The 60,948-nt window shown below is 41.4% G+C and overlaps 1 protein-coding gene across 1 annotated transcript; it reads left to right on the plus strand.

Annotated features, from left to right (window-relative positions):
- Positions 1-46,522: 46,522 nt before the first annotated feature.
- igfbp5b (insulin-like growth factor binding protein 5b) lies at positions 46,523-59,336 on the plus strand. Its single transcript, XM_030757802.1, has 4 exons — positions 46,523-46,856; positions 54,689-54,903; positions 55,341-55,460; positions 56,293-59,336. The coding sequence occupies exons 1-4, from the start codon at positions 46,523-46,525 to the stop codon at positions 56,425-56,427; spliced, it is 804 nt and encodes a 267-aa protein (XP_030613662.1). The 3' UTR covers positions 56,428-59,336.
- Positions 59,337-60,948: the final 1,612 nt, after the last annotated feature.

Genomic DNA, 60,948 nt, shown 5'->3' on the forward strand with positions numbered 1-60,948 from the left:
CATGACAGATTATTATTATTTTGTATGTGATTTTTTTTCCACATGAATCAGTGTGTCTTAGACATGCACTGAATAGCTGCTAAATTATACTATTCATGTTTCCTCATCATGAAGTAATGTTATAAAAACTGTAAGAGATGGTAGATTATTACCTGTATGAAGGAATTTCAAAACTGTATTAAGATCATCAGTCATGCAGGGTAACATATTATTAGATAAAGAAGCAAATTCTTGATTGCTGTGTATTGGAAACTAATATATTGCGAGAGTATGCATTACTCTTACAATATATTGCCTATGTATTTTAGCAAATCTGGGTAGTTGATAAAAGAGTAAAAAGTGGATGTAACAGGTGGAGAGAAACAGATGTTTCAGTGAGCATGGACAAACACTACTCTTAAATAAGGATGTACATGGATGTGCGATGCAAAAGCCATTTTGGTTTGGGGTAGATCAAAGTAACCTTAAGGGACTAAAGGCTCCACAGCTGTTCTTATCTGTCACGGCAGATAAGAATGCCTTCAGTGCTATATCATTGTTGTACATGTCTGCTCTGGTGATCGCTCACTTTAATTCCAAAGCTCGAGCCGTCATTCTGGGCACGAGACGTCTGCCTTACATTAATTAAAGGAGAATCGATCAAGGCTTCACAGGTTGCAGCCCCGCTGAAGCCCATTTCATGGTCGAGATGTTCTGTGGTTAGTCCAGAGGGGAGTGTTGCTTTGTCGCCCGTTTTGTATGTGATTCTCTTGGGCTACATTTGAAGGTACACCTGAGGTTTGACAGCTATGACTAAGCCTTCAAGTTTGGATAATCAGCCTGGACTCTGCTATAATCAGGGATCAGGTTTGGAAATTCTGCTGCAGGCTGCTCTGTAGCTGCTCACAGTGGTGTGCTTCAGTCAACATCCAAGACTCAAGAGCCAAGATTACATATTTTTTGATTATACGCCTTTACTTACTGTTTATTTGGGGATTTATTTGTTTGTACAGAACTGATTACTTGTCAGCTTGAAGTCCAAAAGTGAATTAGTTGCATTATTATTCAGATCCAAATACATACAGAATTGCAATTAATCATAAATACAGACTATATAAGAAAATTGTGTTATAATGTTTATAACATTTCAATTAGAAGATGTTTTAGGAAATTAAGGTTTATGGTTTAATTTCCCCCTAATTAAAGTAGAACATTTGCATATTTAAACATACATTAGTGCAAAATTGCATAGAGCCAAGTCCAAACATCTGCATTTGTTTGCACACGGGTGCTATTTCTAACAATTTATTTGATATACTCCAGTATATTTAGGGATTTATTTTTGGTCAATTCTGGATTAATCTCTGTTGTGGAAAACACATTGTGGCTATGAACCTCTTCCAAACATGGGCGGGAACTGCTGGGATTGTAATTGCATGTATGCTGTGCCTAACCAAGCACAGGAGAGGGCACATAAATCCAAACTCGAAGCTGGCAGATGAGAAACTTCACTTCCAAATATATGTTCATTAAGAAATGATCATCTTGCTTAATTCCTGGCAGGAACAGAGCTTGACATGACTTCCACATGGTCGCCGCTGAAATTGGAAAATAGCGTCTGAGCCGGGAAGCGGCCCTTGAGACACATATGTAAGAGGTTCAAGTTAAAACCACGTCGTGGTTGAATGGGGGCAGGGAAGACCAAGTTTTGAGGTTAAAGAGAAGTGTGCGTGTGTGTGCATGAGACACAGACTGGGCAAAGCCAGCGCTGAAAGAAGCGTGCGTCTGCATGTGTGTGCATGTTTGTGCCTGAACGCCTGCGCTTGTGTGTTTGAGACAGAGATAGAGGGATCAGATGGTATTCACTGACACACAAGAGGTCAGAGATGTGCAGAGAGAAAGTGCACATTCAGCATTTCCCAGAAAAGGGGGGGCGTGGGGGGGTTAGACAGTTGGAGAGTTAGAAGATGCAGGTGGGGCTGCTGAACGTGCTGAGAAGCAGCAAACTTAACAAGTCTAATCAGGTCTTATCTGGCTCTGCTACAATTTCATGGCTGTTTGAACCAAGTGGGCCATGTTCCTCAGATCTTTCAGGATTTTATCTAAGAAAAAGTTTCCATAAAGCATTTTGCAGCTATGGAGAGAACAGGGGTAGTGTGTATGTGTGTGTGTGTGTGTGTGTGTGTGTGTGTGTGTGTGTGTGTGTGTGAAAAGATATCATTTCTGCAAGGATGACTCAAGGCTTTATTTTAAAAAGCTGTGCACATCAGGTAAGGCAATGACCCTGTAAGATTTTAAGATAAAAAAAAGAGATATAACACAAAAGGAACGTGATGTTAAATGTTATGAAAAGCTGCTCTGAATATCCAAAGGCATACATGTATGAAATTATATGAACAGCCAGAGTGCAAGACTGTGGCCAGTATCAAGGACATTAAACATTTCCAGCCTGTAGTTAAAGACAGGACGTTAATCTCTATCTACCAGGCCACCAGATAATTGTGAAAAAAAAAAATTGTGTGGTTGTTTGGGTTAATGTTGAACAAGGTCAGCCATCTGCAACATTACAATATTGTGACCCTCTCTTTCTCTTTTTCATTTGCTCCTTCAGGGGTGGCCACAGTGGATCACCTCCCTCCACGTCACCCTAACATCCTCCTCTGTCACACCAACCCTCTGCATGTCCTCCTTCACTACATCCATGAATCTTCTCTGCGATCATCTTCTTTTCCTCCCACCTGACATCTTCAACATCTGCTATCTATTTTACACACAATCCCTTTTAAAAAGGGTTAACTCACCTTTTAGTTCAGTTCAAATGTTCATCACCTCTTTCACCTAAATGAAGCAGCTGCATCGCTGTTCAAAGGGATATTGTGCTGCGGTGAAACTGCTAATTCACTGTATCTTCAGTTAAGTCTTTTAACAGCTCAATGTGTGAAATGAGGAAATAAATATACTGTGAATCACAGCTTAGCTGCTTTCAGCAAGTTTCACTTGTCAACATACAGTGACCCAAAAACAAAACAGTGAAGATGTCAGAATTAAGCTCACAATGAAGATCAAGGTTACAATGTTACAATGTAGCAAAGGCCACCTCTTATAGCTTCTTCCTAAGAGTCCTGTTTCCCTTCATGATTGATATCCACGGTACTGTTTCACATAAATCAAAAACAGGCTCCTGAAAGCTATCCTCAGCCATCATCTTTAGCTCTGTAATGCCAGTAAAAATCCCCTTAAAAACCACATATGAAATAACAACCTAAGCTGTTTGGGCTTACTCCATCTCTTGCGAGCGAAACTGCTCAACATGTAACTCTATTATATGTTTTTCTAACTAATTTGAACCTCCAAATGACAATTTCTTGGAAAAATCCATGTAAAGTCTGATCCTTGGTAAAGTATGGTTACTAAAGGGTCATAGCAAAACCCAGGCAGTCCTCTATTGTGTGCTCAACAGAGAATCAAAGATATGAATGTGTTCTGAATGTTTGCTTTTTTAACTTGAACACATGACCTTGGATTATTCTTGAGGTCTGCCTAGTCATTTTTCAAGTTAAGCCTACACATAAACTAACCCGAACTACATGAACTGGTTGACTTCAACTGTTCAAGGGCCTTTTTGCTTTGTCTGAGAAACTGCATTCATATTTGGAGGTCAGCTCAATAAATATTACACACATTCACATACTCCCTGAACTTTTAACAAACCAAACAGGGAATTAATTGCCTTCTTGTGCAACACCAGCCTTGCAATAAAGTATTCCATGTCTCTGATGAGTGAATAAGTGAGTGCAGAAGTCTTGACCTCATGTGTTTGCACTAAAAAAAAAATTCATGACCTCGTTCCCTTGTGCAGTCTTCCGACAACCTTCTGACATCCTCAATAAAATGTTCACATGGAAATGCATGTATGCATACTCATATTTTCATTGCTGTCTGCTCCAAGTGGGACTCATAACCACACCCAAATCTTTAAAGCCGTAAATACAGTGTTCCTGGAATCCAAATGGAATAGAGGTGCAAGCAACAGGTGCTTCTCAGGAGCAGCACTGGGTTCAATCTTGGGAACATATTTGAGCAATCTAGCAATATTTCATGACATATTAAATAATGATGTGCTTAGAATGCAGCTAAGAGCTCTCAGAAGGGCCATAAAAATGGCGCACTGTGTTCTTGGCAGAATTCTGATTTCAAAACAAATACCCTACTTCCTGCACACGTTCTGCCAAAGAACAGTCGGCTATAATACGAGAAACAAAAAAGACAACAAAGCCTGATGTATCTCATATTTTGAGGAAACTGGAACTGGTTTTCAGGTTGGACATTTATTTGCTCACGTAAACAGCATTTCGGTGTAGTGGTGACTGATGGAATTGCAGGTCACATGATGCCCACTAGCCCAAAGGAACTTTGACTCAAAAACATTCCAACTTGACTGTTTTTCCATTTCTCCAAGTCATGTACATGTTTGGGGAGTTGTCAGGAAGTAAGCAAGCTCAGTTATAGAAAGAGATGAATGAAGAAGAACCACAGATGGGAAAGGCTGAGGAAGCCCAGGGAGAAAAAAAAAAGAACATTCTTGGTGTATGATTTAGTGAGGGGCTGTCATTGGAGTGCATAGGGCTTTGTGCTCTGTAGGATTGGGTAATATGTTAAAATTTTCCAACCAGACATTGACATTACATTTGCTAGTCATAGATGGTGAGTGTCTGTACAGTTCTCAGCTCAAAACAACAAAGAGAAATCTTGTTGTCTTGTGGTGCAAGTGGGTTGAATTTACAAGAAGATAAAATCAACAACAACAACAACAACAACAGATCACTGGCCAATGGCCAGTCTAGGTTTCCAATCACTTAATCATTAGCAGACAGAAATTAGCTGGTTCCATACCTCTTAATGACTGCACACACGTCCGGATGCTAGCGTGCACCTATACAAGGCATACAACATCTACATGCTTTTATATATAAAATATTTTGCCAAGTCAGACAGTGCAGTAAAGTGCTGTAAAATACTCTCATAAATACAACCCCGGGCTAACTGACAAACAGTGAAGAAGGTTTATTGAATAACAGAGATAACCTGAAAGACTGGGTAGAGGCAGCTCTGAAGGAGAAGAGAGAGGTTAACGAGAGCCAAAATCCAGCAGTAGATTGAGTGGATGGTTGTGACAAGGTAAGTCTTACTTGTTGGGCGGCGTATCCAGATCCAGAGAGGGGGGTTCTGAGAGAGAGCAGCTGGGTCGGTGAGTACACAGTGGAGAGTAGGTAGGCAGATGATTCCTCACAGTATTTACTGAGCAGCAAATTCCCATGAAGGCAGTCGGGCAGGCAGGTAGGTCTTTTCTGTAACTGATTCCACTCCTGATGTTGCTGTTTGCTTGTGAAGGAGGAGGAAGAGGAAGTGAAGCCAGGAGGCAGGAGAGTACAGGAGCGGGAGACCAGAGCTCTAGGCAGAACCCGCTGCTGAAACAGGAAACAAAGAATATCCTGACCACGACAGGTTCTGCTGGAGGTTTCTGCCTGTTAAAAAGGAGTTTTTCCTTCCCACTGTCACCAAGTGCTTGCTCATAGGGGGTCACCTGATTGTTGGGGTTTTCCATTATTGTAGGGTCTTTACCTTACAATATCAAGTAACTTGAGGAGTTCCTGAGCTAAAACTGTATGCCATTGTGTGCAGCATGCCAACTGTGTAGCGTGCCTCATATTATGTGCAGTGGTTGGTGTAGAATTTTTTTTTTTGCCTTTAAACTCAAAGCCATGACAAACTCACCTGTTGACCAGTCCCAAATATTTTATAATCTAAAAAGCTCTCAACCACTGTTGGGTATAATGCATTATATTTTTCAGTAATGCAGTAATGTAACACATTCAGTAATTACGTTACAGTTACGATTATGTTGTTATTTGGGTTATTTGCAATATGGAAAAAAAAAAAATAAAAAATCAAACATGCTTTTTTCTTCCTGCACCTGCACTACAATCAGCTGATTTCAGTTCCTGTGCAGAGAGGAGTGTTCTGCAATTTCTGAGGAGTGGAGATATGGAGATGACTTTCATTTTTATTGCATCAAAGGCAAAGAGCGTGATGGTGAAATGCAAACTGCATCCAGGACAGAAACCGCTGCATTATACCGCTAACGCAGCTTCGGCTCTCAGCGAGCATCTACACAGACAGCATGCAAACAGAAAGCTAACCAAGAAGCCAGAGCGATATTAAAGCTGAGAGACTGCTGACCCCAGCGCAGCAGCCAGACCCTGAACTCAAACAGGTAACAAAGGAGTGAGACTTGCCGCACTGTAGCCTTCATTTCTAGCTGCACATGTTTCTGTAACCGAAGCACTGTGGCGAGTGCTTTAAAGTCTCTTTGGGTTGGTTTTCATCTTTGCTTTGTGCTGTCAGTTTTGTGTTCACACATAAAAACTAAAAGACTGTATGTGTGTCTACATTAGGGTAGAGATCTGTGTTGGTGCGAGGAACTTCTGAGGATTACATTGTTAACTGGCAATTATGTGACATGGATTTCAGGTCATTGTATGGAGTAGTGCAAAAGTAATGTAACGAGTAGTGTAAGGAATTATTTTCTCCAGCAGGTAATTAATTAATGTACTGCATTACTTTTAAGAAAAGTCCTTTTTTTGAGTAACCACCCAAACACTGTGCCCATCTCAGATGGACATAGTGGCCGAATTTAAAACCAGCCTGGTACAGCTTACAACAACACACAGAATAACCCTAAAAATGAGCAAAAATTAGGCCACTATGTTCATGTCTGTGTGAATATAGTGGCCTAGGATAGAGTCAGGTTTCCATCCTGAATTAGAGTCCAGGATTTACCCTGTTCCCACACCCCTGCCCGCATCTTTGTTTGGTCTGCCTGCAATCAGGTATGGAGTTGGGCTCATTCCCCCATTTGATTATGTAGTTGACTAAACTCTGTTTTAGGCTGGATTACAAAAGAAACGTGAGGAACATGATTCTAAATAGCAAACTAGCTATACAGCTAGTTTGGATGGCACTGACACAGCTGGCTGCAGTAAGCTTAACTACAAAAACACTGATAACTTCTAGCAACCGCCGCCAAAGCTTAACCACTTAGTAAAATTATTTGGGCTGGATATAAATAACACTATGTGACAAATTTCCGCCTTTGTCTTTAGGTTCAAACTATGTTTGTCTAGTTCTGTACATGTATACAAACTAAAAAAATATATTTTTTTGATCCCAAAACTGCTTTTGTGGTTCAGACAATGATTTTACAAATTTGTCATTTTCCTCATATAATGCCAGGTATTAGTGGTTTACATTTAGGTTTTAACCTTTTTTCAATCTGTTTTCTCTTCAAAAATTGCCTAATGTGGAAATATATGGAAAAAAATGTTCAGTTAAAAGAAAAAATAATAATTTGATTCAACAAAAATTCAATTTGATCAATTCTTTCTTTAACTGTTCAGATCGAACAAAAAATTTTTCCAAGAGTTTTCAAGAATCTGCAAGAATTCTCTAGAAAGACTGAAAATGTTCCAGAACAAGTGCAGGAATATTTTATAACAATAGAGAATGTTCTGGAACACTTTCTAGGAAAACCAAGAATATTCCGGAATACTGCTTGACAGATATAAGAACAGACAAGCCGTCAGTTCAGCTCTGGCTGCCTGAGACGAAGCGTCATAGGCTGCAGTCATTCTCCAGATGCATTCTGCTACATATGTTGCCAGTTCATCAAGACAAGAGTAAAGAAGTTCTCTGTGACGGCACATAAGAAAATGTGTGACCCTAACAAAGCACATTTTGGCATACCAGTTCCTCCAAGATATAATGAACTTTGAACACACATATTAGGGATTCCTCAATGAAAACATGACAGGAGACTGGGGGCGATTATTGTATTCACGCAACTGTTTTGTGTCCAACAGTAGTAAAAAATGGTGAGATTTAGCTATTTTGGGGCAAAAAAAAAATCTTTCTACAATCCACAAAAGTAAAGTTTGATAGGAATAAAGGGACATTTGCTATTTTAATAAGAGTTAGCAAATAACACGTGCCTGTCATAGACAAACATCATCTTGCATTGTGTAATAGAAGTAGATACATATATGCAGTGTGGCTGATGTGAAGATGGAGTAACTGTAATGGAATTTTTCAGTGCTGTTACACTTTATTACTGCATTTCTTTTACTCATGTAAAACTCTGATGAGATATTAAATAATAATGCTTTCATTTTTCCCAGCCTTAGACTCATGACTTCAATTAACCAACACAAAATATCTGTTATGGGAGAGTGACAATAGTAATGCACTATGTTGGAGGTCTCTTTTTAATAAATGTTTGCGTAGTTTTTTTCCCCTCAAACCTCCAACAATCAACACTGTTTATGAAGGTGACATCATTATATAACAAGCCAAAGGAAGTAACTCATTAATGCCAGCAAAACCACATAATATTCTAAAAAGGACAGGACATGGTTTACAAGGCAGTGAAGGGAGAGCTGGAAAGCCTGTTAAAATCCAGCCCGTCCAGATAAGTAATTGGTGCTCATTTTGCCAAAGAAATAACATCATAAAAACAGCATCTATTTAAAACTGACTTGGCGCGCACACACTACCTCCCTAAAATGAGAAAGTCAAATGTGGGTTTCCAGAACTTTAATACATACTCCAGGTGGTCTCTAATGGACAGGTTGTACTGTTTAACAGACAGAGTCCAGATACACCAAAATAGCCATTTGTGTAAACAACAAATACTAATAATTGTTCAATTCTTGTAACTATGTTTCCACAGGTTTGGATTTCTTGTCAGTGTCATTTAATAAACTGAAAGTGTTGAAATATCTGAAAATCCTTGATCATGGTTACATTTTATGTCAATTAGATCTAGGAGGCAGATTTATATCCACTCTCATTCAGAAATAAACACAATTTTACATAACAGTTTTGAACCTATTGATAGCAATTTTGTTAGATTAGTTTAGTACAGAATCATTCTTAATGGAAAAGGCTAGATTAATAATGCAAAGCAGGCTGTTGTCATATATATATATATGACAACAGCTCATTCAGATTTAAAGTTCAACAAACTTTTATTAGTACAAAGCCTCAAAATTCAAATGATGTATACCATGGATCCCTTAAATCCAGGTCTTGAGGTCTGGTGTCCTGCAGGCTTTAGATGCGTCTCTGCTTCAACACACCTGAGTCAAATATAGAAGTCATTAGCAGGACTCTGGAGAACTTGACTGCATACTGAGGAGGTAATTCAGCCATTTGATTCAGGTGTGTTGGATCAGGGACAGATCTAAAACCTGCACTGGACACCGGACCTTGAGGCCTGGATTTGAGGATCCCTGATGTATACCTTTTTAAGCCACCAACAATGGCAGCAACAGTTGTTCCCTATTTTGCACAAAACTATATTTTTTCCTCTTGTCTCATATGAATGCACAACAGTTTTGCAGCATTCATGAATGCAGTCACAGAAACGTCTTGAGCCAATTTACACGTATTTGGCAAAAATACTCTTAGCTTGATTAAGGTCAGGAAACAAGGTCATTGTGTCTGTATTTTGGGCCCAAACTAAGAATTTGTGTGCTAATTATGACGAAATGGGATAAAATCAAGAAATAAATTCTATTCAAATAGATCAAAAGTCAATTTCATAATATTTTGCAAAAAACATCTTTTGACCATATGTAAGAATTTTCTTCTTAGTATTTTTACCATTTTACTTACTTTCTTCCTTAAAGTACCAAAATGAAAAAAGTCATTTGGCTCTTTACAGAACTGAGTTTGGCCGAAAAGTTTACTATAATTGGCATGAAGAGAACATTATATAATTTGTTTCTATTTGTATGTTTTGAAGACTATCCTCTTTATTTAGTGTTTTGGAATTTAGTTTGAGGAGTTTAAATTTGCACAGTGACGCCTAACAAACATCTCTACACAATTAATCTGATTTGCAGCTGGTCCCAAAGGCACTGCACTCAAGATGCTGCTCAAATGTTTCTACTGTATGTCAGAATGTTTGTTACCGCAACACCCCCCCCACCAGGGAAATATGTTAAGAGGGTGATGCATTTCATTGGCTTTTTTTATTGTTGCTGTTTTAAAAGAAATCTTTGGTTCTAGAGAGACGAGGAAAGAGAGATTTACTGTATCATTTCCATTTGATTTGCTCTCTTTTCTCATCTACTTAGGATTTTAGCTTTTTAAGGCCAAAAATGACTCCTCGTTATTTGGAGCGAACAATCTGTAAGGTGCTGTCTTCATGTTCTGTCACATTCAGCAGGCTTCTTCAAAAGATCCAGTGATGGATGGCAGCAGGCAGCAGAAATAGACAAAAGGCCTCATGTTAGAGTCTGCTTCTTGTAAAAGTTTTATGAGCATGTCCTCTCCCTCATTGAAGTTATGTCCAGTGACTCAACAATGCAAAATCCGCAATCAATCGTGTGACACCTATCTAAAGCAGGCTGACACATTTCAAAAAATGGGAAGCATCAGAGTGGACATTGATGCTGCACAGATTACACTTTAAAAGTGGTCTGGGAAATATTGTTTAGGATCTCAGTGCTAAAAGAAGAAGAAAAAAAGACAGTAAAGTGAGCACATCTGTATTGTGCATCATGACGGCAGCAGTGCATTACATGAACAGCTGAAGAAAGGGAAAACAAACTAGCAAATCTGAGATAAAAATACATTTCATTGATGGCCGCTATGGTAAAAAGAAGATTGTTATTTCCATCTGCGGTAATTAATATCTGGTGATATGGCTCTGTTCTGGAACAGGACAGATGGGAAATGAGAGGCTGGAAGAGCAGCAGCAAGATCTCCGCACACGACACAGCAAACATTAATGACTACAGCACGGCGCTGATTAAATCAGGAACGGCACATAAAAGAGTTGGTGGTGGGTTGCAAAGTGGCTTGCAGATGCTCAGCACATGTGGGCTGGCTACAGTGGCTTACTGTTAATAGTGCAAACAATAGGAGTTTTGAAAATTATCTAAAAGAGTCAGGTGAGTGCATAACCACATGTTGGCTGTGAAGTGCAATCTCTCTTTCATAAACCATTTGAATTTTTCCAATAGGACAAACCATCGTGTAATTATGGTAATGCAAAGAGTGCGTGCACAAATATGTCAGGAATGATGATGCGATGACATGCTCGGTGTTAAAGGGTTAACTTATGTGGCACTGAGATCAGCCTGATTATACTGGACTGCAGTTGAGTTTGACTTTCAGGCCTGCCTCGATAATGCTATGCTCCATTTTCTTTTTTCAAGGATACATTTCACTTCAGTCTCTAAAATAATGACCTCTGTAACAGTGCATAGAGTTGCCAATTCTATAACAACATTTTCGAACATTACTAGTGTTTGTTCAAAAGTCACAGACCATTCTTTTTATATAGGGTTGTTTAATAAAGCGGAATATATGGGATTTGGCTTTTGTTAGTGGATATTATAAACTAGCGGTGACAATCACTGATTCCCAGTTGGTGCCAGACTTTCTTGCGAGAGACCTTTTCTGCTTCTGTCGAGTTGAAAATGTTAAAATGCTTCCCAAATGAGTGGGAAGTTCTATGGCTAATAACACAGACGGGTGGATCAGAAGGCCTACATAGCCATGCCCTCACCACACAGCAATTCAGACTTTAAATGTAACACAACATCATCAATGCTTCACAGAGAAGAGAGAGCCCACTGTGTTTGAACACGGTCCCCACTTAATAGTGGTGGATGACATGCAGAACGTCGGACTTTGTTGCTGCCTTGCTCTCCCTAAGCATTCTTTCCTCGCACCCCTCCCTCAGTGAGAGCTTGTTAATTCCTACAGGCTAGTTCCACATTGCCACACCACCAGTCGAACACAAAAACATCAAGGCACCCTTAAGTGTGAGGGACATTTTAGAGGACTCCGTGGGGGCTGGGCGGTCAGCTTAGCACAACGCTCTCTATTTAGCACATTTGCAAATTATATGCAACTAGGCCTCATTGTGTTCATTAGTCTTTTGTGTAGTAGTTCTTAAAGAAAAGCAATGCCTTGACGTTGCCTTAATGAGCAAATCGTAGCCGTGGCATTTGCCATTTGCTTTGTCAGGCTCTGTTGCCATATTGTGGTGAGCATAAATGCCAAACAATGGCCCTTTTTGAGTCACATCCCCAGAACTGTAAACCTATGAATCACTGTGGCTTTTCTTGTCCTTCAAGGCGTCATCTGGGCACAAGGAATTCATGCCTTGGCAGCTCATTTTTGAACAAAAGCTGACACTTGAAGAGTAGCTCTGCATTAACATTTGTGCTCATCACAATGCAAGTGTTCTTATGCACACCCAAACTTTCGTCACTGCTAGATAATGGCAATCCTGTCTCCACCTGTTTATCTTTGCCTCATTACTTGATTTGCTTTCAGTCTGGTATGTACAATGCATCGTTGTGCACACAGTGAACCAGGCAATCAGGCAACACTACTTCTTTCCAGCAGATGTCAAGTCTAATTCACACTCAAAGACGTCAGCTCTAAATCTTATTTATGGCTTATTTTTCCAGTTAAACATGGTCATGTCTTTTTTGGCTTGTTTTCAAGGACTTGCAGTTTGTGCGAGCAGTCTGCTTTGAAATAAAGTAAAGAATTCATTATACTCTTACTAGCTTATTTCATATAACAAACTCAAATGAAGGTGAACATCAAGAGTTACAGGAAAGATAAAAGGTTGACTCCATGAGCAACTCGCACTTGCAAAGTAAAAACCTTTCTTGCTTTAAATTTGGCAGCTATCCGCTTCAAGGTTAGCTTCTCCTAGAGCTCTAGACTGCTTACAATGCTTCTGCTATTTTAAGATTGCTTCTTGGAAGTCTATTGTTGACCACTGGTACATGTAAAAAAAAAATGGACCTCAAATATGCACAAAAAGAAAATAAACTCTTGTGTTAAATTGACTAACCCTTCATGTCCATGATCATCACTGGAGATGAGACCCTTTGTCTTCAGCTACCACATAGAGAAAGAAAACAGCAGTCTTAGTGGAAGAGTCCACAGTGTCCAAGCCTAACCCGGAGTCTGCTTAGAATGTCCTTATCAGACATTTTCTTGCTGTCTGTGCTTCAGCTCCTGCACTCTTTTACACTCGGCAAAGTTTCTATAAGAAGAGAGGTCAGGCTTCTGTCTCTTTAGCTGGCTTGGAATCATGTTATTGCTTGTTAACTCCTCCTGAAGGCCGCTGACATCCCAATCCAGCTGAAGTCATAAGACAGAATTCACAGTTATTTCTCATCATTTTTCCTTCAGGTAGTTTTTTGTTGTTTTCTCTACACAAGAAACTGATCAGTTTATCTCCTCCCAAATGTCATCCTCCTCACTATAAGTCAGGGTACTTGATTAGTACAACTATAGCAAATTGAAATGTCATTCATTACGTTTTGTGCAGTAGAGTAATCTTTAGGTGCACAGATGCCTCAGCTGTGTAGCTCACAGTGATTGAGAAAAAAAAAAAAAAAAAAAAAAAGGGTATTTTTTGGCCACACCAAGACAAACTTTGCTCAACACCTAACCTACGCTCCAGAGTCGGTTCTGTGACTTTGTTCTCTTCCCCAAAATAAAACTGCAGGGTTGTCATTTTGAAACAGTGGAGGAGATCCAGTGAGACATTTAACAACAAGTGATTCTCTATAGGTGGTGCAAAGATCCACAAAGAGATGACCCTGAAAAGGACATCAGCCAGATTTAAGTCAGGCATAGTTTTTATGTTGTCAGGGAGGGGTTGCTGAACATTGGGCTGCAGGCAGCATACAGTGTCAGTTTCAGGAGGGGTCACCAAACAATCACAGGGCTGACACAAAAGTAGAAAACAATGCTAATTTTCCTCTTCTGGGTAACAAGGACTCTCCATCGGTCAGCAGTGAGGTCTTCAGCTTCATCCCATGAGATTTTGAGCACTTTGAGGTCATTGATAAAAGTCCGACACCAGGTCAGTCATGGCCGACCTCTGCCTCGTCTGCCTCCAAGTGGAACCCATTGGAATATCTTCTTCGGCGTCTGGCTGTTGTCCATGCGGATGATGTGTCCGGCAAGTTTCAGGTGACGGCTTGCGATGATGATGCTGAGGCTGGGCAGCTTGCTTCACCATAGCTCCTCTTTGTTGGTGACGTGATCGAAGTATCTGACTTTCAGTATTCTTCTGAGGCAGCATTGATTAAAGACGTCTACCTTTCAGGTCATACTGGCTGATACTTTCCACGTTTCAGCGTACAATCGAAGCTTGATGTTAGTTGAGATGGAGGCAGATGACCAGATATTTTGCAATTGTTGAAATACTGCCGAGGCAACGCTTTTACCTTGGAACAATTTAGGAGACCTCCTGAATAAAACTAAATCTCAGCAAAATTTGTTTGTAACTATATTTTTGCCTCACAAACTACTCAAAAATACATTCAGTGTGAACTAAAGCAACGTGCTCCAAACTTTGCCCAAAGAGGGAGGCCATGACTGAAATGTTGGCCCATGTGATCCATGTTGGGGCTGAGCTAAGCATAATATAGTGAGCTTCTTATATGTGCAACACCCTTTTAACATCTTTTTGTAATGCAGTAATTTCAAAAGTATCCATTCAAGCGATTGTACTGTGTCCCTCACCAGATCCACTCACAAATGTTCATACTTATGCTTGTGCACAGCCTGCTCTGCATGAGTCAAACACAGACCTACGCAGACAATAAAACTTTTTCAAGTTCTTGCCAGTGTTTTAGGAGTAATAGCTAAAATGGCATTGTGTGACAGGTCTTCACTTCTTTATGCCAGGATTTATTCATCTTACATACATGTACCCTTGTTGTTTTATGAAGTTTGATTGCTGCAGAGTGAACTAAAACACATCTGATAAATTCCAAAAGGGGAACGAAGGGTCTTGGCTGTATTTCTTTGAGGCAGTTTCCTTAAGGGAGGAGATGGGAGAATGCCCAACTTGACTTCAAGGAAAGACAACATGGTTTCTCGCACTGCATCGGCGGGATGCAGATGCGTGGTCTCCTAAAACAATACTGAGGAGCAGTCAGTTTCAGTTACCGTGATAAAGAAAAACAGTTTTTTTCCCCCCTAAGATCTGGTGGGTGAATATTTTTCAGAGAATGTTGTAGTAGATATTTCCATTACCGGTCCTAATGACTAACAGTGGTTTAAGGGTGTCAATGCTGAGATTTGCTTGATTCTGACTGGGCTGTATTACTGTGCTTCTTTGTCTCCTGATTGTCCAAGTAACCATTCCTGTTTGTCTACATGTTCTTTTGGTTTTTCACTCCGTTGTGTTTTCTTTTAAGCCTTCCCAACCTCCTCATCGATACGGTGCCTTTGCTCATCATCGTACCCGCTGGGAGTATCAAGCCTCTAACCTCGATGAGTTAAAGCTCCTCTCAGAGCCAAGACAATCCTGCTTCTGTCAGGAAGCACAAGTGTTGGAATCATTAACAAAAGAGTCTACAAGTGTAAGAGAACTGTTGTTTTAAATTGTGCAATCCTTTAACTCACACTAAAAATCTGAAAACACCACAGTTGTCGCTGCATTTGTGTGATCCAGAGCCAAGAAACTGTAACCATCCTTGGGGTGTTGAAATTGTCTTCATTTGATTTAGAAACCACTCATTTGACTCTTACAAGTTACAATTTCATCATTCATTCATGCCTTAACTAGCTCTTTAAAATTTATTTCAAAAGCAGACATTATAAACATAATCCTGCTCTGAAACTATTGTCCAGAAGCTTTTTATTAGAAGACCTAATGCCAGCGTGGAACATCTGGGTAGTGACTCACTTGTAATAATCAGAGCATATAAAGTTACTCCATCCATCAATTTTTTGTAGCTGATCTGGGCCCTGGTCACGGGAACTCCCTCTCTCCATCCCCACCCACCTTTCTCCAGTGTTTCCAGTGAGACCCCAAGGTGATTCCAAACCAGTCGAGAGACATAATGTGTCTAGTGATTCCTGGGTCTGCCCTGGGGGCCTTTTTCCATTTGGGTATGCCCGAAACACCTCCACGTCAGATACCTGAAGCATTTTAACTTCCTCCTTTCAACACGGAGGAATAGCAGCTCTACTCTGAGCCCCTTCTGAATGACCGCCTGACCCTTTCTCTAAGGGAGAGCCCAGACACTCTTCAGAGGAAGATTATTTCCGCTGCTTGCATCAGCAATCTTATTTTTTCGATCACTACCGACAGCTCGTGGTCATAGCTGAGGGCAGGAACATAGATAAACAGCTTTGCTTTCACACTCAGCAGATCAGTACAACATCTGCAGCATTGCTGATGCTGTACTGATCTATCAATCTCCCGCTGCCTTCTTCCCCCATTTGTGAGTCATTTATTTATTTATTTTACAGGCAGTTCAAAGTCTGATCATTTTGTGTGATGTCTGATGCTGAACAACCACAATGAAAAATGATTAGACTAAAAAAAAAAAAAGACTAAAATTACTGCCTTCAAAACCTGAGTTAGCATACCGTTCAGTGTAATAACACTAAACTACTAAAACACATCATTTTGCCCCCAGTTTTGCATGGGCTGACCTGTTCCTTCATTGGAATGAACATAGTGATTGCTTCTTTTCAGTTAACCCCACATGCACTACCCTGCCGCTGCAAATCCTCACCAGACCACCAAAAGTGCATTCAGCTACTGCTGAAAATACTTCAACATATGCAGTAGTCTTGAGTAATGTTAGCTTAAAAAAAAGGCTACACTGCCCAGGTGTTTTAGAAAATTGCAGAGCAATTACGTACATTTGTAATCATTTTTAAAAGAGTAGAAACCAGTGGGTTTAGGGTGGAGTGCCACAGACAGGGTAGGGAATTCGAGAGCCAGACTAATGCATTTTGTTCTGAGTTGTTTAAGCATAGTTTTGGTCTTTCTGTGGGATTCGTTTACAATAACAAAAGTCTAGAATAACACCAGTCTTATTGTTTAGGATTCGTGGACAGCAGGGGCATGGGCCATGATGCCCTTTTCTGTGCTGTGTCACTGGTGTGTGGTCTGACACAGCAAAATTCAAAATATATTTAAAAATGAAAATTCTGGAACTCTGTGTTTTCATATAGCATTACATATTACTGCCCTTTAAAAGCATTATTTAGAGCACTGTTTGATCATCAGTGCAGTATGTAACTACCTTACCTGAAACAGAAATTCCTCCACAAATAGAGATTTAGATGCTGCAGGACGGCAATTTTACTGCACAATGAATAAACACGTAATCTTACTTTAAACCTATTTATTTGCGTGTTTGCACTTGCATTCATTTGCAAACAGTGTCAACAAAACAAGCCGTTATAAAGTATAATGGACTAGGAATTCTCTTACATCTAAAACAGTATTGCAAGAGGCAATGCTATATAATGAATAAATATACAGAGAGTACTCAACAAATTTAAGGATAAATGTCTGACTTTTAGCCACATATTAACTGGGATGCATAATTGCAAATACATGTGCACAATTACAGAAGTGCAAACAATATCTGTTTTTGAAGGAGCACAACTGCATTATTGAACTCTGTAACAGCTGGAGTCACCGACTATGGGTGAACTTCTGCTTAATATACGGCTCTTCCATTTGTTTTTGACTAAAATCATGCTATAAATCTAGCTTTGCATGCTAACAAATGACTTTAAATCCAAAGATAGTTGGATGCTCCTAAGTTAGTGCTAGTTACCGCTATTGCTGCAGATGCACTAACCCAGCAAACATTTTGACACTGAATAACTGTACGGTAGCGTCTAGTCCTGGTTAAGAAAAATAGTTCCAAAATTAAAGTTGAACCGATGTCACGGACATTGCACCAACATCGGTTTGAGAAACATCTTCAGTGCTGCCCAGAGGTCTTTGTTAGACTTTCTAGCAAATTTATTTTCAAGACCTGTTTTCTACTATCTCAATCAATAGGATTAAATAAAACAAGTAAATAAAAATAAAGAAAATATTTCCAACAGTACAAAGGACAAGGCCAACCTTAGCTTAGCTGTTACTGCAATGACTTATTGCTGTTAAGGGTGTTAAACTTCTTCATTACTCTATGACCTAATTTGACTAATAGTTGTAAAGTATGACGTAGACTTGTTGTCTAATGACTTACTTGCATTGCAGAAATCATCCATCCACCCATCCTGCTTATCCTGTTCACCTGTACAGGTTGCCAGCCTGTCGCAGGGTGAACACAGAGAGACATAAAACCATTCACATTCACACTTATGGGCAATTTAGAATCACCAATGAACCTAACCCCAGTAACTTGCAGAAATCAATTTCTATAAATTTGCTAGTATGTCTGTCATTTATTAAAAACTAAATTGTAATTGGGTGGGGGGGGCTGGGATGTTACGACCATCTGTATACACAGTGTATCATGTTCTTTTTTTTGTGGTATGAATGTGACATTTAGCTCCACACAATGAAAGATTGGTTTTCACAGACAAATTTGCCCTCAGACATTAGAAACACAATCCGGGAACGTCTGACCTCGTAAACAGAACAAGAGACAGAACGGACCATAAATCTGCTGCTGATAATAGCCCTTTCTGAAAACCTGCTGCATAAGATCCTCATCAGCTTGAGTTGCATTGTGGAATCTGTGTGTTCAAAAACACGACTTCTTAGTGGCAAGGAAGGCAATGAAAGCCACATATGGAAAGAGGGAGTGGCGACTGTGTTTTACATTTCCGTGCTTGGTTGCGCAGCATTATCAGATTGAGATTACCATCCGTCCCCAGCTGTAACCTTTCACACTGGGGCCCCTATTCAACCTGCTATCAACCTCACTGCCACCAACCATCCCATTCCTTTCTGTTCTTTCCCTTAGCTGAAAAGCAGAGATGCTGAAAGAGCCCCTGTTCTCAGCAACTTGTTGCCTTATCATCATGGCTCAATCACTCTGTCTCACCAACATGGCGAAAAGATTCTATCCAGAGCGTGTTTTAGCCTGTTCTTTACATTTTACTAGACATGAGAGGAGAACGCACATCGACTGACCATCCATTCATAGAAATGGTGAAAATTAGTGCTATCAGGAAAAAGCAATGCTAATGTTATATGTTCTTCCTTAAATAACCTTCCTGTTTATATGTTGATTCTTCAAGCACGGGGAGCTGTGTGTGTGTTCAGTGTTTTGCCTTTGCGTCACTGTTTTTTGTAGATGATGTGGTCCTACCGTTACACATTGAGTCAAAGTGACGCGTCTGATGAGCATGAAATTTACATGTTTAGCATCAAACACAGAACTACTGGCACAGAACTAAGAAGCTAATTTTCTGGGCTATGTACCACGCATCATTTTTCTTATTTAAGGCTCTTTGTTGCCTGTTGGAGGTAAAGTACTGAAGGACAAAGCTGCCCACATCTGTGAACAGCTTTTCTTCCACTTCCACTGCTTGGGGTAGTGGATCAGTCGGAGTGGAGTAACCTTAAGAAAGCCCACATTAAATATTTCATTGTGTGGATTTATTGTCACAAGATGAAGTTATTTCAGATCACAGCTCACGCACGCGCACACAGTGACGGTCACTGGGGGAATCCAGCAACATGAGGAGAAATAAGGAAACAATACAAGAATTTAAAGGAAGGAGAAAGTCTGCTGATGCATAACATCCTCCAGTTTTGTTGAGAGGTCTTTAATCTCCAAATGAAACTTTGGGTCTGCTCACTTTTACTTCTTAACTCCCAGGTGTGATTGCACATTAATTGCATCAACATGAACAAAGCAAGATGTTGTTAGAAAGCACCGTGCACGTTTAGAAAAGCCTCTGAATACATTTTAGGGGTTTTTTTTTTCTTTCTTTTCTTGCACCCTTACATATTAAAACTCAGCCTTGTAAAAGTTTTACTGCATACACATGATCCAAAAATGACCCAGTGAGAATGCTGAGTATCTCCAGAAAACCATGAAGCTTATGGTCAAAAAGTGAACGAGAAACAAAATCAATACACACACACACACCCTTACACCCTTCCCTTCATAGACATTTGGACTTATTGTTTATTAAAACGTGATTTCAGTCAGGGGGAAAACCAGTCAGATTATTCATGAGGCAATCTCTGCAAGTATCATTAGCACGTCATCGTAAGCCATCGCCCCTCTTGGTGCTATCATTGCAGCTAATTAGATTAGCATCATTGTGTCATTACATCAGAGTACCTAGGCATTGTTTCAGTCGATGAAATACTCTTTGAAACTCCCAACACATGGAACATCTTACCATATGGACTGCCATAGCAAAGACAGTGGAATATGCTTATACTTAGCAGGCATGCAACAGTGGTATTACATCATGCTCTCTTTCACACATGCAAAAAAAAACCCCGCGCACACACACACACACATACACACACACACACACACGCTCGTGTGAGTCTCCCGCAGAGAACATATTGTTTGAAAGAGCTTCAGTGAAACAGTGTTACTCAAACTGTTGAGCTACAATATAATGCAATCCTTTTTTTATTGGACTAATAAAAAAAGACAATGAAACTGATGGCAACATGCAAATATAGAATGGTTATGAAGTTTGAGATCATGTGTGACAGCTCAGGCTCCACGAGTTTGATTTGCCACGCACGGAAAGAGACAAAGTACAACCACTTCAGGTTTTCGTGTTATTTCTGCCATAATTGCTGTGGAGAAAACATTTACTGGCATTTTTCATGCTCCTCGCATTAGTGAACTGGCAAGCTCAGATCACTTCAAAAAAGAAGAAATCTCCCCCAAAAGCTGAAATAATCCACAGCAACACAACTGTTTAAGGAAAACCCAACAAAGTAACTTGTAGGAAACAAAGGGTTTTTTTTTTCTTGTCTCACAAAGATGGAGAGAAGCAAACATGTCAGCGCTTTTGTGTCAGAGTTGCTCATCACTTCTTGTTTTGGCTTGCCAACATCTCAGCGCCTGAGGTGCTGTGAGTTTGTTACAAGGGGAGTACACGGTGGCTCGCATGTGTGTAACTGGATCTGCACGGCACATAATCGGCAGAGCGCTGTTGCTGGGTGGAAACACGAGTCTGCAACAGCACGTGTTAGAAAACAATACCTTTTGTCCCACCTGATGGATGTCATTTTGAAATAAAAAGTTCACAGGTTCACCAGGAACAGCTCAAATCATGGACTAATACAGCCACTCATACCTTTCACTTATGATCAATGCACCATTTAATTTCAACATGCACGGGTGCACTACAGAGGATTTTTCTCCATGTGTACTAGCCTGGATCACCTATCAAATATATGCCAACATCTGGTAAAATATTATGACAGAACCTAAGATTTGTAGACTAGAGGTCTGTACTTACTTAAGCATAGTACTTAGAAACATCTGGATCAAATGAAAACGTATTTAAAGATTGCATTGAGTGCAAAATCATAAATGTCATTTCTTAAGTAAACGCACACTCACAAAAAAAAATCTCTGCTCAGGCTGGCTCCACAGACGCAGACACAGTTTGCGACTTTGCACGACACAGCTGCTGCGTCTCTCACGAGCCTCGGCGTCCCAAAAAGCAGACGATTCTTTAAACGGCCTGTTCGGTGCAGTCCTCATCGGCTCATAAAGCTGGGAAAACATTGTATGACAACGTTCAGCAGGTGTGCATTTAGGGGGTCGCGGGTCACCGGTAAGCACATGACGTTACACGGTCCAATGAAAATGCCACTGCGAGAGATAAATAATGTGAGACAGGCCTGCACCAGCAGCCTGGATATGCATTTAAGTGCTAAATAGGATAGAAGTAACAGATATAAACCTTAAAAACTCTCAGCTATTTATCATGTGTTGGAAGGAAATAGTATAAGTTTCAATGTAACAATTTTCCACTGGTGGTTAAACCTTCTAGTTACTGGTTTTTTGTTTTTGTTTTTTTTTGGGCACCTTTCCAGAAAGCTGTAACATTCCCATGAACTCTCAAATAAAAACTTTGTTTTTTTTTCCCTGTGCTCCTCAGTTCAGGCTCTCAGGATGATGCTAAAGTAAAGCCTCTCGTTAGGCAACAGAACAGCAAATTCACATACTTAAAAGCAAGCTGCCCCTGAAATGGGACCTGCGCACAGGATGACAACAAGCTCAATATTATTCAAAGCCAAAGACCATAATCAGTGCATATTGAGGTCTTAAAAGGTTAATATGGCTAAATTGCTGAGCTAATCGCTTCTTCCTTTGCCTGAGGACAGTTGGCCTGCTGGAAGAAAGTGGTTCTTCACTTTAGAAATCAGCCAAAAATAAAATTATTTTTTTTTAAAACCAAAATCATGAAAACATGAACAAGATGTGCATAATCAATAAGGAATGCGGTAAACATAGCAGCACAAAGCTCATGATCGAAATTTCCACCTGGGGAACAAAAACAAAAAATGGTAAATCCAAGTCTACCAGAGATGGAGAAGAGCTACTTTTACCCATTACAGCTCCAAAATAAAAAATGAAAGTTATTTTATTGTATTTGTTGTGGACCTTTTTTCAGCTTTGGGTTAACAGTCGGGGTTTCCAGCATGTTCCCATCCATTGGAGCCTATTCCTCCAGCATGTTCTTGTGATAGCAGAATATTGCTGTATGTCGTAATAATTTGGTAAAGTAGTGTACAAAGCATTTCTTAATAAAGAATGTGTTGCATGTTGATTATCTTACATTCAAACTAGGCTTTAATTGGTGGTGTAGAGGAAATAATTTGAAAGTCCTGAATGCACTGGATCAAATACAGATCCCATTTAAACTGAACAAACATCATTTTCCCAAAACTCATCAGCTCTCCAGGGAAGAGGTAAATGTTTCCAATAAAGTAGCATCTGCAGTCAAAGCTGTCGCTCACTCTGCTCACAGAAACCACAGACACAGATGTTCTACAGGTCGCCGTGCACTGAAAGACTCCTATTGTTAGGGATTAAAACAGAACAAGTGTCCACAGCAGGTCAAGGGTCAGGTTGGGCAGGAGGCACCAGGTTCCATAAGTCTTGACCTTTTAAATGAGTGCAAGGTGATGCAATGTGTGGGTCACCAGTCAAATGCTTAAAGCAGGCCCACATGTTGATGAACACCCACACCACAAACCAGCGCCTTCTGTTACCGCATGACGTGTGGTGACCCTGCCGGGATAACAGCACCCCCGAGGCTTCTGGATAATTAGGTGAACCAATCAAGCAAGCCTGAGGCTTAGAGTTGCTGGCCATTGCTGTCATTTGATTTATAAAGGAAAACACAAAGATTTAGTTCTGTCATTATCTTTGCCAAGGAGATCTTTGGCTGGTTTGGTTAGTCTTTGTTTATTAGAAGGATAACTCAAAAAGTTTAGGATGGATTTGAACATGGCCTAACTTATAGTACTGAATAGAATCCCAACAATGTTGTTTGCATTTACACTTGTGAACTAGTGTGACTGCATTGCTCTGCCATCACGAGATGGTCGTGTTGAACAACATTTAATTTACTAAATGCAAGGAGGAGAAAAGACCTCAGAACAGGCTCAGCATCTGAGCACAGATCAGAGAAACAGCGTCAGCCTAAACTGGTAGAATTACATAGCATAATGAGTAAATTAGATATACCAACATACTGTGCTTACACTTCATATTACTACCAGACAGACTTAACACAGATGTCTGTATTACATTGAGATGTGGTAAGGTGCAGATTAAGCTACTGCACAGGTTAGGATCCAGGGATTTTTTTTTTTTTTTTTTTAAGGATTCTTTGTCTGAGGCGTAAATTAGACAATCTGCATCACATCCTCACAAACACTGTCACGTGTGGCGTGTAGGGGGTTAGATCCTAAAAGCAGGATGCAGGCAAACCACTGCAAGAGTTCAGAGGTTAACACAGCCCCAAAGGACATGACAAGCACAGGCACAACATACAGACATTATCACAAAGGACACTGAGAAGCCTGGATACACACAGATGGCTGATTAGGGATAAGACACAGGTGCAGACAATCAGGACAATCAGGAAGTAAAACTGAAATCAAGACACAAGAGGAAACTAGCTGTCAGAATAAAACAGGTAATGAACTACGACCCCAAATGAAACAAGTAGACACTGAAACACAAATGAATTAACTCAGGAAAAACCCAAAGCGATGAGACAGAAGGAGGAAAAATTAGCAATATGCTGTCTAAACTAACAACAACAATAAACTCAAAATAGAAACTGAATCTGTATTGACGGTATTTTCAGCTGCTGCCTTGTCACAAGGGGTCACCACATCAGGTAGCTATGCATGTTTGATTTGTCGGGGGGGGGTGTTTACACCAGATACCCTTCCTGACACAACCCCAAACCAGCAACCCTTCACTTGTTGACACTACTGAAACTGAAGCCATTTAAAAACCAAGAATTCGTAGCTACAGCTAGAATAGTAAATCATATAAACAGGCTCACACAATTCCATGAAAACTAGACAGGACCCAGAACTCCAGTAATCCAATAAGAATATAACTCAGCATACTAAGATAGCAATGAAATCATGAACCAAAACACAAACTTACACAAATAAGAAAAACTGGGACACATTGTTTTGATACTCTAGGGAGAATATCACAAAATAATCCAGATCCAGGGTCTCAATTCCTGCCTGGTGTGGAGGGAATTTTCAGCCTTGGAGGAGGTATGCAGTCTTGGACTGTTCTTGTTAAGGTAGTAATGGAAGATGAATACTTTACCAGCTCTTCACACCAATTCACAAGTCATTTCTTTGACAAGCACCTGAGTAATTGAGCTCTACAACACTGTCCTGCAAGCAAAGAAAGTTTCAAGAAGCTAGTTTATTCTAATATAAAGCCATATAATATAGAGCCATCTCTTCGCCTTTCATGCAACTGAAAATGCTCCATTGTTAAAATTATCATATATATTTACCCCAGTTGTAATTGGTATGGCTGAGAGAATGTGTTCATTAATGTGAAACTCCAAGATGACATATGATAAATACTTTGTGACATAACGATTGCACTGGTTTGAAGCTGAGGCAGAGCAGATGCTCTGTGGAGAGTCCAAAATAGCCCCACCACACTGGAGGTTTTCCTGGCTTAATAATGTCGACACCAGAGCTCTCAGAAAACCAGATGGAGCCACTTTATTTGTTGGACTGATTGCACCTACTCAAGTTTATCTCCCGCCGTTCACATGGTGGACAGAGTATACGAAGGGAGGGATGTCTGGTCCAGTCGATGCTTTAATTTATGAAGTGCTTTTAAAGGCCAGGATTGCCACGAGGTTCTGTGTAACAAAGCACATAAATGCATGATAACAACATCAGAGAACAGTGCATAAATTTTAACATATGAGTCCAGATTGTCTCCCCTCCCCTCTTTCTCTGAGTGGAAACATGTGAAAGAATAAATAGTAAGGTGACGAAGTTTGTTTCAGCCAGAATGATGCCTGGGACCATTTAAACCTACTTAGTATTCTTTTTTTTCTTACATTTTCTTTATTGAATTTCTTATTTTTGTTTAGTTTTTCCTCACTGATAAATCCAGGAATCTCTGTATGTATGTCTGTCAATCTGTTTTTCATCTGTCTCAAGAACCTACTTCAAACCTGGTGAGTACACTGCTACACAGACATCCACCTTTGCATGTTTAATATCAATTTTTTTTCATCCATCCCTCCGGGCATCAGTCTATCGATCACTGGGTAAGAAGCACGGTACGCCCTCGACAGGCCGTCTGCCTTTCACAGGGCTAAGTTTACACATTTTCAACTTGACTCAGCTAAATAGGTCCTAAAAAAATACCTGCTACCAGGTACTACAATACCACCTAACAGAAAACCCTAAAAACTGAGTCAAGTTGAGGTCAGCTGAGTAGGTACAAGTGGAAAAGCAGCATAATCGTAACTGGGTTTTCTGAGGTAACAAAAGCAGCATTAGGAACATGAGGTATTGCAGCTAGTCACATAATAAAGAGTAAAAAGTACATGGCAAGGGTAAGAAAATCAGATAAAACTAAATACATAAAAAATTTGATAAAACCATATGAGTTAATCAAATTTCAACTTGCGGATGTTAAGAGTTAACATCTGCAATTTCAAATTGTTTTGATTTACTGTTTGAAACTTCCAAAAGCAGATTCCAGCAGAATTATTCCAGAAAAATAACTGAGAGCTGCAAAGATGAGCCAGAATAATAAACTTGGATTGCAGCAAATAATTCCTTTCACATCTCCACATAATTTTTAAAATGTCATCGTATATATCAATTAATGTATCGATTATTCATAGCTGCTTTAAATATTGAGCTGGAGTCAGTTTTTATCTTACTTTAGTATTAGAAACATTTTTGGGTTTTTGGGTCATGAAACTGAAATTTGTTTTTGGTCTCTGTGTACTCATTATGGACAAAGCCATACTAACGTTTGCATTATTTCAGTGGTTGTTGTCCTTGTTGTTGTACATTTATAATGTTACTGACCAATTTTTGTTCCTGAACTAAATTTATTTCACATCTTGTGATTACTGGGGTGTGTGTGTGTGTGTGTGTGTGTGTGTGTGTGTGTGTGTGTGTGTGTGTGTGTGTGTGTGTGTGTGTGTGTGTGTGTGTGTGTGTGTGCTAAAAATACCAAATTAGTGGTGGTGAAATGGAGTGGTGGCTATCAGAAGCCAATACAAAAGTTTGTTCATTCTCCATCATCAAGTGACGTGTCAGAAGAGCAAAATTAATCCAAAATAAGTCCGGCCCACTGTAACCCCTGATTATAAATAAATGATACATTAATTATACGGTTTTGCCTCTTTAATCCCTTTGTACGTGATAAGCCCCGCTGATGGAGGATACGCCAGTACGATTGTCTCTTACATGTTATTATTCCTCTGTTTAGGCCAGTGATTCTCAAATCCAGGCCTCGATGTCCGGTGTCCTGCAGGTTTTAGATGTGTCCCTGATCCAACACACCTGATTCAAGTGGCTGAATTACCTCCTCAGTATGCAGTCAAGTTCTCCAGACTCCTGCTGATGACTTCTATATTTGATTCAGGTGTGCTGGATCAGGGACACATCTAAACCCTGCAGGACACTGGGCCACAAGGCCTGGATCTGAGAATCAGTGGTTCAGGCTCAGATTGTTTGATGTTTGACGGCGCACTGACCCGAAATGCAAACTTTTCTCAGATGCGTTAAATCTAAAGTAACGAGTCTGTTTTGAAATTGTAAGAAGTAGAAAGTACAGATATTTGTGGAAAAATGTAGGGAGTAAAAGTAAACAGTAGTCAGAAAAAAAAATACTCAAGTAAAGTACAGATACCTGAAAAATCTACTTAAGCACAGTAACAACGTATTTGTACTTCGTTACTTCTCACCTCTGTTTACAAGAAGGCGGGGGGGGGGGGGGCTGAAGACGTTGTAGTCTTGTGTTGATTGGAGAAGTAATTAAAGTCTTGGTGGGCTACATAATGTTTTCAGATTCCAAAGTGGGTCTCAGCATTCTTAAGGTTGGGAATGACTGTCTTTGGGTCCTGCTGAGCACAGCAAGTCACCAATATTGCATTGACTAACACTATCTTCTTGTTAAGGGATTTCTCTTGCCTAAAAATTGCCCGTATTGCAAAAGCTTATTGTTAGGGGTAAGCACATAAACATTCACGTAAGCATCAGGATATGATACTTAACACATGGACATGATTTTTAAAGAAAGGGAATAATTATGCTCCCTCAAAATGGCTCGTGAACAGAGAATTTTTCTTTTAGGTTGACACCACACCGAAGTTCCAGTATGACATTGTTGCTCCCTGACCGCATGTGAAGCGCTTACATTGTTTGTAACCACAAAGACTTAAATGTTAAAAAGTAGCAGGTGTTTTCACAGAAAGAATGAAGCAATGCAAGAACAAGAAAACAACAAAAAGCAGTGTTGTAGCCACATATTGGTCTCCCTCTATTCACTCCCTACCCTATGCATGAGCAGATTAGAAAGAGGTGAGCAAAAAAGTTTAACTGTCCCAATCATACTTCAATCACTAAGTATCAGTAATTATATATCCTTGATAATAATAGTGAGGAGCAAGCCCTTTCATGGATCATGAGTTGCGACAAGTTTCTCTGAACAAAAAAAAAAACAAAAAACAAATGCTGGCTAGACCATCCATGAGCATTCATGCATTACTTTTTCCATCCATCCATCCATCCATCCAGTTTTTAATCATTTATCCAACTCAGGGAAGTGGGTGTGCTGGAGCCCATCCCATATCATAGGGTGAAAGCCAGGGAACAGCCCGGACAGGCTGGCAGTTCTTCACAGTTCTTTTCCTTCCGTTACCACCAGAACGACCGGGTCCTGTCTGCAGACTCTGATTTGGTGTGAAAGTTTGTTTCTAAGAAGATCTCAGGTTTTGAGATTCATCTGCTCAGCTGCAAGTGAATCTGAAACACCAGCCTGGATCAGCATCGCTGAGGATTACTCAAAAGTAAAACCAAGAACTACTGTCACATGTCCTCCCCATCCATAATAGTAAATGATGTCCCACAAGCAAAGATAATAATGATAAGTTGAACTGAGCCGAACAGTCGAAGATAAATGGGTTGCAAGATCTCAAAGGTCAGGAAATGTAACAACAAAACCAGAAGTCTCACACGTGACATGATGAGCTTATTTTGCTGACAGAAAAAAATCCAAACTGATGTGTGATATCTTGGCAGCATGTCTTGAAAGCCAATAAGTTCATCATGCCTTAATTATTGCGTGAGGAAGATGATGTTCCAGCTGAAGAGGAATGCTGAACTCCTCACAGAAGTCAGATATGCTTCATATTAAGTTTTTAAGAAACGTAATCCATTGGATAGCTTCTGCCTAAACAAACATTCTGGCTGGATCTGCTTACAACGAACCAAAGTCAATGCCAAACCCTTCAGAATCACATAATACATCTCCCCTTTTCTGTCTCTCTTTCTGTCATCACCGACTTTATGCTGTCACTTTTATGGTATGCATCTCACTGTGTCAATTTCGTGTCCACATTTTGAATCCTAAAGCCAAGATACAACTAAGGTCATATTTATTTGTGATATGCCACAATAAAAAAAAAAAAAGTAAAGCTTCATCCTTTACAAAAACAATAAACCACTTCCAGGTACAAGGTTCCAACATACATTGAAGATTTCCTCCTTTTTTTTTTTTTTAAAGCGTTTGGCTCTGTGCTGCCAGAAGCTTCCTTGTAAGCTGGGTTTGAAAATGAATGCCTTTATGTTTTGGTTTAGACCCACTGAATAATTTACTATGTAATTACATACTCTGCAAAAGCCTCCGAGTCCACTCGGGCCTGTTTGGAATTCTCTGTAGCGTTGCAGTCACAACCAGAGCCTTGACCAAATCAAAATTCAAGCCCACTCTCTAATCAAAAACCTGGAAAAACTCACATCCAGAGGCTAAGTTTTATGCCTGCAGTTTGCTAAATACCCTTATACCAACAATTGGGGTGTAATTTCTGATTTGCAGCTCAGCTAACCCTTTTTTTGTCTTTTCATTTGAGCCAATGCAAAACAGCACGGTCCAAAACATGTCCCATCATTACAGTTGGCCAGGGCTTACTGAGAAAAATGGCAATACACTGGAGCAAGCAAGGGGAAGCCCTGGAATGACTCAAAAATATGATATTAAAATGAACAACTGTCACACAGATGATTATTGAGGATGAAGGCAACAAAAAATAACAGATTAAAGGCCAGGTAATAGCAAAGATCTGTCAGCAGTGTTAAGAAACATACCTTTTAAAGCATTTAAAGAAAAATCTGTTAAATTGCAGCATTTCCTACCAAGAAACATCCCTTTGCATTTAGCTTAAACAGGTTCATTACAAATCTAATGTGTGTCTAGCCTCTTATACATTTGAATTGACTGTGATGGGTCACAGGGGCAGCAGCCCAAGCAGTGAAACCCAGACCTCCCTCTCCCCAGCCACCTCCACCAGCTTATCCAGGGGAACACCGAGGTATTCCCAGGCCAGCCAAGAGATACAGTCTCTCCAATGTGTCCTGGGTCTGCCCGGGGCCTCCTCCTGGTAGGACATGCCCAGAACACCTCACCCAAGAGGTAATCAGGAGGCATCCTAGTCAGATGCCCGAACCACCTCAACTGGCTCCTTTCAATGTGAAGGAGTAGCGGATCTACTCTGAGCCCCTCTCAAATGACTGCACTCCTTAACCTGTGGGCAGTCCCCTGGGGCAGCAACTTGTCCCTGACCCGGAGTCGGCACTCCACCCTTTTCTGGCTGAGGACCATGGCCTCGAAAATGTGACGCGGAAGAACAGCATGCCACTGATTGGCCAGGGAGTCTCGTCACTAGCGGAGTCATGAGAGTGACTCCAACCGTGCCATTTTTAAAACCACAAGAACAGCAAGAAAATGGAGGCATGCAAACCCGAAAGCTGGAGAGGGAATGGCGTCTCACTAAATTAGAAGATGCTCATTTAGCCTGGAAAAAGAGTTTGTTGCTCTATAAAAAAGCCCTCCGTAAAGCTAGGACATCTTACTATTCATCATTAATTGAAGAAAATAAGAACAACCCCAGGTTTCTTTTCAGCACTGTAGCCAGGCTGACAAAGAGTCAGAGCTCTGTAGAGCCGAGTATTCCTTTCACTTTAACTAGTAGTGACTCCATGGATTTCTTTACAAATAAAATTTTAGACATTAGAGAAAAAATTATTCATAACCATCTCAAAGATTATTCTTCATGTTCGGCTGCTTTCAGCACTGCTGGTATTTGTTTAGACTCTTTTGCTCCAGTTGAGCTTTCAGAGTTAACTTCAATAGTTACTTCCTCCAAACCAGCAACATGTTTGTTAGATCCCATTCCTACTAGACTGTTCAAAGAAGTCAATTATTGATGCTTCAATCTTAAAAATGATCAATCAGTCTTTATTAGTTGGCTATGTACCACAGACCTTCAAGGTGGCTGTAATTAAACCTCTGCTTAAAAAGCCATCACTTGACCCAGCTGTCTTAGCTAATTATAGGCCAATCTCCAACCTTCCTTTTCTCTCAAAGACTCTTGAAAGAGTAGTTGTAAAACAGCTAACTGATCATCTGCAGAGGAACGGTTTATTTGAAGAGTTTCAGTCAGGTTTCAGAATTCATCACAGTACAGAAACAGCATTAGTGAAGGTTACAAATGATCTTCTTAGAGCCTCTGACAGTGGACTCATCTCTGTTCTTGTCCTGTTGGACCTCAGTGCAGCTTTTGATACTGTTGACCATAACATTTTATTACAGAGATTAGAGCTTGCTATAGGTATTAAAGGTACTGCACTGCAGTGGTTTGAATCATATTTATCTCATAGACTCCAATTTGTTCATGTAAATGGGGAGTCTTCTTCACACACTAAGGTTAATTATGGAGTTCCACAGGGTTCTGTGCTAGGACGAATTTTATTTACATTATACATGCTTCCCTTAGGCAGTATTATTAGAAAGCACTGCATCAATTTTCATTGTTATGCAGATGATACTCAGCTTTACCTATCAATAAAGCCAGATGACACACATCAATTAGTTAAACTGCAGGAATGTCTTAAAGACATTAAGGCCTGGATGACCTCTAATTTCCTGCTTCTAAATTCAGATCAAACTGAAATTCTTGTTCTCGGCCCCACAAATCTTAGAAACATGGTGTCTAACCAGATATTTACTCTGGATGGCATTACTTTGGCCTCCAGTAACACTGTGAGAAATCTTGGAGTCATTTTTGACCAGGATATGTCCTTCAATGCACATATTAAACAAATATGCAGGACCGCTTTTTTGCATTTGCGCAATATTTCTAGAATTAGAAACATCCTTTCTCAGAGTGATGCTGAAAAGCTAATTCATGCATTTATTACTTCTAGGGTGGACTATTGTAATTTATTATTATCAGGCTGTCCTAAAAGCTTCCTGAAAAGCCTTCAGCTGATCCAAAATGCTGCAGCTAGAGTACTGACAGGGACTAGAAAGAGAGAGCAGATTTCTCCCATATTGGCTTCTCTTCATTGGCTCCCTGTTAAATCTAGAATAGAATTTAAAATTCTTCTCCTCACATACAAGGTCTTGAATAATCCGGCACCATCTTATCTCAAAGACCTCATAGTACCATATCACCCCAACAGAGCACTTCGCTCTCAGACTGCTGGCTTACTTGTGGTTCCTCGGATACTTAAGAGTAGAATGGGAGGCAGAGCCTTCAGCTTTCAGGCGCCTCTTCTGTGGAACCAGCTTCCAGCTTGGATTCGGGAGACAGACACCCTCTCTATTTTTAAGATTAGGCTTAAAACTTTCCTTTATGATCAAGCTTATAGTTAGGGCTGGATCAGGTGACCCTGAACCATCCCTTAGTTATGCTGCTATAGGCCTAGTCTGCTGGGGGGTTCACATAATGCACTGTTTCTCATTCACCTTATTTACTTTGTTTATACTCCACTCTGCATTTAATCATTAAGTGATATTAATCTCTGGCTCTCTTCCACAGCATGTCTTTCTCTCCCCTCAACCCAACCGGTCGCGGCAGATGACCCCCCCTCCCTGAGCCTGGTTCTGCTGGAGGTTTCTTCCTGTTAAAAGGGAGTTTTTCCTTTCCACTGTTGCCAAGTGCTGCTCATAGGGGGTCGTTTTGACTGTTGGGTTTTCTCTGTATTATTGTAGGGTCTTTACCCACAATACAAAGGGCCTTGAGGCGACATTTTGTTGTGATTTGGCGCTATATAAATAAAATTGAATTGAATTGAATTGGCTGGATACCCAGACCAACAGTTTTCAGCGGTAGAATTGCAACAAGAGAGTCACCTGAAACGTGCACACAGCATACAGATTATAACTCTATACTGCCCGGCGATCGCCGCTGAAGCACCCGATACCTGCTTCTACTAGCCGTGAACAGCTGGTTAACACCAAGCCTGAGGCGACTGATCAAAGGAAGTTTGAATTACCGTAATTCCGCAACTGTTTGTCCTATCAGACAAATTCAAATGGTTTCTGAAAGCTGAGAAACGGCACTTCACAAGCAACATAGGGTTATTATGATAGTTGTTGCTGGAAGTAGGCAAATGGCGGCACTTTTGAAGTACACTGAGTCGATGATGACATGTTCGGCGGTACAGGTAATTAAGATTGATAACCTTCATCCATTAAAACATTGTATGGGGGACTTATGCATGATGACAATATTAAACTGGCGTTAGCTATCTTAGCTTGCTTCTATCTTATCCATTGTGTTGTGTTTTGAGTTGCATACAAATTACGTCAAGAGACTACTGCCCATGTTGCTATATTGACTCCACCCACATTGAGGTGGTACTCAATTGCAATGGAAACAAAACAAGACCGTGGCGAGTCATGCTGAGTTGAGTCAACCCACGCTGAGTAGATACTAATGGAAACCTGGCACTAGATGAAGCCAACAGGACTGCATCATCCACAAAAAGCAGAGATGAGATTCAGTGGCCGCCAAAAGATAGTAACGACCCAATCTGCCAAACCAACATTGGCCCAGGTCTCATCCAAGAACACCTTATAACATCCAGAGTTTTTAGGAACTGGGGGTGAATCTCATCCACCCCAGGGGCCCTGCCACCAAGGAATTCTTTAACCACCTTAGTGACCTCCACCCCCAGTGATGGGCAAGTCATCCCCCTCATTCCCAGACTCTGTTTCCACTACAGAAGCTGTGCCAGTGGGATTAAGGAGGTCCTTAAAGTATTCCTTCCACATATGGTTATGTTTTTGGTGTTGTACCACAACCAGTTTTACCAGGGAGACGGTGTCAGGGTTTCAACAATGTTCACTGGAACTGGGCTTAGCTCTTTAGCAGCAGAAAGTCACTTGTCAACATTTCTGCAACAAAATAAAATAAACATTTGGAAAATTTAAAGTCAGTGCTCTCTGCCATCACACTAATTGACATGACTGACACGACGTATGATTGTGTGCTTTCCACTACACCAAGGAGTCGGGGTTGAGGGCAACTGAAAAAATAACTGACTGATAACTTGAATTGCAGAATACTCATCACAACCAAAATGCAATTTGTAAGGTGATATATGCATTACACTTTCTTTCAGAGAACTATCAGAGGCTTTTTGCTTCTCTGCAGTAGAAGTGAGATTATGAAGATCTTAGTCAATCAAGGTATAATTTCATGGATCAGTATTGGCTAAAATAATTGTCAAAGTGCAGCTATAGACTGTATATAAATTATTTCACAAAAACAAAGCTGAAACGCAAACTGTGGGCTGTGCCACACAGCAAGCCATATTATTTCTCAGATAATTCCAGTGGAGGGGTCCAGTCCAGTGACTTCAGTTAGAAGATGTGAGGCCTAGTAGACATCTATCAGCTATAGCTGCTGCTGCTGTCAGGATGCCTGCCAGTCAAACCCTCAGTATCCAACTCCATCATACAGATTAATGAGTTATAAAAAATAATTACCCACTGGACACTGGGTACAGAGGGAAACTATTCATAGAGGCCTCTGAAGCTTGAAAAAAGATGACTGGACTTCTTTGAAGTTTCTTGAAGATGTTTCACCTCTCATCCAAAAAGCTTCTTCAGTTCAAAAACCAAATGGTGGAGAGTCCCAGGCATTTAAACCCCACTGGTGGTTGTCCCCTGGAGGTATTTGTTGACCCACTATTGTTGATGTGCGTAATCACATGCTCCAAGGTGTGAAAAAAGGCATGGGCCATTACAATGAGGTCATTACATAGAGGCCAGCCTGTGAATATGTTTATTGCTGCTGTAATCCTGAGCATTTTAACATGGAAATCTTTGGAGATTGAAGCCAACCACTTTTGAAGCTAGCCTCGAATAGCTGTTAGAGGAACTGTAGCTTTTGCCACTTCCACAGTGACTTCATTTTTAAGCTGTGGTGTTTGCTGCTTGTTTGGCAGCACAATTCTTCTCAATGGCAGCCTGGCTGTGTGAGCCTCCACCCATTCATTTCCTACACAATTTTTTCAACTAGACATAAGATGGAGCTTATCTGACAAGTGGCGGCACACCAGGTTAAATTAACATGCATGTTTTTGGACTGTGGGAAGAAACCAGAGTTTGAACGGCAGGTTCAAACCCAGGAGTTTTTTTTGCTGTGAGGAGACAACAGTAAAACTGCACTAATTTGATTGTGTTCCAATACCTGGATTAGTAAAATACACAAATTTGTTTAAAAAAAAGTGTTATCTTTCATCTGTCTTTAATATTAATAATAAAGCTGCACATTTTACCCTTTCTAACAGACGGGTATTGTCATAATCATATAATAGAATGATGAATGTCACCAAAGGGGAGATTTTATCAGCTCAGATGATTGGTAAAGCATCTTGTTTTAGATTCCCTCTGTGCAGTTATACTGTAAAGCAATAACAAAGTGATGTGTTTTCTATCTTGGTCATACATTCACATCAATTTCAGAGCCCCCCCATGTCCCATTTTCAGACAGAATCTGCAGTAAATAGTTCAGTATTTAGACAGTCATTAAGTATGTGTCTAAATACTTGTTTTGCCACTTTGCAAGAAACTCATTCAATACAAAAAACTTATTGGGTTCTTGTGCACTGCCATTTAAAATATTTGCAATGACAATTTTTTTTAAACTGGATTTATTTATTTTTAATCAAATATTCAGATTTTCTGTGGGCCAGCCTGCACAATCCCATTGGAAAACCTCCTGGAAATGCCCCTCCTGTGTGCCCACATGTGTAATACTTCATGAAAGTAACTTCCACAACTTTGTATTACTGCTGCTGACTAACACATCTGGATGCCTGTTTTTTGAGTTTTTTTTTACTACAACAGGCTGTGGGGTTTTTTCTTACTCACTTACCTTGTAAACCTGGATTTGTGGTTGATTAGTCAGCAGCTATGAAAATGTATAAACATAACTGACCTTTTGTTTGCAGGTCAGACATTTGGAAAGGTTTGCATTTAGTTGTAATTTATCCTGAACCCTGCTTGCTTCACTGGAGTCGTAGCTGACCTGCAGCTCCCAGGGCTTACCTCCTCCTCTTCCCATGAGCAGGAGTAAAGATTAACTCAACAGCTGCATACTGATTTTATTTTAACTCCCTGTATAAATCACTTGCCACAGTTGTGAACACAGACTTACAAGGGATAGAGGACATTACTGTTATATATTCACCTCTTAAACCCCACTGACTCACTCGTGGATCGGTTGTCACAAACTCGGCAGCTTCATTCAAACCTGAAGAAATACATTTATGTTTCAGTCAAGCTCCAAACAATTTGTGTCTAAAATTTGCATGCAATAAAATTTTAACTCAATGAATTGATGCAGCTATTTATCTGAGCTGCAATACTTCAGTCAGTATAAAAGCAAATATTCAAGAAAGAGTTGCAACAAGCTGATAGAATAAAGATTTGGTATTGTGACAGCCATCTGCCTTGGCCAGGGCCTGCGTTTGTCCCTTGCTTGTCCTCTGTGTTGTCTTGCAGGTTCCTGGTGGGAGGGCTTAATTAGTACAACTGGTAGCACCCGGCCAGTCTTTAAAGAGCTGGTTGTTTCTCTCTCTCCATTCATCCAGCACCATGTTATTTATTGGGCTGGCTTTGGCCTGGTTGTTTTACACCATACAACACTATGCATTCAGTCACCCATCCAATTACTGACACTGAAAACACTGATTAGCATTATCCACTTTATTTGGTTAATAAATTGGTAAATCTTGGTTCAAGTGGTGTCTCTGCCATTATTGGCCAGACTGACAAATTTGGGGCTCATCGTGTCTTTTACAATCGGAAAATCATGAAACTGGTCGTAACATGGAATTACAGAATTGTTTGTTTTGATGCCGGAAAGTTGTTCCTCATCAGGACTGTCTTAGGTGTAAATGTTGGAGGCCTTGAGTAGTTTGTTAGGTTGCTAGTTGAGAGACAGAATAATTTGAGTTGCTATATTGATATTAATTTGTCTTATGCTTGTGATGGTGCCAGTGTCACCATGTGCTTAATTGTTTGAGTTCTTATTCACTTTTAGAGCATATCCGGACTCTGTTCAGCTGCTTGACAGATGCAGATCTCACCATCAATCTTGCCAAGTGTGAGTTTGCTAAGGCGACAGTGACGTACGTGGGTCGGGTGGTTGGGCAGGGTACAATTCACCCAGTGCAGGACAAAGTTAAAGCTGTAGAACAGTATTCTACCCTGATCATAAAAACGGAGCTTGTGTGTTTCCTGGGATTAGTGGGATACTACAGGAGTAGTATATAAAGATGCTGTTATGCAGTGCTCCAGTATTTTCAGCCCTGAATTTTGATCAGCCTCTCTCTCTTCAGGTGAATGCTAGCCATGTGGGGGTGGGGATGGGGGTTCAGTAAGCTGATGGCATGGATCTTGATAGAGTGGTATGCTTCTTTAAAAAAAAAAAAAATACAGAGAAATCCCAGCAATCGCACGACCCCCTAGGAATAAGGACTTGGGAACAGCGGGAAGGAAAAACTCCCTTTCAACAGGAAGAAACCCCCCAGCAGAATCAGGCTCAGCCAATGCCACGATCGGTTGGCAGTGAAGGGAGGGAGACAGGCCAAAAAACACGCTGTGGAAGAGAGACAGATTAATAATAACTAATGACTAAATACAGAGTTGTGTATAAACACAAAGAGTAAAAAGAGGTGAGTGAAGTAGAAACACTCATCATCGTGGGAACCCTGCAAGCCTAGGCCTATTGCAGCATAACTAAGGGATGTTTCAGGGTCACCTGATCCAGCCCTAACTATAAGCTTGATCAAAAAGGAACAGTTTAAGCCTAATCTTAAAAACAGAGAGGGTGTCTGTCTCCTGAATCCAAGCTGGGAGCTGGTTCCACAGAAGAGGGGCCTGAAAGCTGAAGGCTCCCATTCTACTTTTAAATACCTTAGGGACCACAAGTAAACCTGCAGTCTGAGAGTGAAGTGCTCTATTGGGGTGATATTGTACTATGAGGTCTTTAAGATAAGATGGGGCCTGATTATTCAAGACCTTGTATGTGAGAAGAAGAAATTTAAATTAAATTATGGATTTAACAGGGAGCCAATGAAGAGAAGCCAATATGGGAGAAATCTGCTCTCTCTTTCTAGTCCCTGTCAGTACTCTAGCTGCAGCATTTTGGATCAGCTGAAGGCTTTTCAGGGAGCTTTTAGGACAGCCTGATAATAATGAATTACAATAGTCCAGCCTAGAAGTAATAAATGCATGAATTAGCTTTTCAGCATCACTCTGAGAAAGGATGTTTCTAATTTTAGAAATATTGCGCAAATGCAAGAAAACAGTCCATATATTTGTTTAATATGTGCATTGAAAGACATATACTGGTCAAAAATGACTCCAAGATTTCTCACAGTGTTACTGGTGGCCAAGTAATGCCATCCACAGTAAGTATCTGGTTTGACACCATGTTTCTAAGGTTTGTGGGGCAGAACTGCAATCTTATCTGAATTTAGAAGCAGGAAATTAGAGTTCATACTCTTTTTTTTTGCCTTTGAGACATTCCTGCAGTTTAATTGGTGTATGTCATTAGGCTTCATGGATAAATAAAGCTGGGTATCATCAGTATAGCAATGAAAATGTATACTATGTCTTCGAGAAGCATGTATAATGTAAATAAAATTGGTCCTAGCACAGAACCCTGTGGAACTCCATAATTAACCTTAGTGTATGAAGAAGACTCCCCATTTACATGAACAAATTGGAGTCTATTAGATAATTATGATTCAAACCACTGCAGTGCAGTACCTTTAATACCTATAGTATGCTCTAATCTCTGTAATAAAATGTTATGGTCAACAGTATCAAAGCTGCACTGAGGTCCAACAGGACAAGAACAGAGATGAGTCCACTGTCAGAGGCTCTAAGAAGATCATTTGTAACCTTCACTAATGCTGTTTCTGTACTGTGATGAATTCTGAAACCTGACTGAAACTCTTCAAATAAACCGTTCCTCTGCAGATGATCAGTTAGCTGTTTTACAACTACTCTTTCAAGAATCTTTGAGAGAAAAGGAAGGTTGGAGATTGGCCTATAATTAGCTAATTTAATTAATCAGTGATATTGAATAGTTATTTTAGCAGACTCTGAGTCTTAGTGACCCTAATGAGATCATTATATAGAGTAAAATGTAATAGCAGTAGCTATGATTGATATCACAAAGTACAAAAAAAGCCCAGAACAAAACAGAACACCATACTCAGGCTAATAGTAAGTAATGTCTGGTCTTAGTATTTCAGAAACTGCTGATCTACTGGGATTTTCCCATATAGTTATCTCTATGGTTTACAGAAAATGGTCTGAAAAAGAGAAACTATCCAGTCAGTAGCAGCTCTCTGGGTTAAAATGCCTTGTTGATGTCAGAGGTCAGAGCAGAATGGTCAAACTGCATGAAGCTGATAGGAAGGCAACAGTAACTCAAATAACCACTTGTTACAACCAAGGCATGCAGAAGAGCATCACTGAACACACAGTATGTTGAAGCTTGGAGCAGATGGGCTACAGCAGCAGAAGACCACACAAGGTGCCACTCTTGTTAGCTAAGAACAGGAAACTTTGGCTACAATTCACATGAGAGAGAAGATTATAAAAATGTTGCCTGGTCTGGTGAGTCTTGTTTTCTTCTGCAAAATTTTGATGGCAGGGTCAGAATTTGGTGTAAAAAACATGAAAGCATGGATCCATCCTTCCTTGGAACTTTTCCAGCACTTTGTTGAATCTGTGCCATGAAGAATTATTGCCATTCTGAAGACAAAAAGGGGTCCAACCTGGTACCATCAAAGTGTACCTAACAAAATCGATACAGCATCCTTTTGCACTGATTGGCATTATATTACAAGTTGTATTAAAATATACATATTTAAAAAGGTTTATTCAGTGCATACAGCACTTATTTGTCTCACACACACACACACACACACACACACACACACACACACACACACACACACACACACACACACACACACACACACACACACACACAGAGGTGGGTGCATCAAGGGTAACTTGAGGTTCAGTATCGAAGAGCGAACTGCTAGCATTGTCTGGATCCACTAATCTGAATGTTGGTGGTTCAATCCGCAGCTACTTCTACACCCCAGATTGCTTGTAATGCATTTGTCAGTGTGCTATATTAGCATATTATATCACACCACCATTTAGCTCAATGCACATTAATCTATACCAAAGTACAATCTGACAGAGTCAAGAGCTCTAGTTTTGCCTAAATTGCTGTTCTGCTTATGCCATTTGATCTTAGATTTGCTTATTTTTCTATCCAACTCACTAACCGGCTCAAACTCATCGCAATCATAACTCATTGTGCACACATTGAGCCTGGCACAACATGCTAGTATGTTAATGTGCTTGATGTGGTCTCCAGCTGGATCCTGGCAGTGAGAATCAGCTTCTGCCAACGTGTCTCCTGACATCCAAAATGCCATTCATACCCAAAGGTTGGCACATACCTGAGCTGCTCAATATCAGGTCTTTTACCCAGAGCTGCTGGCGAGGCCTGGATGAAAGTATTAGGCATTAGATTTAGCCCCTCAAATGAATGACAGACATTTAGCTTGCTTGGGAAAGTTTTCTTTTTCCTTGGACTGTTGGTTTTACATTCATTAGACTGACATTTTTATATAAATCCAATTCACTGCTTATACACCATTTCCACCCTGACATTTGCTGTTAGCTATTCTAATAAAACCTCGGTTCCATAGTACAGTAAACTGGAATGTCAGTCTGTGGGTTTTAAATCTTCTTATTTCGCTCTTACTTTCAGCTTAAACACTAGTGATGAATGTGCTTTTTTGTTTTATTGTGCATGTAGCTGTTTGCACTCTTATTTGAAATGTTGCCAGTAAAGGAATTCAGTTTGATTTATAGCAAGGCATTTTAATGTTTATATCAGTGTCAGACATTCTCGATGAGAGCGCTGTCTAAATACTGACTAACTAAAGTGTTTAAAGAATACTTGAGGAGTGCTTGATGTAAAAAAAAATTCAAATATTTGTAAGCTTGATTAGTCACTTTTGATCCAGCCTGCTGCCTTCATGCAAACACACACATTCACGTACACACATCAGGAAAGAGAAACATCTTTTGTCAGGTCGATTGCATAAGATCCCCAGTCGTTTAAAAGCATGAGGAATATGATGGGGAAATATGCAGGTGGCAATGAGAAATGCAGCCTTAAGTAAATCATCCTAGGGGTCGAAGGGGCGAAACAGCAGGGAGGAGAAACCCCAAATACATTACCTTTTAACAAAGCCCAGATTAGCTATTTCCAGCAAATGCTTTGGCAAGGGACCCGTCCTCAAAGCAGGACCGTCCCATGGTGCTCGCACACTCCTCATCTCTGAGCCTCTTTAAATGGGTTTTGTTTTGGAAATGCTGTAGGCCAACCATACATTAATAGACTATAAAAAGACTGCCACTTGTGTATGGTTTTGCGCTGCCAGCTTATCTCGATCTGCAGGGTTTCCATCACAGCGCTCAGATAAGCCTTTGCACCGACTCACGTTACAAGATCATGCAGGTCTTCTCATGGTCACATCCAGGCGTTTCGACTCTAATGGAAACCTGCGGGGCGATCGTCGCCGCAAAGTTCACCACGCTGTTGACGATGCCACTATAGCAACACTGTCAACTATGAGGAGATGCGATCCAAGGGGAAGTGAGCTGAATATTTCTCACTATTTGGTGAATTAAAAGCTTTGCCCACACTTCTAGTGACCGATGCTTTAGAAAAATAAACCGCAGTGGTGAGATTTATTTGTGTGTTGCTTTCATTTAGCCAGTGGATGGATGGATATATATATATATATATATATATATATACACGGCTAAAACCGCCAACTTTTCTTTCCAGTCATTTACTAAATGATTTTAAATGCTTCAAGGCCGATACTGATATCAGTGTTTTTGTACTGGAGCTGTCAATAGCTCATATTTTACACTGATATTCAATATGGTTCATTAAAATCTGACCAAAATCAGGCACCAAAGTGCCAGTATTTTTCTTTATTCCTGACAGAAAAGACTGGAGCAGCATTCATCTGGTAATAAGATATTAAACATTCCAGACAATTGAAACCCAGACAAATGAAATAAATAGGTTTAGTGACTCCCTGTGGCATAAAAACCCACTGCTTTTCTAAAGAATTAAACCGACCTTATCCATTATTTCTGTAAATCAAAGCTCCTAATGATCGCTTCAATAAGCTCTCTTCATTCCTGCATCCTTGTGTCTTTTTTTTCCCATAGATTTTTGACTCCACAGCCTTCGGTTTTGTTCTGCAGTTTAAATGACACAGTGCAGACGGGCCTTTTGAAATGCTGACAATGCTAACAGGTTAATTCCTGGAGCCACGCTGTCTGGTCTCAAAAGACATACACAACAACACCTTTCTGTATGTCCTTGGAAGTGGAACTGTTTGTGTGCACTAGAGTGTTTGTGTATCGCACGCTCCTCGCGTGTATATGTAAAGTGACGACTTGATGGAGTGGAAGAGGAAAAATTATGAGCTGCGTCCTCTGCTGTTCGTTATTTTCCATCTATGGGGAATGCAAGGACGTAATACACAAATACACCTGCCCACACAAAGACTCGCGCACACACACACACACACACACCATCTACAGCATATCTACAAAGATGTGAGCACATAAATGCAACGCTGGCACACATGCATACGCTTGCAATTGAATACATGTACTCACAGAAGTAAGCAGCATTAGTTATGTGCACAGTGTGCTGATGGTGACAGAATAAAATCAGTACTTTGTGTTATATACACACCATGCATATTATACCTGTTGGTATAAAATGCTCAATAACTTTATGTCTTATGCAGTGTAGATAGACCCCCCCCCCACCACCACCCACTTTCAAAAAGTTTCTTTTCCTTTTACTGTCAATGTTTGAAACTTCAGTGAAGTCTGAAACATGTCTTCAAATGATGCTGCTTCGGTCAGCATCTTTGACACTGAAGACAACATATCTGGAAATGAGAAAAATCTGTTTGTGTTTTGTTGCTGTGCTGCAGAGGAGGGTAACAGACTACTGTGAAAAATGTATTCTGATTTTTATCCACACGACCCTGTTCAAATGTTCATTGAATGCAAATTATCCAAGAAAGCCTCTAAAGGATTGGACTATTTGTTATACTGACCCCCACGGGTTTAGGGTTCACGTGTCTGCAGTCATACCCATCATCCATACAGTGGTGTCTCGGTTAGAAAGAAAGTTCTGGATTCCAACCTGCTGGTTTCTTTATCTTTTTGTGTGGAGTTTGCATCTTTTCCATGTCCCTGTGTGGGTTTCCTGCTGGTACTCCGGCTTCCTCCCACAGTCCAAAGACATGCATGTTGGGTTAATTAGTTATCATAAATCTGCCACAGCTGTGAATGTAAAAGGTAAACTGTGGCTGTCTCCAATACCACATCACAGCTCTGGCTGGAATAATTCCACCACTAGATGGCGACACATGCAGGATTTTCAAACCAATTTAAGTGACTCCATTAAAATGTATTAAACACACCAACCTCTATGAGTGCAAACTTATGCAAACAATTTTTGGTATCCTCAATCTTAAAGCTCACTTGAGATCCAACATAAATGTCTCCAAACAAAAACTAACTGTGAGAATAGAGTTTTAAGCCTCTGTTGCTGAGATGCTCTGAGATGCTGGCTGATTCCTTGGACTGAAGCTACAGTGCTGAGCAAAAGAAAAAGCTGGCAGTTAAGCAATGTAGATGCACTCTGGGAACCTCTCCGATGAGTCCTCTGGCATCCAAAGCACAACACCACCCAAAGAAGACATTTAGTCACGAGTTTGCATACTTTGTGCAAACTTTGTTATTGTTCCTTTAAGTCAGAATGATGCATGGAGAGGAGGAGGGTGGGACAGAGGGAGTAACAGATGGATTGATGCATGAACAGATCTTTGGGGAATTAGGATTTGCATTGAGAAAAGAATGAGAGCAAAATAAGAAAAAAAGAGCAAGAACATTGTGTCCCCTCACCAGTAATAATATGTATAATGTACATCCTTAACTGGGGCTTGTTTTGGGAGCACATTTTCTTTATAATTTATCATCCTCTCTTCACCCACCGTCTCATGCCCAGCTGAGATTTAGTGGATGCATCATTAATCCACTCTGCTTTACTATCTTAATCCCGCTCATTATCGCTGCTCTGGTTTGGCCAAAGGAGCTCAGATTTATGTCTTGCTGGGTTTTGCCGCTCCTGTTGGTTTTGGAGGGAACACTGACTCACCGCAGCTCTTCGCCCTGGAGCTGACTACTGAGACGTTCAACCATCACTGTTCACCCTGCGCAGTTTTCTGTGGCTGCTTGGTGACCACTTTTTTTTTTTTTTATCATCATTATTTCTTTGTGTCAAACCCTGACAGAAAAAAAGCACCCTCTCCCTCTGCTTCAGATGCGTAGAACTGAAAGCAAGAGATGGGAGGGCGATAACACTGATGGAGGCATGTAAGGGAAACCAGAGAAAAGGCCATGGGGAAAAACAGTGGTTATGGAGGCTTTCAACATCTTCTGTAAACCAAGTTTGAAACAATCATGGCTGAAATGAAGTGAAGAAAGCACTAAACACGTGCAACACTAACCGTGTGGTGAAAACAAATCACATGTATCAGAGCAATGAGGAAAAACATGAGAAAAAATGTCCAGCTTCATGCAAGTGGGCTTATGTAATTATCCAGGCAGTCATTCCAATGAAAAAATATGTTCTTTTAGCTTCAAATGCACTAATGGCATAGCACCATACACTCTGTGACTGGCCTGTAAAGAATCAAGCAAAGATATGACTTTCAGTTTGGTGCCTATAAAGATTTCAAACGCACAGTAACATCTCAGTGAGCTTCTCCAGAGCGTACCGTTGCTAACAGCGCCTTCTAGCGTTCAGCACCGAAACCAGTGGGAGTAAATCACCTCAGTGGATCCTCAGCCTGCAGGAGCAGGATGAGATAAAAACGATAGCCACGTTCAGGAAATGATTGTGGGCCAGTTTATCAAGCGGTGAGTGAATATGGGAAGGACACGGCTTCCTGACTCTCTGCTGGTAGAGAAGGAAGAAAGAAAATCTGCCTGAAAAGCTGCAGAGATGGGAATAACAGCCCCGAGTGCGATCCAGCACACACACACACGCACACACACACACGCTGAAGCAATCAGGAGCTATACTGTGTACAGGCTATATAATAATAGAAGTTACACTTGAGTTGCCAGCCTCAAAACTCATAGTTCGTGACATCCTTCCCCTCTCTACGACTCTTATTCCTTGCACATGGCTCTCTCTGTGCGTGTGCGCGCGCGCGCGCGTGTGTGTGTGTGTGTGTGAGAGAGAGAGGGGTGGAGAGAGAAAGCGCACACTGGTGGGTTTCCCTTCTGGCTACGATTCTAACACAAATGGTGCCCAGTGGAAGCAACAGGTGCAGGCTTTAGAGCGGAGCAGGTATCCCTGCGAGTGACATCTAAACGGATGGTGGGGGTGTTAAAGTGGACTGAAAAATGTCAGCTCTGTGCTCCTCTTCCAACCCTTATACAGCCCAAGTAATGATCCCGCACACCTTTTTCCCCGTTTCCACTCTGAACGCAGCACTAAGGATATTCCATCCAACCCCGTGGCAAACAGGCACTTATGACTCAAGTAGGGGGTTACCGATGATCTCGTTTTCATGACCGCGGGAGAATCATTATGTAATGTAAGGTAACCATTTTCCCTTGAGGCTTGAACAAAAGTTTGGGAATAAAACGGTCACATCTGAGAATAGATATAAAGATAATTATTAATTATTTATTCAGAGATCGGTTCTCCCGATCTGAGTGCCGTTTGAAGAGAGTTTGTTTCTGAGAATCACCAAGTGAAATATGTGTCTCCCTGTTTTAAGAGTTTTAAATGTGAGTTTATTACCGAATATAAGAGTGAATGACTTCATTTCTTAAAAAGATCCACAGGCAGCAGAAGCCTACAGGTTTCGACGAGCTGAAATGTTTTGATGAGGGCTGCCGTTGCTTTTTGCCTCTTGCACCTCGGCATCAGCTCAGCCTTCAGGGTGAAAGAGCGATCCTCCTGCTCCTGAAGAAAAAAAAAAAAAAAAAGGGTCTGGCCGCCTGCCAAACAACAAGTGCGCCTCCCCTCCCTGCTGTTGAACGCAGTTAGGGGTTTGGGTTCGGTTGTTTAAAAAGGCTAGGCTGCTCTCAAGTTGATCAGTCTGCTCAAGAAACTTGTGGTGGAGAAAGTACCGGAGTCCAAACAGAAGGGGGGAGAGATTTTGCGCACAGAACTGCTTTGCTCCAGCAGAGGACAACATTTCGGGAAAAAACAAAAAACAAAAAACAAAACAGTATATGTGCTTTTAACTGGTCCTTTAAAGTCATTTTGCAGCGTTCACAGCAAAAAGGTTGTTATTAATGTTTTTATAGATAGCAGCACTCTTGGATAAAGACTCTTGGCTTTAACTGTAAAAATCGGATTATCTGACTGAGGCATTGTGTTCATTAGACCAGGCTACTTTTCCCCTCCTCTCCGCATTGAGGTAAAGCTCTAACTGAAGAGAACGCCAACAATGTTTCTGAGTTTTTGCCTCCTGGTGACATTTATCTTGGGGCTGTCCGGGTGCTTGGGCTCATACGTTCCGTGCGAGCCTTGTGACCAGAAGGCGCTGTCCATGTGCCCTCCGGTGCCGGTCGGCTGCCAGCTGGTCAAGGAGCCGGGCTGCGGCTGCTGCCTAACGTGCGCCCTGTCTGAGGGACAGGCGTGCGGCGTTTACACCGGGACGTGCGCCCAGGGCCTCCGCTGCCTGCCGAGGAGCGGGGAGGAAAAACCCCTGCACGCCCTTCTCCACGGCAGGGGACTGTGCACCAACGAGAAAGGATACAAACCTGCCCACCCGCCCACAGGTAAGAAGCGCACTGACTGGTTGAGCGAATGCATGCCTGGGAGCAAATGATGGCTTGAAATATGTCATAAATGCGTCGATACCAAAGTCCCGTGTAGATCAGGACCCGCTGAGTGTCCTCTCTCCTCTGTTTATCACTGTTTGTTGACATCTTGTCCCATGCGGGGATCCAACGTGTGCTGGTCTGAGAAGGGCTGCTGCAGCCTTAAGGGACTAAAGAAAACGCAACATAGCGTTCTGTACTTTATTAAACCATTAAAATTTCCCCCTTCGGTGAATTAAATTCAGTCCCCTTTCCTCACTTCTTGCTCCCTCACTAACGGGACCCCAAAAGCTTCTCTTCCATCTAAAAGAAGCCCAGAGCTGCTGAACACGAGCAGCCGGTACCGCTGTTCTCTGACAGAGCGTTTGTTTGACAGATGGTTTGAGGTGCCATCTGATTAACTTTTATCCACTGCCTTGAATCAACTGGCTGTGGAAGCTCATTCTGGCTCGCTGCGCAGAGCACACATGCACCTTATGGTGTCAGGCTCAGCATCCAGCTGTAATACAAAAGTTTTGCCAGGCTGCTCGTGATAAATCTTTATAGTCATAACGTGGTGCGAACAAACACTCAGCTCGCGTTGCCCGGTGCCGGTTCATCTATTGCGGGCGGATCGACGCTGAGCTGTGGCGAACGCACGTGGCGTGTCCGGGCTGCGCTGCGCCTGCAGTGCGGGGCAGTGGCTGTCAGACTGCGGTTTAGTGAAACCCGAAAGTGGTTGAGAATGATCCAGACAGTCCGCACTTTAAAATATTTACAGCCAAAGGCTGTTTTTTTTTTTTTTTGGTTTTTTTTTTTTTTTTTTTAAGGAGTTTTCACGCGTCTCTTTTCTCTTGACGCACAAAGCTGGTGAAGCACTTTCTGAAAAGTGGCCTGTGGACTGAATGTTGGTTTATTTTAAGTAAAGAATATTAAGAGGGAAATGTGGTTGCCCCTGAAGTGGCGCTCATACTTAAGTCTCTTTAAACATCCAGCTCTAACAAGAGTCTGTCAAAGTCCTCGATTTTCCATCCTCACACAGAGAGCTTTTTTTTTTTTCTTCAGTATGTTTCTCTGTATTGCGCCTTTTTAAGAGTCATTCGCGCCCAACTGTTTAAACTGTGAAATCTATCCACGAACAAAGAAAGGGCTTCTACTGCGTGGGAAGAAATGAGGTGCCACTCCAAAAGTTTGAATCTTGTTAAAGCAGAATTTAGGTAGACTTGGGTCTGCAGGCTACCCCTGGGGTGGTGTTTCGAGTCGGATTACCACTAAATCTGTGTGCGTGAGAGAAAAGAGAGAAAGACAGAGATAGGCAGACAGAAAGAGAGAGAGAGAGGGGGGGGGGGGGAGAGGGAGGGAGAAGGAGAGCTGAGCCAATAGTCTTGAATGATTTAAGATATTTCTGAGTGGAGCAGACAGGTCCACCTTCACTCAGAGTTTTAGCAGCTTGTCAACAACTAGATAAGTAGGTGGAAACCACAAAGGTTTTGGCTACAAGCCTCACTCTGTAAAATAGGCTACCACTGGGCTCATTTATACTGTTGATGGAGTCATGAGGTTATGTCCACCCAGTGAGCAACCCCTCATCTCTCTTCCATGGGTCCATCTGTGACCGCCGCTGTAAAATACTCAGCTAATCGTGGGTTTTGCAAAGCATCAATCAGTATGTGAAATGATGTAGCCTTATGTGTTTGTTTCCCAAGTTTGTGTGTATTTACTGCCACATATACTTGGGTGGGGCTGTGTGGGTCTCTGGGTGTGTGTGTGTGTGTGGGGGTTGCATGTGATGACACCTCAGGCAGTTTTGTCTCACTTTGGTTTTGCACAGACGCTCGCACACTGACACACACACACACACACACACACAGTCGCACACATGCAGAACCTGACTTCTTTGTTGGCCTGCAGAGGTAACTGGAGCATCTTTTCCTGCCTTGGGCGGCGCATTCATTGCATGGGCGCTCAGTCACAGCGCAGTGATTCAGCAGAATGCCTCCGGCGCGCTCTTTCCTCTGAAGGGCCTTCTGTCAAACGGCTCTGCGGACGGCAGCTCGCGAGGTGAGCTTCTGGTTTCCTGTCGTGTGGGGTTGCAGCTGCCTGCGTGCTGGACCAGCTGAGCAAGGCAAATACAAGAAGGAGGAGCTCAAGTGTCCGCCACACTCACGAGGCCACGAGAGCTGCAGCCTACTAAATATTGACTGGGACAGTCAAACAATGGTGGGGAGGAATCTTTGCTATCCTCCAGCCCCCCCCAGCTTTCAAAGAACAAGTATCCTGGCCATCACTCTGCGTCTGGGTTCATGTCCCAGCGGTGCACTAATTCATGTTTTGCTCTTGCACTGTGATCCCAGGAGTGGCTTGGATTGTAAGGCACAGGAGGTGGTGTGTGCTCCCGGGGGCGCTCAGACTTTGTTAGCCCCCTGTGAGTGAATCAGACCCCAGAAAGCTTGCCAACAGATATGACTTCATGGCAGCAGGCCTCCTGTCCTTCTGAAAAGGCCTTATGTTTTAACAGATTGCTCTTTGCCAAGAAACAAAAGATGATTGGGGAGTGGTTCCAAATCCAGCATACTCCTCTCACACATGAACAGAAATACTTTGCTCCTTATTAGCCTAGCAACAGAAAACCTGCTGCCTTCACTGACAACTTTAATACTTTTGCATTTGTCTCGGTTCTTTGCATGTAGATGAAGTTTTAACCTGCTGCCAGGCGGTTTCGGCCTCAGTGAAACTTGTCATCACGTAATTTTAGAATGCTATTCAACTCTTGATCGTTACATCTGCTTTTTCCACGTTCACATTGTCCGTGGCTCTGTGGGTTATTCAGCTGTAGCTGAGAAACCGATGCAAAAGCTGACTCTCTCCCACTGTAGCCTAATGACAACCAGCCACCAGACTCTGTCTCCTGTGTACGTTGCATAAAGCCACACCACGTTAGATATAGCTCCAGTCACGAGTGACTCCCGCTGGCTCACAGCTTCATGATGGACTCGTGCCAAAGGAAAGACTGTACGTGGCTCTTCATCCATCTCACCTTGAACATCTGAGACAGTGCAGTGAAAGCTTACCACACTGCAACTCATACGTTGCAGGTGCTCGGCAGAGTTAATGGAAAGGTCATTTTGCCAAGATATCACATGAGGACTTGAAAAGCTGGCAATTCGTGGCAAAAGATAGTGAAGCAGTTTCCTGGATGTGGCACTGATACTCCAGAATTTTTTTTTTTTTCCAGGTACAGATTGAGAGTCAACAACACTGGAGTTGTTGCTGGCAAGCAAATACCCTCTTTGGCATGCTCACTTGAATTCTCCCTATAAAACTTTACAGTGGTATTTGTACAGCTCACTGGTCACTGACACCTAATCTGCTGGTGGCAACAGTTGTGAAAGAAATCAACTCTCAGTGTAGTGCAGGATTTTATAATGATGTCACATGTGTTTAGGCCCGATCTGGATACTGTAATCTTACCCCAACATCTGGTTACGTAGCAGAATGGTGCAAGAAAATCAAATTATTGTCCTTATAGAGGACTTTTTTAAAGTGAGCAGAACAAAAAGTTTCTAAATATTCTGGCTCCATTTGACTTCTGTATGATAGCTGATTCTCAGTTTTGATCTGAAGAAGCTAATTCACCCACTGTGGATTTTTTTTTCTCCCCTCGTTCTCCCTGTTCAGTACATCCACTCTACAGCACTCGTGCCAAAATAGCTTCTTCTGCCACTGGGGAGTCGGAACATCGTCACACCCAGCAATTGTGTTGCGGTAATGGTGACCCAAAAAGAGGTTGCGTCTGTCCGTGCGGCTTGTTGAAAACCCAAATTCAGATATGGGATGAGACCTCAGACCAAAATAAGCAATCTAGAGCACAGCAGCCGTGCACCTTACTCTAATAATTTACTTTTCAAATGCTCTGAGTGTTTAGCGTTACGGAAGCCGTAAACAGGTCAGGAAGTTTGCTTACCTATAGCAGCATTTCCTTCTTTGAAAGCTTTTGCATCCTCTCATAGGTCCTGTTTTGCAATTTATAATCCTTGAATTGTTCTTGCTGCTATTTATACCATGCATTCAGAAAAGCAGGAAACTTTTTGATTGCAATGAACATATTCTGCGTGCACAATACCATGGGAAGTGTTATTTCCTGCATATTCAGAAGCTGATTGAGAGCGTGCACAAGGCCGAACAGCAGAAATCCCAGTGAAACAACAGGACATGCAGGTCAAAACATAATTCACTTGCACTTGTGGTCAAACAAAATCCTGGACAGAACATTTGATAAAGTCCAGATTTTCTCACTGTTCCAGCTGGTTTGGAAGTGAGCCTTTTTCAGTCATCAGCCTCCTAATCCTTCTCATGAAACCACTGCACATCTGTCATGTCATGTACCGAGGATGTATCGTGTTGGCCTTTTGGATCGAAACCGCTTCGTGGAAATAACAAATAGCGATTTAATGCCTTTTCATTCATTTACGCCACCGAAAGGAAGTCGTCATTTTACTGTATCTGCAAACTCTTCTGCTAAAAAAGAGCTCCTGCACTGGTGACTTTGCCACAATTTGGACCCATTTCCTTTTCTCATCAGATAACTTTTATGCCGCTGCACACACTCCTCAGCGACTCACACAATCCCCCTTGGTTTGTTCACACCTCCTTTTCTGCTCTAGAAACTGCGGGGTTATTGGGCCGTGGCCTTGCTTTCAAATATTAAGTAGCAGAGGCAGTGTGACACAGAGGGATGGCTTACTGTCGTCGTGCTTTATATAACAGATGCCCTCAGGCTCATTTATCCCCACAATTATCTTGTCCTACCCCCAGATGAGATTAAACAGCACCTCTATTCACCGTTCTCTTACATCTTGTAAAGATGTAATTTCAGATGCAGGGCACTGACTGACTTAATCAAAGGCAAGATGTAGCAAACATGGTGTAATGCTGGGGAATCCAATGAAAGGTGGGAGAATCCATTGTCCAGGGCTTTTTTTTATTTTTTGCCTTCTAAATGGTGTTATTACAGTCTTAAAGAGCCAGTGGAGAGAAAAATCAAAAGAAGGGGCAGCTTATCTTTCATGCATGGACTTCTGCCCGTAAGAAACTTGGGATATTCATGAAGCATAATTGTGTGCAGATGTTAATTTTTAAACAGAGGAGTATCAGGTGCACCTCCTTTGGCTACTCCGTTCCTCTTGCCCTAATGAAATCTTTAGCTCGAGCAGAGGGAGAGCGATAGCAGCAGAGCTTTGGGCTCAGCTGAATGGAAGAGATGCACATGACTTGGCTCACTTGGCTCCCGTCCAGCGTCTTGGCCGAGTTTCAGGAGTTAAACACAGACCCTCTAAGCCTCCTTTACAAGCTGGGTACCCTTAGCATGGAAAAACTGAGTTTTTGTGGTTGAGCTAAAGAGGCCACATCAGAAAAGATGAATTTTTGTGATTTTTTTTTTTTTTTTGTGAGTGGAAGCATGGAAGTCAGGCACCATTGTCTTTTTGAAAGCTACATGACGTTTTTTAAAAACCTTCATCTGTCCCGCATTGTTAACAATATTCTCTCCAGACAGACATTTTCTCAAAGCGACCGACTTTGACCATTTATATGCCCCAGTCAAATTACACATGAAACAAGAATGCATCTTAAAAAACAAAAAAAAATAAAAAATAACACTGTGCTTGTTTTCACCAGGATATTTTATTACCAGATATGTGGCATTTTAATCAAGCGCCCTGAGAAAGCATTAGTCTGTACAGCAGAAATAAAAAAAGCTTTTCCACAGCGGTCACATGCACGGTGTACATGAGAATGGCAGTTTGATGTGTTTATTTATAGCGCGCAATAGCCCCTTAGTCTGAGCGAGGGGGGGGGGACACAAGGACACATCTAAACACAAACTGAGGCCTGCCAAGTCATGAGTTGTGAGATTAATTTCAAAGAGACGGCAGTGCAGTGCAGAAGCCAAAGACCCAATTCTGGTAATCACCCTGCCTCCAGCCCTCACCTCCCCCTCCCCTCCCAAAGACTCCCAGACGCTCATGCTGTGTCAGGCTCTTTGAACATCAGTTTCCCTGAGCTTGTATCCTTGTTACGTCTCAGCGCCTTTCTCCAAGCTGGCTTTCTACCAACAGGCCAGTCAGAGTCGTGGCAACTTGTTAAGTCGCATTTTTAACGTATTGTTATATTCATATGTAACATATTCACGTATGGAAGTTGATTTGTCTTCCAGCAGCAGTTGGCCCAAGCATTTGCAGCCAACATTCCTCTCTGGTTCAGTGCGTCTGGCCCCGTGCACCACGGCGGGTTTCCTTGTCAGATAAATATAACCAGGGTCATCTACTGGCACCATGGCTTCAGCCATTTGGGGCCTGGCAGAGTCCCCACAATAACTCAGTACTTATGGTACAGCTAAGCCAAGAGGGGGGAAGTGGAGGGCTTCTTTCTGTGGCCTCAAAGAACCTCTGGCTGGGGGTCCAGGCTTAAGAGGCTGAGCCCCAAAGATAGGAAAAGGGGGGGATGGGAGGAACTAGGTTAAGGATAAAGGACCTCAACCTGTAAATATCCTGTCAGGAGGGACTTTCAGATCTCTGAGACTACAGTGCCCCCTGGGGGGAGCTGAAATTACATCTAAGGAGTGCATACAATGTGACACAAATGTACAAGCATTTATATGAGTCCATCCAGCCACTGGATTTTCCTCGGCTTGACATTTGAATCAGTTTAATGTGGGACATGTCGCTATAAAGTTACTACACACAGGGGCCTCGGCCCCGGCTGCAGTTTAGCCCAGATAACACGTTAGCAGTTTTTTCCATGCAACAGGCGATCCAGTTTTCCCAATTACTAGAAGTCTTTATGCTCATAAATATCGGTTCGCCTCGTGTCTCGCTTTTATATAATAGACATTAAAAGTCAGGAGAGGCTGTGTTGTTGGTAGATTACTGAGCAAATATCTACATGTTCTGCGTCCTTTTTCTCACAGATGTCCCTTATCTCAAGCGTGAATGCACCATTTAAAACTTTTTTTTCCCCTGTTATAAATAGAGTAAATGGGGCCTTTGAAAAATGGGGTGGGAAAAGATGATCTAAAAGTGTGGTCTTAGCAGTAGGAGTTCATCAGCTGTTGGTCTGAGCTGCAGCCTTCCCTCCTCTGTAAACAAATGTTAAACAACAGTTGGCACAAACTCTGGGAGAAGCACCCACCTGTTATTGTTTGCATGTGGGAGGGACTGACAAGAGGCAGGATTTACAATTTATGCAGATAACAGATGACTATCTAATAACATGAAATGATTCTAAACTTAGATTTTTTTCTGTTTGTTAAACATTGCAAGTATAAATCTCATATCACTGTTAATAAGAATGTTACTTGAGATGTTTTATATTCCAGTTCAGTTACCAACAATTACCATGAAATGATCTGAGATAAAAGTTTGCAAAGATTGGTTTATTTTTGGTTTATTTTTAAATTATAAATAGGTCGAATGAAGATGAAAGGTTCAAACTGATAAAGTGTCTCCTGCCTGCCCAGAACCTCGTGGCAGGTGGACAAAGCTGTTGAGGATCAAAACAGCGGCACATTTTTGAGCTAAAGAGCCAAATGTTTGGTGGAGACCAAAAAGAGCTGTAAAAATGAAAAATTCTCTAATAATGCCAATTTTGGGCTCAAACTTTTTCCTGAGTCTGAGCCTTAAAGTGAAAGAATTCCTTTAATTCCAGTCGCACTTGCTGCCTGCACACGAAATATCTTTGCATTATTGCAAAGTTGTGACTTGTTTTTAGATTTGAAAATGTGACTTTTTTTTTTTTCTTTTTTTGTGGTGCAGATCGTGAGTCTCGAGAACACGAGGACACCATAACCACAGAGATTACAGGGGACCTGCAGCCGGCTAAAGTGCCGCTCCTTCACAAAGAGATTGTGAACAGTAAAAAAGTCCTTGCGGTGCGCAAGGAGCAGAAGAGAAAGCAAACCAAACAGCGCACCGTCGGCTCAACCATGGACTACTCTCCTCTGCCCATTGACAAGCATGAGCCTGAATTTGTAAGTATTCCATGCGCAAAGCTTGTATTTTTAACATATTGGACAGATTTTTAATGCAAGAAGTGACTTAACATCAGGGTAAAAATCAAGAAAGAAATGGTGAAAATCTGATTTTCTGACAAGTGTGGTGGGTTGTGGGTAAAAGTGTGCTACAGATAAGACTTATTAAGGTGTTAAGTTACTCAATTAAAGTGTTTGCCCATTACTTTTTAACTGACAGTTGATATTCAAGGCTCTGCTTCTGTAGGTAATCCTCTAATATATGTCGAGGCTGGATCAAATGTTAGATGTGTTCTTTGCTCCCACTGGTAGTTGTTTAATCGCTCACCTCGAGGGCGAGATTAGTTTAACTCGCTATCCACCAGCTTTGCGTCACCAGGAATCACCTCTAAAGACCCCGTTGGTTGGATATAACCCTGTGCTGTGTTTCCCTAAAGGGTCCATGCAGGAGAAAACTGGATGGGATCATTCAGGGGATGAAGGATACTTCTCGTGTAATGGCGCTGTCTTTGTACCTTCCCAACTGTGACAGAAAAGGATTCTTCAAACGCAAACAGGCGAGTCTCGACCCTTCGCACCTTGTATTTCCTTACCCGGCCCTTTGAGAGATGGTTGCCCCAGCATGTAAAACTGCATCCTTTTCAGTGAAAAGCTCCTAGCGTATATTCACTTCAATTTAATTTTATTTATATAGCGCCAAATCACAACAAACAAAACCCAACAGTCAAAACGACCCCCTGTGAGCAAGGATTTGGTGACAGTGGGAAGGAAAAACTCCCTTTTAACAGGATCAAACCTCCGGCAGAACCAGGCTCAGGGAGGGGCAGTCATCTGCCGCGACCGGCTGGGGCTGAAAATCCTCAGGAAATGCAAATAAACATGCTGTGACGCTTTCATAAACTTGGAGTGATATGTTATCAGCTAACTGTGCCACATACGGGTTAGCAGACTGCATCCAAAGACTGCAGTGTTCTCCCACACAGACACGTGTCTGCTAATTAGTGCCAACAAAACACTTGAAGTTCACTCACAGATGTCTTTCATGGGCTTTTAATACAATTAACTGCACAACAAGCTGGATAATTGTATCAAAATGCTCAAAAAGGCACCAGCATAGTAGACCCCACTGAGAAGTCAAGTTCAGTGACTCAAATTAGGAGAGGTGATTGCTAGCAGAGAGCTTGATAGCATCCACTAGTAACTCAAAGCAGCCCCAGCCCTAAAAGTGCATCAGTTATGCTTAATAAAATTTAAATAGGTGAGTTATGAAGAAAAGTCACTACTTAGTGATAAATTAGCTATAGAAACTAGGCTGCAAACATGTTTATTTCTGCTGGGCATTTTAACATGGGACTCTGTGGGACTAACTCACTGTGTTCTTGTCCACAGTGCAAGCCATCTCGTGGCCGTAAACGGGGCATCTGCTGGTGCGTGGACAAGTACGGCGTTCAGCTCCCCGGCACAGACTACAGCGGGGGCGATATTCAATGTAAAGACCTGGAGAGCAGCAGCAACAACGAGTGAAACTGGGAGGACCGATCTTGACCTCCCCCGTCCCCCAACCCCTAACCACCACGTGACCCAGGGCCCGCGCCTCCTCTCTGAATCGCACCTGTATGCTCCGCCCTACGTTCACTTCAAGATTTTTTTTTCTCAGTTTAAAAAAAAAGAAGAAGAAAAAAATCCAATCAAAAAGCAACAGGCTGAAAAAAGACACCTGTATTTTTTTCTTTACTTTTCTGTTGACCAAGCACTCTTCTCTAAACGAGGGTCAAAATCCCAGAAGATTTACTAGATCCCTTGACTATTATGATCACAGGACCCCCTTGTATGAGCCTGGTCCTTTGACTGCAGATCCATGAAAATATATGCAACTAATGGATATATTTTTATAGAAGCTGTGGGTTTCAATGCAACACTTTGTATGGGGTGAAATTAAAACTATCGTAAAGAAGAAAAAAAAAAGCATCAGGCATATTGATTGAAAACAGATCAGTTTTAGGCCGTGGAACATGACGCCACTGTGGAGCTGACGATTGGCCAGAGTAATTTGTTTTTGTCTGTTCTCCAAAAGAAAAAAACAAAAAAAACAAAGGAAGAAGAGATAGGGATATGCTGTAACAGCTGACTCTATCTGGGTTCTGTCAGAGCACTTATGAATAGGAGAACCTGCTTAGATATGTATAAATTCACAAAATGATGCGTGCATGGATGTGTGCGTGTGTACAGTTTGAATGTGTGGTATGTATGCACCTATGTTGTTATATGATGGAGTGAGCCTATTACAAAAAAGAATGTCCTTTTTTTTTTTCCTTTCTCGTTTTGTTTGATTTTGTCACAAGTATTGCTAGCGCTTGAAGTGGTCTCGGGGCTGGCCTTCTCTATAATGTAAAAATATATCTTGGGGGGGAAAAAAAAAAAAAAAAAACAACAAAAAAGCAAATAGACCATCACAGATGAACCTATGTAAGTGGCTCTTCGACAATGTAGCTAGCCTGATACGCCAACTGTGCCTATTTGAACAGACACTGCCATGCAGGGTGACACAGAGCTTAGAGAGCGCCGCTGACTCCACTGGCGGACGAAACACTTTCAGCTTAAGCGACGGAACTTAAGTCTGACTTCGATCTCGAGCGCGTACGATCCAGCTCGCTGGTCGGGCCCGGCTGCTTCTCTGGTTCATTTGTGTGAAGTGTAGTTTTGTATGGTTTTGTTTGTGCCGTTTTCTTTGCCTTCAGTGAAGTACAGACCACCCACTTTTGAGCCATGTTCCTTTATCAAGTGGTTTCCCCTCAGTACTGCTACTACAGTGTAACCATGGTGTATTACATTACTTTTAAATATAGTTACTGAATGTTGTTTTTCCTGTAGAAACAAAGTATGACAACAATGTAATTGTGCTTGGGGGAAAAAAAAAAAGAAAAAAAAAGATTTTAGCCTGTAAAGACTTTAAATTAATTCTTGCAGCCTGTCAGGTCGACTACAGGGAAGTCAAAAAAGCTAACAATCTGAAATCCTTCTGCTTACATGCCTCCACACAGAGGTCTCTACCTTTATCTATGTGGAGCATGATCCAAACAAAAAGGTAACAGGTTATAACAGGGTCTTTATTAGAGTTGCTCTCTCTGTGTGCAAGTCACAGTGCCTTCCTACATGCAAAGACATTTAAATACTGACGTGAAAGTGACATGGATATCATACGGGGCAATTTTCAGATACTTGATACGACAATAGAGGCTTTGATTAAGGGAAGAACAGTGAATGTGGTAGGTCCTTTAAATGGTGTCGGCAATACGTTGCAAATCCATTTGTAATCTCCACCTCGGGGTAACTCTGGACACGAACGATGTGTGAGGAACCACAGTCCGTTAAACCTCCTTCTCCTCTGTCTTTGATAAGCTAAGATTCATGCTTCTTCATGTGAATGCCAATGTATATGATTGCCAGAGAGGGGAAGCCAAAGGATGCTTGGAGGTAAATCAAATATTTAGTTGTTTTTTTTGTTTTTTTCCTGCAGATGTGCACATCCTAAATGGCTTCCGGTTGGGAATACATTGTTAAGGCTCCTTGCCCCACTTCCAACACCAAATCGCCACTACCACTTTCGAAAATAAGCAGCTTGCACTTATTTCAGTTACTCACTATTGATATTGACACCCGGCGACATCCTAAGACGTGGTATCATGAAGTTAGTTTAACAACAAGAGCAACAAAAAAGTAAAAAGCTAAATGTTGTGTTATCTTGTGCTTACCTTTCAAAGGTGGTGCTTTGAGGTAATATTTGTTGACAGGGGCTGTGAAGCCCACGCCTGGGACCTCCAATACAGCAGCATCTTTTAGGGAAAAAAGTAGATCGAAAGTAACACACAGCTAGAGATGTTTTCATGGCCTATTGCACAGAGATGACAGCTGAGATAGAGACAGAAGAGAGAGGAAGAGGAAGAGCGAGTGGTCATGATCAGGGCCTAGCCACTTCCCCGATGTGGGGTCACCAATTGCATGACATTAGATACAGTTAGCAAGACAATAACAGGGCGTCGCGGAAATCTGGGGACTGTAATACTGCAACCACTTTAAATATCTGAAATCTGGAACTGTTTAAGGTCTGGATCAGTTAAGGCAAATATCAGTGTTCCAGTTATATCTTTTGCAGGTTGGAATTCAGGATTCCGGTTTCCAAAGCCTGTTTGCGGGTAGCGGCTTCCTCAGATTTCTCATCTCCTACTTGGTTTGAACTCATATTCACATATTTCAGTAGTACAGTTACTACAGTACAGCTTTTCTTTCTGAATACATAACACTTTTTTGGATGTAATGACACACTACAATTGGTTTCTGTAATTTGGTGTTCACTGGCTTGTGAAATCGACCCATCGGTGGCAGCAGGATAGCGGGAAATAAAATGGTCAGTATTTGGAGCTACATAAGACAAATAAGAAAAAAAACCACAAAAAATCTCAAATTATTAAAGTGAATATCACTGTGTAATATTTATTCAACTTGTAATTTATGTACTCTTTTAACCTTTGTCTTTTTTTTGTTATGACAAAGCATTTATTTAAATAAAGTTATGTATTCATTTAAGCATTCTGCGTGAGGGTTTCATTTCTAGTGTTGCATTTTTAAGAGGAGTAAGTAGCTGCTAAACTGGCTTGAAACACACAGTTTGAGCTGGAATCATCCTGATTGTAAGCACTGACTAATCTCTGAGGCACGAACTGATAAACCTCTTAGACATAAGTCTGAGACACCCGGGCTAGGCTACAGGATCTCATGCAGCATGCAGGATGTGACTTTATAAAGCCTCGCCTGAAGGCAAGTCACCTGGTTTTCAACACCATAGTCAAAAAAGATTGCACAGGAACAAGGAAGTCATTTAACATGAGTTTGAACTTCAAGGTGGGGGGTGGCGGGGGGGGTGGGGATAATATCTAGAGGGACCGGCTCGCTATTCAAATGACTGGGAAGAAGACATCTGTAGCCCGAAGGAGGCTTAATCATGTTATGGAAAACCTGCTTTTATCGACGCTTAATGGAAGAATGTGGACTCCCGGTGACACACCCATTTACACAGACATATGCCGTACATGCAGTTGAGTGCAGATGTATTCATGAGAGTCTTGTGATACTAAATGTGAAGCTATTTCACCATCCAGGCATTTGTCACAATCATCTTTTGAAAAAACCATCATATAAATGGACCCAAAGAGTACCGATACCTGTTGTTGATTAGCTGTTGGCTTTCAGCTCCGTTTGCACGTACAGACACCCAAAAGGATGAAACATTAAAGGGCTTTAAGGACATGTGCATGCATCTCTGCAGATGGGTGTCTGGTCATTTTTATTCTCTTGCAGGTTTAAGGAAGTGACAGAACAGTACTTTTTTTTTTTTAAGAGGGCCACCAAAATCTTTCCCTGGGGACCTCAAGACTTTGACTAACTACAGATGTGTGTGACTGAAGCAGTGCATGAAAGGGTAGAAGGATCCAGGAGTTCCTGTGGTACGTTTCTGTGTGTGTGTGTGTGTGTGTGTGTGTGTGTGTGTGTGTGTGTGTGTGTGTGTGTGTGTGTGTGTGTGTGTGTGTGTGTGTGGCAGGGACAGAGCAGGCTTTGACTTCGGGGAGGAGGAAACATGTGTAGAAGATCTGATTTGTGAGGCGGTGAACATGACAATTACTATTTGCCTTCAAAGAAACTGACAACTACACTTAAGACTTCAAAGCATTTATGCCCCTTTTATTAGATAATTAGGCCAACAACGTCGGACGTCTACATCTAACATCAACTCACGCACCTCGCTGCATCCCAGACCCAGTCAAGCTGCTGTGCTGTGCATGTCTGTGCTGCACGAGACCTCAGATGGATTAATTTTCTGCATCACATTAATACAATTTAAGAAGCAATTAGTGCTAAAAAATCAGAAGCAAAAGCTTTGGAGATGCCTCTAATTGCATGTGCATTGTGGCTCACATCAATAAATGTGACTTTTAGAAAGGATGATGGGACATTTAAAGACATAAGCTATCAAATGGCATGCAGATGTTT

This window comes from Archocentrus centrarchus, chromosome 21 (assembly GCF_007364275.1).
Source record: "Archocentrus centrarchus isolate MPI-CPG fArcCen1 chromosome 21, fArcCen1, whole genome shotgun sequence".
NCBI lineage: Eukaryota > Metazoa > Chordata > Actinopteri > Cichliformes > Cichlidae > Archocentrus > Archocentrus centrarchus.

What these genes read in the sequence shown, in the direction of transcription:
- igfbp5b (XM_030757802.1), top strand. Translation starts at nt 46,523, where the DNA reads ATGTTTCTGAGTTTTTGCCTCCTGGTGACATTTATCTTGGGGCTGTCC. An exon ending in ACCTGCCCACCCGCCCACAG is followed by an intron (nt 46,857 to 54,688) that starts GTAAGAAGCGCA and finishes TTTGTGGTGCAG; the next exon opens with ATCGTGAGTCTCGAGAACAC. An exon ending in GATTCTTCAAACGCAAACAG is followed by an intron (nt 55,461 to 56,292) that starts GCGAGTCTCGAC and finishes TCTTGTCCACAG; the next exon opens with TGCAAGCCATCTCGTGGCCG.